The sequence below is a fragment of the Helobdella robusta genome, assembly GCF_000326865.2.
Source record: "Helobdella robusta unplaced genomic scaffold HELROscaffold_24, whole genome shotgun sequence".
Taxonomy (NCBI): domain Eukaryota; kingdom Metazoa; phylum Annelida; class Clitellata; order Rhynchobdellida; family Glossiphoniidae; genus Helobdella; species Helobdella robusta.
Genome location: NW_008704261.1, coordinates 1,588,686 through 1,653,265, shown reverse-complemented (window position 1 = coordinate 1,653,265; position 64,580 = coordinate 1,588,686). Strand labels below are relative to the sequence as shown.

At 32.8% G+C, this 64,580-nt stretch overlaps 9 protein-coding genes across 9 annotated transcripts in view; 3 read left to right on the top strand and 6 right to left on the bottom strand.

Moving 5' to 3' along the window:
- Positions 1-5,537: 5,537 nt before the first annotated feature.
- On the top strand, positions 5,538-6,344 carry HELRODRAFT_172721 (hypothetical protein; the record flags this gene model as incomplete). The annotated part of the gene is made up of 3 exons (XM_009019376.1): positions 5,538-5,679; positions 5,782-6,074; positions 6,210-6,344. The coding sequence occupies 3 exons, from the start codon at positions 5,538-5,540 to the stop codon at positions 6,342-6,344; spliced, it is 570 nt and encodes a 189-aa protein (XP_009017624.1).
- A 7,957-nt stretch (positions 6,345-14,301) lies between these two features.
- Positions 14,302-14,709, bottom strand: HELRODRAFT_79156 (hypothetical protein; the record flags this gene model as incomplete). The annotated part of the gene is made up of 1 exon (XM_009019375.1): positions 14,302-14,709. A coding segment is annotated over one exon (408 nt), but the record flags the coding sequence as incomplete, so codon positions are not given.
- A 13,295-nt stretch (positions 14,710-28,004) lies between these two features.
- HELRODRAFT_172719 (hypothetical protein) lies at positions 28,005-32,148 on the bottom strand (the record flags this gene model as incomplete). Its single annotated transcript, XM_009019374.1, has 5 exons — positions 28,005-28,151; positions 30,376-30,489; positions 31,319-31,342; positions 31,545-31,670; positions 32,089-32,148. 5 exons carry the CDS (start codon positions 32,146-32,148, stop codon positions 28,005-28,007), a joined length of 471 nt encoding a protein of 156 aa, XP_009017622.1.
- Positions 32,149-34,034: 1,886 nt separating this feature from the next.
- Positions 34,035-34,226, bottom strand: HELRODRAFT_79333 (hypothetical protein; the record flags this gene model as incomplete). Its single annotated transcript, XM_009019373.1, has 1 exon — positions 34,035-34,226. The coding sequence occupies one exon, from the start codon at positions 34,224-34,226 to the stop codon at positions 34,035-34,037; it is 192 nt and encodes a 63-aa protein (XP_009017621.1).
- Positions 34,227-35,219: 993 nt separating this feature from the next.
- HELRODRAFT_133761 (hypothetical protein) lies at positions 35,220-35,450 on the bottom strand (the record flags this gene model as incomplete). The annotated part of the gene is made up of 1 exon (XM_009019372.1): positions 35,220-35,450. A coding segment is annotated over one exon (231 nt), but the record flags the coding sequence as incomplete, so codon positions are not given.
- A 3,923-nt stretch (positions 35,451-39,373) lies between these two features.
- On the bottom strand, positions 39,374-43,260 carry HELRODRAFT_172717 (hypothetical protein; the record flags this gene model as incomplete). Its single annotated transcript, XM_009019371.1, has 4 exons — positions 39,374-39,506; positions 40,165-40,550; positions 41,433-41,775; positions 43,172-43,260. The coding sequence occupies 4 exons, from the start codon at positions 43,258-43,260 to the stop codon at positions 39,374-39,376; spliced, it is 951 nt and encodes a 316-aa protein (XP_009017619.1).
- Positions 43,261-47,196: 3,936 nt separating this feature from the next.
- Positions 47,197-48,468, top strand: HELRODRAFT_172716 (hypothetical protein; the record flags this gene model as incomplete). Its single annotated transcript, XM_009019370.1, has 3 exons — positions 47,197-47,269; positions 47,543-47,623; positions 48,305-48,468. The coding sequence occupies 3 exons, from the start codon at positions 47,197-47,199 to the stop codon at positions 48,466-48,468; spliced, it is 318 nt and encodes a 105-aa protein (XP_009017618.1).
- Positions 48,469-58,067: 9,599 nt separating this feature from the next.
- HELRODRAFT_172715 (hypothetical protein) lies at positions 58,068-58,844 on the bottom strand (the record flags this gene model as incomplete). Its single annotated transcript, XM_009019369.1, has 1 exon — positions 58,068-58,844. One exon carries the CDS (start codon positions 58,842-58,844, stop codon positions 58,068-58,070), a length of 777 nt encoding a protein of 258 aa, XP_009017617.1.
- A 4,043-nt stretch (positions 58,845-62,887) lies between these two features.
- Positions 62,888-64,580, top strand: part of HELRODRAFT_172713 (hypothetical protein) — a gene marked incomplete at both ends in the record, with an annotated part of 2,427 nt that continues 734 nt past the window's right edge. Inside the window, 3 exons of the mRNA XM_009019368.1 lie at positions 62,888-62,937; positions 63,550-63,730; positions 64,177-64,533. Of these exons, the coding sequence (XP_009017616.1) occupies positions 62,888-62,937; positions 63,550-63,730; positions 64,177-64,533 (588 nt within the window). The remainder of the gene's footprint in view (positions 62,938-63,549; positions 63,731-64,176; positions 64,534-64,580) is intronic.

The window sequence follows — 64,580 nt, the reverse complement described above, 5'->3', positions numbered from 1 at the left end:
ATATATATATATATATATATATATATATATATATATATATATATATATACTACTTATCTACTTAATCCGACAACTAAAAATTTAAATAAATATAAACTGTTCAGAAACAAATTTACAACATTTAAACGCCATAACAAAATCAATATTTAAAAAAAAAGTTCTAGACGAACTAGGCAAAGAAAAAATTGAATATTATAAACAATATACTTAATAGGAAAACGAATACATTTAGCATAAATAGCATAAAAATTGATAATTTAATAGAAAATAAAAAATAAATATATGATGAATTTAACAACTACCACATCAACATTGCCAAAACTTTATTGGATGATCAAAATAAACCCAAACATTATCATGATAAATTTAAAATTGCTAATTCCAAATGCCAATCCATTTTTTAAAGACCAGTTGATGAAAAAGAAATTTTAAATATATTTAAAAATATAAAAAACAAAAAAAGTATTTTTCAGGATAATTTAAATAATTACTTAATCAAACAGACGATTAATGAAATAATAAAGCCTTTAACACACATATGCAAACTTTCTTTCTCACAGGGCTACTCTCCTCAATGCTTTAAGACCGCTAAAGTAATACCAGTTTGCAAAAAGGAGACCGGTTAGATATAGTTAACAACCGCCCTGTGTCTCTTCTCTCGCCTATTTCAAAAATTATAGATCAATTGATGTGCCAGAGGTTAGAATCTTTCATACAGTTTAAAAATATTATTCATAAAAGTCAGTATGGATTTCGAGCAGACCATTCAACGGAGCTTGCTATAGTAGAATTTTCACAGAGAGTGATGGAAAAATTGAATGAAAAGATCTTCACATTAGGAATCTTTATAGATCTATCAAAGGCATTTGATCTAATAAACCATGAAAAACGGTTAAGAAAACTCTATTCATATGGTATAAGGAGTAGCATATACATGATTTTCCTCTTACCTTGGAGAAAGAAAACAATATGTCTCAATCGAAACCTATGAATCAGAAAAGCTACTGATTAACTGCGGAGTCTCACAAGGCTCTATATTAGGACCAATACTTTTTACCTTATTTATAAATGATTTATGCCACATAACTACATCAACTAAATTTTTATTATTTGCCGATGACACGACTATATACTTTCACACTAAAGAACCTAACAAAGATTTAAATTCTATCAACAATGAAATTCAATCCATCGCCAATTGGTTTACCTTTAATGATTTAATAATAAACTATACAAAGTGCACATATATGATATTTGGACCAAGAATACTAACCAATTGTATCACAGACTTAAATATACAAATCAATGGTAATCCTATACATCGATCGAGCTCAACAAAATTTTTAGGTATCTTCATCAACGATAACTTATCCTGGGACTCGCACACTAATTTTATCTCCAAAAAATAAATAAAACAATAGGTATATTATATAAAAATAAAATAACAAAAAAATGTTGTATTAGAATTATATTATACCCTTATTTACCCAAACCTAACGTATTGTAATTTGCTGTGGGGAAACAGTCCAAATTTACACGTGCAACATATTTCCGTTAGCCAAAACCGTTTCATTCGTCTCTTTTTCAATTTTCATCCTCGCTGCCATATTTCTAATTATTACAATATTTTACAAATTTTGAATGTTAATATCCACTTGTATACCTTAGCTTTTTTTTAACTGTGAACTCCCGTTGTTTTTTAAACATTTCTTCAACTTAAGAAGCTCGATCCAAACTAAAGTATTAAGGAATGCATCAACCATTTATCCCAGTTAATCTAGGCTGAAAATAATAAATAACAGCTTAAAAATTTCTGGTCTAAAAGTTTGGGATGAAATTATTAACACAGAAATTAAAAATATATGTCAAAAACATTTATTTAAAAACAAAGTCAAAAAATTTTTGATTGAGCAAAATACTTTGTTTTTAACTTGATATCAAAAAGACAATCATGTATGTATGTGTGTGTATGCGTGGGTGAGTGTGTGTGTCAGGTGTGTGTTGGGTGTGTTTGTGTTTGTATGTATCATAGTCACCTTTTCTTGAACAACATTTATTTACATTTATTATTTACTGGAACCAGAATTTCTTATCATTTGGCTAACTAACAATAAAATTCCATGGCGCACAAGATCAACACGCAAGGCTCCGAACCGATTCGACAAGGTCCGCGACGCCTTCCCCTGTCCAAACAAACAGAGGTAACCAAGATGATAACAGATATGCGAAAGCAAGGAATCGTCGAGCCATCAGCAAGTCCCTGGACTTTGCCAGTGGTGTTAGTCAAGAAGAAAGACAGCAGTAGCCGGTTTTGCGTGGACTATAGGAAGTTGAACGAGGTGATCAAGAAAGACAGTTATCCGTTACCGAGGATTGACGACATTATGGACCCGTTGTCTGGCTCACGTTGGTTTTCTACCCTGGACTTAAAAAGTGGCTACTGGCAGGTAGAGATCGAGAAAGCCGATCGTGAGAAAACCGCGTTCTCAATTCTTGATAAGTTTATTCCTCTTAAATCTTTTATTTATAGGCTCTATTTTCGTAAGGCTCCTTGGTTTGATTATGCTTGTGTAGTTGCCAAGAAAAGTGTTAGAAGACTGGAGAAAGCCTATAGGCTAAATTCATCTAACTCTCTTTATTCTATCTATAAATCTGAATTGATTAATTATAAGTATCTACAATTCTCTAAGCACTCTACTTTTCTTAGAAATTCTATAACATCTGCTTCAACATCTAAAAATAGGTGGTCTGTTCTATCTAAACTTCTACATAAAAAATCCTCTCACTCATTTTTTCTGCTCAACAGTTTCATGACTTTTTTGTAAATAAAATTATTTCTTTAAGAACATCTAATTCTAATTTTTCTTCTCATAACTTTACTAAACTTACTGCTGAATCTTTTTCTGTATTTACTCCAATAAACCTTTTAGAACTAACTAAAATTATTAATTCTATGTCGTCTACAACTTGTTCTCTAGATCTACTTCCTTCTAATTTACTTAAAGAATTTTCTTCAATATTTTATCCAATCAGTCTCAAATTAGTTAATTTATCTCTTTCCACCTCTAAATTTTTTCTTCTTATAAGAATTCTATTGTTATTCCTATTCTTAAATCTTAAAACCTCATCCTTTGAACGACTGATTGAATCTGTGCTCTGGGGGCACACCTGGAAAACCTGCTTGGGCTACCTGGACAATATCATAGTTCTGGGACAGACCCTCAAACTTCGCAAACCTGCAAAAAATTGTCAACAGATTACGGGCAGCAAACTTGAAGCTTAACACAAAGAAGTGTAGTCTGTTTGCTAACCGAATCAATTACTTGGGACACGTGGTATCTGCCGAAGAAGTAACAACCGACCCAAGCAAATTCAAGATGATGAAAGAATGGCCGGTTCCCAAGGGCAAGCACGAAGTACGTTCCTTTTTGGGGCTAGCCACCTACTACCGACGCTTCGTGAAAGACTTCGCTTCGATAGCAAAGCTCTTTCATGAACCAACAGAAAAAAATCAAACATTTGACTAGAACGATTCCGCAGCAGCAGCATTTTTTCGGCTAAAAAAACAACTATGCATCACCCACGTTTTCTTCTACTCTATACACAAAAAACCTTCCTTCTCGATACGGATGCTAGCAATCATGGGATAAGCGCCGAATTATCACAGGATGTTGATGGAGAGGAGAAGGCTTACTACAGCCGGAAGCTCTCGAAGACCGAACGCAACTACTGCGTCACCAGGAAAAAATTATTAGCCAATGTGTGTGCGACGAAATATTTTAACAAATATTTGTATGGCCAAGAGTTCGTCTTCCGCAGAGACCACGCGGCTCTTCAAGGAACTTCAAGAAACCAGAAGGAAAGATGGCACGGTGGCTGGAACGCTTACATATTTATAATTATCAGGTTAAACACCGCAAGGTGAGTAGTCGAGTAGTCATGGCAATGCCGATGCTCTATCCCGTCCCACCGAACTGCAAATATTGTTGCCAAATGGAAGAGACAACCAGAGGGGGTTAAAATCAATTTGCCTCGCATCAGAGAGCGGATAGGCACCGGAGAATTAGCTGCCGCTCAACGCGCCGACAAAAACTTACGGTGCATCATAGAATGGAAAAAAGCTGGACCGAGGCCGAAGTGGCAAGACGTGGCAGACCACGGCTTCGTATCAAAAGAATACTGGGCCCAATGGGATTCCATGTGCATAGAAAACGTAATACTGAAGCGCAAGTGGGAATTCGCCAACGAGACCAAACCCACCATAGAGATAATAGTCCCTAGAAGCAAAACAAAGGACGTCCTAAAAGAGATGCATGGACGGTTGACCGGAGGACACTTAGAAGTAAGTAAAACTTTGGACAGGATACGGAAAAGATTCGTTGGGTTCGGGCTCGATAGGACGTCAAAGTATTGTGCCAAACCCAGTGCCACCTGCGCGGCGGTTAAAGGACCCAAACAAAGATCCAGAAGTCCATTCCATGTTTACAACGTGGGTGCGCCGTTTGAACGAATTGCTATGACATCGCTGGCCCCTACCCAGAAACAGTAAAAAGCAACTGGTATATGTTGGTTGTCGCAGACTACTCTAGTAAATGGCCGGCAGTTTACCCAATACCTAACCAGGAGGTTCAAACGTTGCGGAAGAAATTGTAACACACTGGATTGCCCAATACGGGGTTCCTCTAGAACTACACTCGGACCAGGGCAAAAATTTTGAATTGCAGCTGGTCGGGAAACTGTGCCGGATCAATAAAACAAAGACGACACCACTTTACCCACGATCTGATGGAATGGTGACCCGGTTCAATCAGACAATCATTCACCACTTAGCTGAAGTGGTCGATGACAATCAACAGGACTGGGATAAGCAGATACCTCTATTTCTGATGGCATACCGGAGTGCCGTCCATGCAACAACAAACGAGACCCTCTCAAAGATTTTATATAAAGACACAATAAAAACCCCCGCGGATGTGAAGTACGGGATCCAAGTACATGGAAGAACTCCGCCAGCGGATGGACTATGTCCATAGAAACACGCAAGCCAGGCAGGACGAATCAGAATACGGAAAAAACCAAACTTAAATACAAAGTAAAAGGCAAAAACGAAACGCAATGACATTATGTGGTTATACAACACACGACGCAAAAAGTGGCGCTGCCCAAAGTTCCAGAGAAATTTGGAGAAGCCATACAAAGTCATCACTCTGATCAACGACGTGGTGCATCGAATTTAAGAACAAATTTAAGACCAAAATGAAAATTGTACATCTGAATTGGCTAGCCTTCTACTCAGAACCAAAAGATCAACACAGCAAAAACAAGCCGGTGATACGAATTATGCTCTGGTTGTCAGCAGGATACGACTAAAGCCAAAAAAGTTGCATCATTCTAAAACGAAGAGACGCCAATGCATTGATACTAATTTTATTAACAATTTCAAAAAATGCAACATTTCATCAGAGATTTAAACGACGCCTTGAAGAGGTTTGTGGTGATAAATGATACAGTAGATTCAAGTCGGTCACGTCTTCGCGATGCCGTCTACCGGCTCCGCCATTGCTGCCTACGGAGGGAAGGAAAATAAGAATGCCGATTGGATTTTAGCTTATTGGGACAAAATAAAGCTTATGATCGGAGTCAAAAGAAAAGCTTTGATTGCTGACATAACAAAGCCTAGTTAAAAAATCCGCTTTAAACGCTGCTAAGAACCAAGTCCAACAGACAGCCCGTCAATATGCCAACACTTACTGAAGGGATCTTTGCAACAGTATTCAACAGTAAACAAAAGAGGTATGTATGATGGTATTAAAAGAGCAATAAGCCCAATTCCTGCCAAGTCAGTTTCCGTCATGTCAAAAACCGGTATGACTATAATCGATCGTGCTATGCAAATGCAGCGTGGAAGGAACACTTTTTTTGTACTGTACGCGGTCGCAAATGTCGTGACTGACACCGCTTTCAACTCCATCTTAGAGCTTCCTGCCATGGTGGAGCTGGATTACGTGCCTACTGAAGAAAAGCTCAGCAAAGCAATCGACCGCCTAATTAGTGAAAAGCTCCTAAAGATGATGGTATCCCTTCGGTAGTCTTAAAGAATGAGAAAGTGCCTCTTTTGAGGCCATGCGTTGCTCAGTTTTTGTTAGAGAAAGGTCACATCTATTAAGATATGAAAGACGCAAACATTATCACGCTGTACTAAAACAAAGGCAACCATGGTGTATGCAACAGCTATTGAAGAATCTCTTTCCTTAGTGTTGTTGGTGAAGTGTTTGCTTGTGTACAGTTCTTTGTTTCACACTTTTCTCTGGACTCCCAATGCGGTTTCAGAGCTAGAAAATTAACGGTTGACATAATTTTCTCGCTGCGGTGCTTGCAAGAAATGTGTCGAGAAAGACAGATGCTACGCTACATCGCCATCATTGACCTTATTAACGGTCAATCGAAACGGATTGTTTAGTTTGTTACAAAAAGTTGGCTATCCTCCGCAACTAAATACGGTGATTATGTCCTTCCACAATTCTGTGCGTATTACAGTCTATCACAATTCTGAAACATAAAAGGCTTCTCTATGTTTCTTCAACAAGCTTTCAGGAACTGTGGAGAGGCTGTGTAAACCCATCCCAGGTCGGGTAGCAAACTATACAATTTGGCTCGTTTAAGTGGCAAAACTAAAGCCACCAGGGTACTCATTCGTGAAAAGCTTTTTGCCAAAAACGCTTGCCTAAGAGTCGCACACTGATGACAGATTTTAGTGCCTTATTACCAGTTTTTCTCAGACATGTAAAAAATTGGAATTAACCATAAGCCTGAAAAAAACAAATGTAATGACTCATGGCGTGCAGACTCTTACTAAAATCACCATTGATGGACATACACTGGAGGTTGTTAAGAACTTTATCGACCATTTCCAGTTTTCTGTCCTTAGATAGTGAAGTCAACAGCAGGATCGCCAGCGCGACCAAACTAAATCAACAAGTATGAAACAACTTCAGTTTAACTGGAAAAACTAGATTATGTGTTTACCAAGTTTGTGCGCTTAGCACTCTTCTATATGGTTGTGCGTGCATTTTGCCTGTGCGAAACATGAGAAACATTCAGATGGCTTGGCCATGTTTGGAGGATGGATAACGGTCGTATCCAAAAAATCTCAAGTACGGTGAATTGGTAGAGGGGTGTAGAACAACAGGGCGCCTAAGGCCTCGGTTCCATGACATCTGCAAGTGGGATATGAAAAGCTGCTCTATTGATTTTCGATTTTGTGAGAGCATAGCAGTCATCGCTGTCTGGAGAATGTCATTAAAACAGGGTGCATTGCATGTGGAGATTGAGTGAAACTGGAAGGCAGCTCTGAAAAAATCCAGGCGGAAGCAGCGTCAAAATCAACTGTAATTTTAACTTTAGTTATAGCTTCAACATCGTCTCTCGAGACGGAAGGATGCCAACGATATCTTTTTTATTTATTTCCATTGTCTGTTGTTTCCAGCCAAAGATGCTAAAACGAATTGTCGCCATCCGTTTCTGTTTTTCGCAATCTCTTCTAGTGTAACTGTAGTTTTTTTAGTAGTTATCCTGTGTGATTATAGCTCAGCTCATTCCAAATCTTGACAAAAACAATCTTCACAAATTTGACGCAACTTTACGTCAGTCTTTGATGTTTGCTTTGCTGACTCGAATGTAAGACTGTAGACAACTGTCTTTGTCGTTTGTCCACTAGTATGAGGGTTTGTCTAAATTTGTCTAATTTCGAACAACTTTAGCAAACGTTTTCAATGCAGTTTTTTCTCTGTGTTGTGAGTCGTACGTAGGATATAACAGCAGTCAACCGTTCAATATCCTGTGCCAACTGCTATATTAACTCTTCAGGTCGCTGGGTCCAATTTCGTAACTGGGCCAATTGCTGTTCAGCTTTGACGTCAAATTGTTCTTTGAGTTCTCTCAACTATCGTATTTTTTTGGATTTAATCGCGGCCGACTGTTGTTCGCTTTTGGCGTCAATTTGTTCTTTCGTCTGTTTTATTTTTGTTTAATTTTTACATCAATTTGATCTCTCATCTGTTTTATTTCTGCTGATTGTTCAATTTTTGCATCAATTTAATCTCTCGTCTGTTCAATTTTGCCGAGATTGTTAGAAGTAGTACCATCAATTTGGTGTTTGCCTCACGTTTACAACTGCATTTCATTTGACAAACTCAAATTCATCTGGATTTTTTTTTTTCATTAACAAAGGCTTCCGTTAGGCGTGCTATCAATGCTCCTGTTTCCACTTGTAGCGGATTTCGTTTATGCAACACTTCTTTGAGTTGCACCAATTTAATTTAATGTAGTTTGGTAATGTTGTTTATCAAAATAACCTCTCGACGAAAAAAATTAAAATTTTTAAGATCGATGCTCACTTATTTTCCACCGAAGATCCCAACAACTAAACTATCGTTTAGTTAACAAATTGATTATCAATGTTAATCAATTATTCAATAATCAACGTTAATTAATTTTACTAATAAAAGTTAATGTTTACAAACTAACAAATTAACGTTCAACGTTCAGAAACTATCGCTTTCCGAATAACAATTTACTAACGTTTATCGCAAATACAATTAAAACACAACGAAGAGTCAAATATCAAATATCGCTTTCGACACTAATGAATCTATCGTTTTCCATTTCCAAATATTGAACAACCTCTATTCAATATCTCGCACGTCTTTACATACCCATCTTACCTACGCCTCACGATGTCCTATATATCTCGCTCTCAGAAGATACTAGCTCCTCGAACCGCGTGCCTTCGTAGCAACACTAGTGCCTCTGGCAAATATATTTGTGACGGTTATAACAATATTATATATATATATATATATATAATTATAACATGTTAACGCTTAAATATTAAATATTACCATTTAGCGAGCATACATGTATGTGTATGTATTTTGTGGTTGTATGTTTATATGTGTAGGTGTATGCGTGTATAAATTGTATGTATGTTTGTGCGTGCATACACGTAGTATGCAAATAATATCTAAACAAATATTAGAATAACTGTACACGTTGACCCTCCATAATATATAAGTAACACTCATTAGATTATTATATCTCGTACAACAATACTACAACATATAAATACAATATAAGCTTTGACGCCAATGGTTTTTCAAATGGTTTTAATTTAAATTAAATTAAATTTATATTTTTAATTTAAGTTAAGTTAAACAATTACGTCACGTTGAATCTTGTGTTGAAAAACTTTGGAATGAGCAATAGGCATTTATTTTCAACAACATATTCCTTTATATATATATATATATATATATATATATATATCGTTATGTTTTCGGTCAAAATGGCAGAAAATTGAATTCTGAACGATTTACTTTGTTATTTATGAAACTGTTTTGGAAACTTTGATAATAGCATGTTGAAAGTTGCGCTAATGAAGTTTTATAAAGTTGAAGACATTAGTAAAAATGTTTTGTTAAGAGAAGCGGAAAAATTGTCATTTAAACTGTCAAACTTTTCTAAAAATTCTGACTGAAAAAAAACAGTTCACAAAATTTCTTGGTACTGTCAAACATATTTTTGATAGCGATATGAAAAATAAATGTTTAACATATTACAAAAGGATGTCAGAGCGACAAATTTTCGATGATATTACAAGCCAAAATTCAAGCGACATGAAACCGGCCACGAACATTTACTGGTGCACATTCAAAAAATGTTTAACAACTGGCAAAAACACACAATGAATATAATGTGAAGAAAAAAATTAAAATTTGCTAATTGATGTTCAAAACAGTGTAAATCAGTTAGCTGGCACATGCGGTGAATAATGTTTCAACTCTTTCTGAAGAGAATGATAAAATACCCAGGGCTATCGAGAGTGTCTAAAAATAAATTTAGTTCGTAAAGACATTGTTGATGATTTGGTTAAAAATAGTGAAGATATATTAGAATCTCAAAATTTCTTCTTGGTAAAGCACATAAAAGGCAACCGTACAATACAAAATGATATAAGCGATATTGCGTTTAAAGCAGTTCTTGGTTCTCGTGCACATGCTGAGTCATGAATTACAGCAAGTAAAATTATCCATAAAAAAAACATATCATGTTGGAAATGTGTCAAAATGTTCTGCGGCTGATGTTGTTGACCACTTCATGTTGATAAACGTTTGTGTTATTTGGTGTTACCCTACATGAAAGAAAAAAAAAAGAAAAATCTAATGACTCACTAAATTCTTCTGATTGTGTGTTGATGCCAAATTCTCTAATGTGATTACCAAAGGAAGTTTCTCACTTGAAAATGTGCTAATAAGGGGTGGTCATTCAACAGTCGTGTCTTTGTTTCATTGTTGACCTATACAAGTTTTCTTTTTTTCTTTGTTGACGTTATCGTATTATCGCTCGAAAAAATTCGAAAACCAAAAAATTTAATTTAATTCAATTATCTATTTGTTTTTTTGTAGTAAATATATCACAATTAATAGTAGTTAATTAATTGCAGGTGATGGATAAAAAGAAAAAGCCGAAAGATTCTGTTTCAGAACCGACCAACAACGACTTAATAGGGTTTTAAAGCTATACGAAGAATGCATTCAATGTAATAGAGAAAAGCTGCAAATATTGGTTGGAAAAGAAGTCAGCCAGTGTGGTTTTTGGACCTTCAATGGAAGTTTTCAAAAGCGAATTGCTAGACACTACACATTCCTTGATGTCGAGAATGGAGATTCTTGAAAAGGCCATATATGTACAAAATGAAGAATAGTCAATTTTAAGAAAAAGAATGGAAGATATATCTATGGCTTCTATAAAGCAGTTGGAAGATAATAAGAAAATAACTAGAACAACTGTTAACAAGTGTTAATAAAATACTCTGATGTTGTAAAAGGGTCGACAGTTTTGCAACTGACGTTAAAATGATTAAAAAATCCATTTTAGATACAACTACCCAAATGGATTTTAACAACGATAGAGAAAAAAAACAATATAATTTTATATAATTTAGATGAAAAAGAAAACAATCCCAAGATATTAGTTGGCAAGCTGTTGAAAGAAATTGCTGATAAGATTCTGAATCAGGGGTAGTTGAAGTATCTAAGTTGGGGAGAAAGTTAGATGAGGTTAAACCAAGGCCAGTTTTAGTACAACCAGCATGTTCAACTAACAAGAATTTGTTGCTTGCAAACTGCTTGAAACTGAGGAATTCAACAAATTTTAACAAGGTTATAATAAAACATGATCTATCTAAAGATGACAAAAAACATTAATAAAAAGATTCTTGAGGAGAAAAAAGAAAAATTGCTGCTAAAGAAGATGTCACAAAGTGGACTTTCAGATTAAAAGGTAAACCAGGTGACTTCCATGTGGTTGCTTATGGAAACAACAATTTAAGCATTATTATGTCAAATGTTGATTCTTTGTTTAATAAGTTCGAGAATATGAAAATATTTTTGCAGAGTTTGGAAGTTGGAAGTTGCACCGGATTTGATTACTTTGATCAAAGTCAACCCAAAAAACTTTAGAAATTGTAGAGTTTTGTCTGAAATAAATTTGAATGGATACTCTATTATATCTTCAGGTTTTAGTGAAGTCAACAAAAGAGGTTCGGTGTTGTATCATAAAAATTCACTAGTTGTTTCTGAAGTAGCCATGAAATCAAATTTTCAAGAGCATATTTCTATTAAACTTATATTTTCCAATAAAGTTTTAAATATTGTTTTTATTTACAGAAGTCCAACGTCTGATGAAATAAATAATAAATTTTTTTATCATTGTTGAGTGATGGTCTTTCATTAACCGATGATTTCCTAATGTTGGGTGATTTTAATTTTCCAGAGATAGATTGGGAGACATTCGGTTGCAGAGGAAAAGATGAAAAAATTGAAAATGAATTTTTGAACATTCTGAAAGACAGATTCTTAATTCAAAATATTAACCATCCAACAAGATTCCGAGATGGAGAGGTAGCAAACATCCTAGATCTAGTAAAATCATCAAATGAGCTTATCAAAACATTTTGTATCATTCACCTTTTGGTAATAGTGACCACTCTATTGTCAAATTCAAAATAACTGATCCATTTATAGATATAGTGATATCAGATTGAAATTTTACCGTGCAATTAGGGAAAAAATAAAAAAATACACCAATGAATTAAAAAAGCAATCTCAGGATAGAATTGCCAGAAGTTACAAAAATAATCCAATCTTATTTTGGAAAAATATAAAAAAAAGTCACCAGACATGTTGGGTCGGTGAGTTCATTGTCGGTGGGCGGAAAAATAGTTACCAATACTGAGGAAAAGGCTGAAGCATTTGTAGATTTTTTTCTTCGTTTTATGAAGGGAATTGTATTTTGTAGACCAAAACTTTCCGGTAGTTGATTGAATAATGGAAAATTTGAAAATAATTTAAAAAATGGTAGCAGACAAACTGAAGAAATTAAATACTAGTAAATCAGCGAGTCCAGATTTGATCCATCCAAGAATTTTAGGGAAAATGCGTGATTTAGTTGACACTCATTTAAGCCATATTTTTCAATGAGGGTATGGTTTTCGATGACTGGAGGCAAAGTCATGTGATCCCGTTGCATAAGAAAAGTAGAAAGGATCTAGCTCAGAATTACCGTCCAGTGGCGTTAACGTCAATTTGTTGTAAGGTCTTGGAGAGGCTGATATTATGAAATACTTCATGGAAATAATCTCTTTTCAAAGAGTCAGTTTGGTTTCATTCTTGGACGCTTCGCGGTTTTGCAGCTCTTGAAATTTACGAAAGAGGTGGTTGAGGGAGTAGATCATGGTTACGAAGTCCGTAGTCTACATGGATCTAGAAAAAGCGTTTGACAAAGTTTCTCATAAACGTCTGTTGTTCAAGTTGGGTCGGTATGGAATAAATGGTTAGATAACAAAATAGATTGAGAACTATCTCAGCAACAGAACATTCCAGGTAAAATTAAAAGATATATTATCTGAGCCAAGAACATTTCTGAGTGGAGTTCCTCAGGGTGGGGTTTTGAGCCCTCTATTGTTTATTATTTATGTTAATGATATTTTCTCAGTATGTGATAATATCTTGCTTTTTGCCAATGACTAAAAATCTGAGTACTGAAAACTGAGGAGGACAATCGCAGTTTTTTGCAAGATATTAAAAAACTACTAACTTGGTTTGAGGAATAGAAATTGAAAATAAATACCGATAAATGCCAGCTGATAAGAATTGGTTCCCGTCAACCGAGTCCTTTATACACTATAATGGATGATGATAATTCACCGTTTCGTCTTCCTGATGTTGATGAGTTATCGGATCTTGGAATAGTTGTTGACAATAAATTGAAGAAATGATGTATTGAAAATAGAACACAAAGCAAATTCAATGTTAAGCTCAATTCAATGTTATTCAATGTTGCCAGAAATTTTAAGGGCCTTTCAAACGAAGCATTTTTACTTTTGTTCAAATCATTGGTCAGGTCGCACTTTGAATATGGAGTTCAAGTATGGAATCCGTATAGAGTTGGGTTAATAGACGATGTGGAAAAGGTTCAAATAAGAGCAACTTGTTTGATAACATTTTGTAGAAATCTCTTTTACGAAAAAATCTCTCTTTTGGGGTCTTGTGGCCGAGTGGTTAGCGTGTCCGTCTACCACTCCTACGACCCGGGTTCGAATCCTGTAGTTTCTACAAGTTCATCCGGGTAGCCGACACCCGGCCAACCCAGCCGTCCATCCTTTTCGAGGCTGGTAAATGGGTAGACAACGTAGCGTAACACCCTGACGTAAGTTGTCGCATGTTGGCCGGCGAGGTGGCTCAGTGGTTCAAATACTCGCTGAGTCAAACATCTCAATGGCTATCATATACTCAGCGTATATGCGGTGCCTGTGCGTGCACATAAAATATATGTGTACGTCGTGTGAAAAGAATAAACAGCCTTTGTGGCGAAAGATGAATGCTTCAAATCAATGGTTGAAGATATGGATTTCATATGAGATTGTTTGAGTGTCATATTGTAATCACGAAATTAAAAAGCATAAAAGAAAACGATAATAACGTTGCATTGCTAGCATGGCGATCGATCAAACAATCAATCAATCAACAATCAATTAATCAAACCTTTTATTCAACAGCAATGTACAATCCATGCACACAAACACGAACCAAAAAACCATTCCACACAATTTAAAAGTCATATAGAAATGACAATTCAAGTAGTATAATGATAAGTTAGAGTCAAAATGTTAGCCCATGCATCTCCCGAGCAAAACCTACATCCCCTAAGCGCAGACATAGGAAAGAGAAAAAAAATCAATATTCACACAATAGTTAAGAATTGGGTGAGATCTACTAAAGTTATTTTGTTTTTGAAAATTAAATATGTTGGTGACGAAGCAAATCCATATCCAACAGATCCATATTTGAACAATTCTGCTACCAAAAAAGTATCTAGATGTGTTGCTGTCAGAGTTAGATTCACGTAGTCTGTAAGGATGTCTACGAGTTGATTGGTAGGACAAGGGAGATCATTCAAATCAATGCTGATAACGTTGTTTAATATTTTGTACACAAAACATAGGTCCGAAATTGGTCTGCGATGTTCTAACGTTTGTAATCCCACTAAGCACAGACGAGTTGTGTACGGAAAATGACGAACTGAAAGAATGAACTTTGTGAATCTCCTTTGCACACTTTTTATTATTGTCAGTTGGTATTTGTAGCGAGGATTTCAGACGGACGAGCAATATTCTAATAATGGTCGAACGTATGTGCAAAAAGCTTTGGTGAGAAGGTTTTTATTTCTTAAAGTAAAACATTAGAAACTAGTCACTTGAGAAACTAGTCACTGGTATTGAACGGAAAAGTTTATTTTGAATCTGGACTTTTTGTGAACGCTCATGCAGGAATTCAGTCAACCAGTCCAGTAAATTTCCAGTTATGCCGTAAGCTTTTAGTTTACGAGCAAGCTTGGCATGAGAAGCAGAGTCAAATGCTTTCTAAAAATCAAGGCAGATTATATCACAGCTTTCCTTTTGTTGACGAATAAGCAATGAATCTTTAAGAAATCTAATAAAGTTGGTAAATGTCGATTTACTCCGAAGAAAACCGTGTTGAGAATTAGTAATTAAGTTATTGTCTAACAAATACGATAATAAATTTCTATTAACAATTTTTTCTATGACACGGCATGAGGAACAGGTAAGAGATATCGGTCTATAATTGCGGTCAAAAATTGGACTTTTTTGATGTACTGGAATGATGATTGCAGTCTTCTATTTAGATGGTACTGAATTATCTTTAAAAAATGAGTTAAAGATGTGGCATAGTGGAACAGCTAGACTAGAAGAACACATTTTGAGTAGAATGTTAGGTATTCCATCGGATCCCAAAGTTGTTCTTTTTAGCTTGCGAAGTGTTTGATAAACTATATCTGGAGTGAAATTAATATCATCTAATGATTTGTTAGTACGGCTGGATAGTGAACAAGTAATATTATAATCAGCAGTAAGAACAGTGGCAAAATAATCATTGAATGTATTTGCCATCATCACGGGATCACACGTCACATTGCTGCCGTCAATTCGCAAACTGAAAATCTGTTGTTTGTAGAATAGTCTGTTATTTAAGTACCGATAAAAACTTCGAACATTACCTGATGATAAAAATTGGCTTCACTGAACCTTTAATAGAAACTAGCCAAATTGCAATATCTTCGAGACATCATAGATAAAGAGTTTTGTCGTTTGAATTAGAGCTCTGTTTCCAGTTTTTCCAAAAGTAGAATTTGACTTTGTATGAAAATTGAAGTGGTTTAGGTATTCTATGCTTGGTTGCTGGACTTTTCTGATATTTTTTGGGCACAAAAATTGATATGGTTTGATTAATTATCTGTTCAAAGATTTTCCAGCACATATTGGTGTTGAAACAGTATTGAAAGTGATGATCCCAATCAATTAATGACAAATAATCATTAAAAAAATTGTAGTTAGCCCTGTAGAAATCGAGGAAGCAACTTTTGTTGTTAGGATTAACATCTTGCAATTTGTTGGTGAAGTTGTTGATTTGAAAAGTTTTACAGTTATGGTCACTTGATGCAAATGGAGCGATAACCTCCAGTTCAGCAAGAAAACCGTAATCCTCTGAAAGAACCAAGTCAAGAATATTACAACCTCCGGTACGTTGATCAACTAATTGATGTAAACCCAACTCATTGAAAAGTTGAATAAACAAATTATAAATGCGGTAGTAGCAGATGAACTTGCAATTTGTTGCTGACATAGAAACATCAATGCTATCTCAATGCTGAAATATTTTGTTGGTATTTTTACAACCTTGTATCGTACTGAATTTTTAACAATTAATGCCACTCCGCCATCACGTGGTCCACGATCCTTTCTAACAAAACAGAAACCTGGCGGCAAAAATAAATCATCATAATCATCCGGAGAATGCCACGTTTCTACAATAAAAAATGTCAGGATTATATTCTGTTAAAAACAAATTAAGGTCATTCTGTTTATTCTGTAGACTTCTAACTTGGCCAAGACCATTCAAAGAGGTGTGAATTTATTTGTTGAGACAAAAAAGGCTGATCATTATTCAATTTAGAAGATTTTTCACCGGTGGATTTGTTCAGCCTGTCTTTTAGAAAGATCATGATTGATGAAAACATTTTTGGTCTCAGGCGCTGAACGGAGAAGTCTGGATGAGGATACCATACCGTCAACTGTTTCAGGAGCTGAAAGAGTAACACAATTTTTTAACTACTAATTTGGTGGATTTTGATAATTTGCGGTTTAATCAACAGATGATTTTCACAAAGCGAAGTGACAATATCCTTATCACTGGTTCCAGGTTGTTGTTCAATGCCAGATGCCTGGCACGTCTTTCTTCATCATTTCTCTCCTGGTTCATCGCCCACAAGCCTCTTGTCACTGACTCAATCAATGGTGTTTCATTCTGCTTAAAAACTTGCTTCTGGCATTTTGATATGCTAGTACTCAACGTTGACAAGATGGCATGAATCTGACACATTGAGTTAGTCACGGCTTCAGACATGCTTTTGATTGCACGCTCAAAACTGTTGCCGAGGGCTTTCATTCTAATAAGTGTTGTTTCAAATAACTTGCTCATCAACCCCTCAGAATGATCCAGTGACCTACGGAAATTGTTGTTTGACTTCTCAACTACTTGTTTCTTATTTGAGTAAAATTTCACAAACAAATTTTCAAGGTTGTTGTTAGAAAAGGAGATAACTTTTTCAACATTCTTGCTGAATTTTTCAGAGAGCCTGTCAATGAGTTTCAACATGTTTTCGCTACATTTTTCCATGACTTTGGTTATCACAATTTCCAACTATTCAGCAGTTAAAGAAACCATTATTACAGGAATCCGTTTCACAAATTGAAACTAGCTTGCTGGCAAATTCGGAGATAGGTACACCTAACGGATTACGTTAAATTAATAAACGTACGCTTAACAAAATGTTTGAAAAACAAATTTCTATTATTTGGAACTAATTAAAACATAAACTGTTAGAATTACAAGTGAAAACGACACGTTTTAACTCGGCAACGTAAAATAATTTTCGAGAAAATTTGTTTACAACCGTAAAACCAATGCTAAATTTCTTGTCACGTAGATCGTTTAATTAATTGATATAATACTGAAAGACATTAAAAGAGAAACAAACTAAGCAACGTTCTTGACTTGTTTATTATCAACCGGACCAACAGAAAAGGAAAAAGTGAAGTTACATACAAAGCAAAGAACATTTGGTCCAAAGAAAATAAATGTATATCATAAATCATGTTTTAATATAAAACATAAAACTTAACATCTTCTCATTTTATTTAAAACATTAGATGACATTAACCTAAATGTTCTGAAGAACTATCGCACACATCAGATTCTTTAGTCTTGGTCCTACCATTGGTTTTGTCAACTTGAAGTTCTGTCGCAACTCGTTCAACTGAAACTTCTTCTTCCGCAACTTTTTCTCTGACAAAGAAATGTCTAAGTGGATATGCTTTGTTCTTCTGTGAAGTTCTGGATTGAGTGCTAAACGAATTGCTGCTTCATTGTCGACAAAAATTTCTGGCTTTTTCTTTAGATCTACAATGTCGTTCAATAATCGTTTGAGCCAAATCACTTCACGAGCTGCTTCACTTGCGGCAACGATTTCTGCTTCAGTAGTTGAAATCGCAACTTAGGGTTGACGTTGGCTAAACCAACTGATCACGCTTCCTCCAAACATACAGATTACACCTGATGTTGATCTTCCACTAGATTTATCTCCTCCATGATCTGCATCACTGTAGGCTATAAGTGTATTGTTTTGACCAGACTTGTAAACAATACCGACATCAGCTGTGCCTTGCAAATATCTGAAAATTTGTTTGACTTGTGCTACATTGGACTTGCTGGGTTTCTTCAAACTTCTGGATGCTACTCCAACTGCATATGCAATATCTGGTCTTGTTCCCGTCATCAAGTACATCAATGCACCAACTGCTGATCTGTAGGGAAATTTCACTTCCTCGTGTTCATTTTTGTTTTCATCGAACTCCTCAGATTTTGAAATCGGAGTTGTAAAGGATTTACACTGACTCATCCAAAATTTTTCAAGAATCATTCTTGTATACGATGACTGACTGACTTTAATATTTCCCTTCTCATCTTGATTAATCTCTAATCCAAGGAAATATGTTGCAGGTTTAGATGTTATCTTGAACTCTGACTTTAATTCTTTTTCAAATATTTTCAGTTCTTCTTTATCGATACCTGCAACTAGTCCATCATCAACATACAGTGCAAGTATGAGTTTCTTTCCTCCCTGTATTCTAATGAACAAACAAGTATCTGCATTGCTTTGTTTGAAATGTCTCTTTTTCAAGAATTCAGCAAAGCGTTTGTTCCAACATCTTGGAGCTTGTTTAAGTCCATAGAGACTTCGCTTGAGTTTACAGACTCTTCCTGAATTATCTTTAAAACCTTCAGGTTGCTCCATGTAAATATTTTCATCTAGTTTGCTGTATAGAAATGCTGTTGACACACCAAACTGCATGAGTGACATCTTTTCATTTGCAGCAACACTTAATAGTGTTCTTATAGTTGAACTTCTGACCATAAGACTATGGGTTTCTTCATAGTCAATTCCCTTTTTCTGAGAAAAACCTTTTACCACTAGCCTGGCTTTAAAACGTTCAACAGAATCCATCTGGATTGTGTTTTACCTTGTAGACCCATTTGCATGTATTGTCTTATGACCTTTTGGAAGACTTACCAAATCCCACGTTTGATTTTCCTTTAATGACTGCATTTAACTGTTCATGGCTTTAAACCATTCATCTTTTTCATCACTTTGAATGGCATCTTTGTAGCTCACTGGTTCAAGTACTTCACATAATGCAGACATAACGAAAGGATCATAACGAGATGGCTTTTTGATATTATTCCTGTCACGTAAAACCTTTGGTCTTTTGATTACAACAGTCAGATTGATCTTCTTCATCAGATGAAACTGAACTACGGTTGTGAACATCTTCATCAGTTGAAATAATTTCTTCAATCAAAGTTTCTTTATTTTCATCTTTGATTTCAACATCAATCGAAACTGTATCATCTGAACAACTTTCTTCTTGCAAAATCACTGAATTTGGTTTGACAACCTTCTCATCAAAAATAACATCTCTTGATCGATGCATTTTAACACGTTTCTTATTCTGATGTCCCATTCGTTCATGTTATAACTGCAATGCATCTTGATCATTGACAAAGTTAACTTCGACTTCAGAATTCAACGGTCTAACAGTTTTTGCAACAAGTTTGAACAACCTCCATTGTTGTTTCTTATTCCAACAACATTTATCACATTGTCAATAAGTAGATGACAACTTCTTGAGGTTGAAACAAAAGAGCTATTTCTGTTCTTATCATGAGTTGCAAGTACTGAGAACAAATTTCTTTTTACTTTTGGCACATACAAGACATCTGTGAATTTAACAGTTTGTCATTTATTATTCACTTTCACTTGAAGATGAATAATTCCTTTTTCAAAAGCTTCTACAGTATCACCATTTGCAACATATAATTTACTCGGTTGAGAAAATTTTTCAAAACTTTGAAAAATGTCTCTTTGGAAAGTTAGATGACACGTTGCACCATTGTTAAAAAACCATTCATCAGTGTACGCTGACTCATCAATTGCAAAAACACTTGATTCCATAACAACTAGTGACTTATTGTCATCGCATAGATTGTTATTTCTTGGTTTTGCTGGTCTTTCATCAGAATGCCATTTTTCACAATTTCTTACAATGTGACCTGGCAATTTGCAATAATGACATATCAGTCGCTTTGGTTTGCTTACAAATTTATCTTGTTTTTGACCATTTATGTTTAGTGATGATGACCTTTTAGTTGTTGTTTTGACAAATAATACTTTATTACATTCTGTTTTGCCTTCCAAAGATCTCTCATAGCTACACAGTTGATCTGTGAGTGTTTCGACTGTTCTTTCAGTCTTGTTCAACAATCTCCAACTTGCAGCAAATGAAAAATATTTTTCTGGCAGAGTTTCAATTATCTGACACATCAGCAACAAGTCACTATTTTCATCTTTTCTTAAATCAACCTTCAAATCTTTCCAAAGATTCTTGAGTTTTGTAACATGAGTGACAACATCATCGCTTTCATCCATTTTATAACTAAAGAACTTCATGCATAAGTTGTAAGCTTTATCTTCATTAACTTCATCATACAATCTGTGAAGTTCTAACCAAACATCTCAGGCATTACTGAATGAACGAACTTTTTCATACGTTTCATCAGTCATGTTGGTTGACAGAATAATCATAGCACTACAATCTGCTCCATTGAACCTGTTCAAAGCAGTTTGATATTTTGCTATCTCATCTTTATTTGAGTCATCGTTTAATTCATCTGGAATTTTTAATTTGCCATTTACTACGTCCATTGCATCAGGAATGCCGCGTAGTATTATACAAACTCTCGATTTCTAATTCAACCAATTACTTTTGCCTTCTAGATGTTTGATTTGCACTTTCGTTAGATCCATTTCTTCCTTGTCTTTCAATTTGACCTTTTAATTACAAGCAAAATATCGAATTTCAGAGAATGAAGAAGCACGTGCTTTCTCTTCACTTCAGTCTTCACAAAGGAATCTTCCGATATTTCTTTATTCTAAATTTTCTTCGTCAAATCAATTAATTAAGAAAAACATTATCTGGGTCCCATAACCTGTTAAATTTCTTGTCACGTAGATCGTTTAATTAATTGATATAATATTGAAAGACATTAAAAGAAGAGAAACAAACTAAGCAACGTTCTTGACTTGTTTATTATCAACCGGATCAACAGAAAAGGAAAAAGTGAAGTTACATACAAAGCAAAGAACATTTGGTCCAAAGAAAATAAATGTATATCATAAATCATATGTCTTATTATAAAACATAAAACTTAACAACCAATTGTATTACAATTTTATTTTTGTTTTGCAAATGTTATTAGAATTTTCAAGACATTTAAAAATTTATTTTGAAACTTTTTTTAATTCATTATCATATTCGTAATTTAAATTGTTAAATTTAAAAAAATAAGACCATTTAAATTTAACGCCACCGTAAATTAGTAACAATAAATTAATGACAAGTCTCATGATTTGCTTTTTTCTATAGATAAAAAATTATTTAGGTGGCTTAATTAAATTAAATTAAATCTTTTTCATCTTTTCATTGGATCGACATCTGGAGCGTTTTGTGATTTAGTTTTAAAACTTCAAATTAATATGTGTTTATCAATTTAATTCTTCAATAAAAATACTTCAATTGATCGTGTTACAATATTTAAAATTTTTGAATTCATTTAAACTGTATAATTTATTAAGGGCATTAGAGCAAAAAATTTAATTAACAATTTCATAGCACACCTACTTTACTTAACACATACCTACTTTGAAAGTCATCTGTAAAGCTAATTATTATTATTATTGCTAACATATTTTATTTAATGAGGAATTTTTTATATTTTACTTTGAAAATAGACAAACTCAAACACTAAATTTTGAAATCAAAAAAATATTTCTTATTTAGTTTCATGGCATGAATAAAATGTGATATCAGAAACGAACAAGTTGCAAGCAAACTAGCGTTGCAAGAGGGTTGAAGTTGAATTAAAAAAGTAAATTATTTCTTCAAAAAGATACTCCAGTGGTACATAAATAAATAAAGAAATAAAGTTAGATAAAAATAATTTAATTATTTAAAACTGTTTTTAACGAATATTAAAGTACAAATTTAATCGATAGAATATTTATTAAGAGATTCTGATTGCATGAAAGTTGTTGATATAAAACGCCTTAATAGTTTTGAATTAATTTTGATGACATAAATTGAAATTTGTTTTCTGTTAGAAACGAACTGATAAAAAATAAACTACTGTAAATACGATAGTGAAGTTAAAAAAATAAACATTCAAATATATTTCAGATTTCAAAAAATTATTAAAGTTCATAAGTGAGATATCTTTTAGTACGTCTAGAAAGTTTAAAATTTCTACATGCAAATCAAAAATGTTTACATGCATTAACTTAAATTATTTTAAAAATCTGTTTCCAGCTAATAAAAATTAATTTCCAAACACAATAAAACATAATCTAGTAAATTAATCTAGACCGAAGAGGAGTTTGCGGCTGGAGCCCCTTACAACAAATATTACTATTAGGGTTACAAAGGTTACTACAAAGGTTACAACAAAGGCAGTGGCGTAGTAACTATAAAATTCAATCTGGGTAAATTACTTATTGGCGCTTTTTGACCAAAAAAAATTCAAATTTTTATTTAATCAATCCAAAAGTGATTTCAATTTTTTAAAATGTGAAAAACATGTTAACAATAAAAAAAAAACAAATTATGCAAATACTTTTATTCTGGTCATGTACAAAAGTGAATTGTCAAAATATGCTAGAAAATCATGTTTGCAAACAATAAAAGAAGCAACTTAGACAAATATTTTAGTTTTATTTAAAAAAATGAATTGTAAAAAAGTGATAAATTTCATTAGATGTCAATTTTTTGGCTTATGCTGAAGCAAACTCGTTGATTATCTATTCAAAATTTAAACCATTCATTTCATTTTTTCAATATTCAGTAACCCCAAGTTGTACAATCGCTGTTGACTCATTGAAGTTCATAAGTAATTTAATATTAATTTTAAGTTATTGAATGATCGCTCACAAGTAGCAATAGAGTTTGTTTTTAAAATTTGAAAATTAAGAAAAACCCTTTGGTCTCCGTATTCAATTATAAATTTAAAAATTCTGATGTTAAAATGAGAATATTTACGTGTAGCCAATAGCGTTTTGTGACCAGATATTTTGAGATATTGATATAACTTGGTACCATCAATATCTGAATTGAAGAACTCCGCTAAATGTAAACGTTGTATTTTCAAGTTATCCTTTTCTTTATTATATAATAAATTTTTCAAATCTAGACTGAACCCGAATTTTTGATCAGCTTCATTTAGTCGTGCGAACCTGTCACTAATCTCTGAGTTTATTTTGTCCACAGCATTTTTCATAATTCTTCCTTGTCCTTTCTCGGCATTCGATTTCTCGGCTTTCTCAACATGTTTCTCCAGACATTTGTTTATTTTTTCTCGTTCATCTTTCAATTTCCACGTCGTATTGTTTGCACAGGTTCTCTCCCGTTTCAATACATTCAATAACAATCAGTTCTTATCATTGTCATTAAATAGCTGATTTTTAAAGATTTCAATACCCTTGGCTGCGTCATAAAAATTCATTTTAGGATCCTGTAGCCTTTTTTTAACTTTTTAACACGATCAATAAATTTCGATACCAGAAAACTTTCAAATTAATAAAGTCGAAAGAAAAAATTCTTTGATGTTAGGAATTTGTCTCAGATCTTGTTTCAATAGTCTGGGAGGTATCGTTTAGTAAATTGCTCAAGTACTATTAATATTGCATCCAAATGGTCTTCAATAGGTTTTATGGCTTCAGTTTTCAAATTCTAGCTCGTTTCAGATTTTGAATTAAGAAAAATAGGAACACCATCTTTCAATTTCTGCCATCTTTGTGTTGATCGTGAACAAAAGACATATAGCTCTTCCATTATTCCAAAAAATGTTATCATTGTAATATCTTCTTTGGCTGCATCTACACCCACTAAACTTAAAAAATATTTATTAAAATTCACAAAAAGTGCTCAAGGATTCAATTCCATTATACGTTCACTGCACCACTTTTATGACCTGCCATAACATTACCGTTGTCGTAGCATTGAGATCGACAATTTTCAATACCTATTATGCCTTCTTTTAATTTACTAGTAATAGTTCCTACTAAACTTTTAGCATTTTTTTTTATTTTGTATAAAACTAAGAAAAGATTCATCTATCTGAACCGTTTTTTTCTTAGTCAATATCAACGTATCTTACAACTTGAGGCATTTATTCTCGATGGAAAATATCAGCAGTTGAATCAAATAAAAGACCATAGTATTTTGCATTGCGAATTTTAGGAAACAAAAAATTTCGAATAGATTTAGCTATTAAATGAATAGGTTCATTTTGTATTTGTGGAATTTTTTTTGTCTAAATGTTGCTTCAAAAATGTTTATATTTTATAAACTTCGAATTTAAGCATTTGATTTTATTTTTAAAAATAAAATCAGAAAACTTGAAAACGTGCCTTTTTTGTGTTAAAATATTCAAATTAGTTATCGAAAATAAAACAAAAACTTTTATTCCTTGTATCGCCCTAATACCAAAAACCACTAATTTATATTTATTTCCTAATCAAGTATTCACAGACTGATATATTTTGTCTAAATAGATAATTTTAATTAAAATTTATCTTTCATATCTTACCTAATTTTGCATAAATGTCCCTCTCGCTACGCCACTGTATCAAGGTTAATTTGGTAGGGTTAATATTTCTATATATAAGTTTTTGACCTAGTAACATTTGTAAAATTTGTATAGAAAACAATAGTGTTTTTTTTACAAATTTATATTATACAAGTTCACCAATTTTCATGGGTAGAAGACCATAATCTAAGCAGTTTTTTATTGAAATCACCGATTTTTTCCGTTAATTAATATACAATATAAACTATTAACGTTATGTATTAGATGTCTATGTTGAGAATTTAATATCTAATATTAATAATTTTAATTGTAAATTAATTAACGGTAAAAATTGGTTAATTTCAATAAAAATATATATGTGTGTGTGTGTAGGTGGGTGTGACAAATATTGTTCAAAAAAATGCTTCTTATGTTAGAATGTACAAATATGTGTAATTATATATACGTGAATAGTCTAATCAATTATTCAGACATATATTCATAAAATTAAAATCAATTTAACTTTTAAAAAATATTTAAACAATACAGCAAATTTTTTTATATAAAACTGTTTCTATAGAACAAACTTAATTTCTGTTTAATGAACGAAATTTGAAAAAGTTAAAAAAAAGAGCGGTGTATTTGTACTCCCTTAATTTCTTAGAACCTTATTTATTGTTTCTTATCCTAGTATTCTAGTAATTGTTGTGAATTCTTATTTGATTAATTTCAATTAATTCAGAATCATTTTTGCATGGAAAAATCTATTTATTTTAAAATTTATATTTGTTATAATTATATCATGTATTATTACTCTCTGTCATCAAAATAAATGATTGGAAGATTGTTTTCATATATATTTAGCATATAAACATCTTATAAGCAATATAGAACTTTTTCCGAACAAATTTTATATAACAAAATTTTTATAAAACGATTTTTCTCCTGGAACCAATAAATTCTTTATACGCAGGTTTGACTTTACTTCTAAATTTGATCGTTTCATTTTCAGTTTTTGGTTACTATAGTTACAACATTTATAAATGTAAATTTATATTTGAAATAATAACACTTATAAAGCAACTTTGCCGAAAAAAGCTTGTTTAGTCATTTTAGTTTAAATTTATTATTATTTTTTAAATATTATTTTTATTTTAATGTGTTATTATGTTATAACACAAAGATACTGTATTGCAATTGGAATACTTTTCAACTTAAAATTGTAGAAAAACTGTACATAAACAAAGAGAACCCTGTAATAAATATACAATAATAATAATTAGGATTATGACTGTAGAAGATGCAATTGTTAAAAAATATCACTGCATTTTCAGCTTTGTTAAGTTTTTGGTTCAATTTTTCTATGTTTAGTATTGTATTTTTATCATCATTTTTATAGAGAAAACAAAGTTCTTTACTACTTTTTTATTCATTTTTATCTTATACAGAAAAAGCTTTTTTACGGTAATCTTTTGCCATCTTCAATGTAGTTGTTATCAGCTATTGGTTATATCTTATATATACTTACATATCTGCGTTCCTATTTTATTGGCTCTAAAAATTCATTTTGCGTTGATCCATTATTTCTCTTTATTAATAGTTTCTTTGTCGATAGTAAAGTTACTGTGTTCTGTTGTATATTTATTACAGGGTTCTCATTTTAACTGCTTCTGCAATTTTAAATTGAAAAGTATTTTTATTGCCATACATTATCTTTGTTATTGTTGAGTATCTCCTAGCAATTGCTATCCGGTGATATTTTTATTGCACCTCTTTGTGTATGCTTAGTAAATCTTCGTGTCAATGTAGTAGCAGTACGTCATATATATTCTGTAATTCGGTTTTTACACTTACTGATAGGATATTTGAAAGGAATATATCAAGTGACCACTTTTCATTATTTACTCTTGTTTCTTATTGCAATTATTTTAAGAATAAGAACAGAAGTTCTGTTATTGACTTAGTTAATTCTAAGTTGTAATTTGTCCGTTTCATATGACGTGGACATAAATTTAGTATTATATATTGTTATGTCCGGAATAGCCTGGATCATATTCATCAACCAGTTCTTGGATTTTATCCTCAACAGTTTAATTAATTTTTCTGATGATGCCATTTAATTTTGTCCCTAGTTCGGTCGTGTTCAACAACAATGTTACTATTCAACTCAACTTGTTTTTTGTGTAAAGTTTTAAATGTTTTAACATGACCCTAACAAATTTTTGCTAATAATAATAGTAATAATAATAACTAGCAGTTATTATTCTAGACATATAAAAAAGATGGCCTAAACGAAAATGGCAATATTTGACAATTCAGTCTTTTGAAATGGCCGAAGCCGAGCCCTAAGTTTTGGCCTAACATTTGGCCAGAACAAATAGACATATACCTAATACCTAATAGCATACCTTATACTTTTACCTATTTATTAATTTTTGCAACATTGTGACGACAAATTATTATTTATCTTGTGTGTGATAAAGACTTAAACTTAAATTGTTTTGTAATGGAGTGATTTAAAATAATAATTTTCAATTCCATAAACTCATGAAATACAAAATGTATCTTTATAAATCTATATATCTTAAACATGGTTAAAGCGGATTAAAAACTGTAACACCTCAAACATAATTTTTTTTATAAATATGATAATTTCTTTTTATGTTTTTTAATAAATGTGTAATGGTTTAGCCTTCACACAAAAGTACTATTCAATAAAAAAATGTTAATATGTATTTTAATGTATATATGAAATTTAAATGTATGATTGAAGCATTACTGTAACAATAATTGAGTTAAATCAAAAAGTAGCATCTCTTCATTTAAAATCTTCAATTGAGTCAATTTCTGGTTAGGTTTTTTTTTTATACTAAACCTTTAAGGTATAAATTGCTTAATTACTTACTTACTTTTTTAACCGTTTATTTTGAAAACAATTAAAAAAAGGGCCAAATTTAACCAAGGGTTCTTTTTTAATTAATATTACATTGTTGCCTTACGGCAAGTACCTATTTATAAAATTTATTGTAAATGATATTTTTACGAACATTTAAGAGAGTGAACTTTGCGTTTACTTGAGAGCGGTTGTCAATAAAAATGTTTCAATTTATTTTTCAAACTCCGTTTCTGTTACCAAAGTATAACTCTGCCAACAGTAAATCCTCTTTCCAAACCAAATTGAAAATTCTTCTGCGTGCATCGGAACACTTCAACAATGGAAACCTTCCTTGTCTTAATCGAGGCGCCACTTGTTTCGAGTTTTGAGTTTTTCATGATCTTCATACAAATGAATATTATCGTTAAGAACATTTTAAATAAAATTTGTATTAAAAGAATTCTAAAATGTTAAACACACTAGTCTATTCAAACAATGATCTACTAATTAGACAATTATAAAACAACGGCTAATTGTTATTTTATGTACAAAACAATTAATTGATTACCTTTTTGACTAAACAATTTTAAAAAAATAATCAAAAGTTGCGACTGATAGCTAGAAACTTAGAAAATGTAAACTGATCTTAAATAAAGATAAAATTAGTTGAAATAATTTATTGATTTTGATTTATGGTTAATGAAATAATTGTAAACTCCACCTCATCAGCTTTTTTTTTGGATACGAATAGTTCATCCCATGCCTTTCCGAATTCCGCACCTCAATTTGTAGGATAATCATGGAATGTTTAGTTAGGTTCATAGGTTCAGTATGTCAGCTCTGTACATTGTTTGCTACATTCATTATTTAATTATAGTTAATTATATTTGCCTTTAATTTAAGTTATTGCCTTCACACTTGCACTAAATTTGGCAAAATAAACCGCAGCTAAATTGTATTTCTAAATTTGTAAAGCCCATCTCATGAGTCTAATTAAAAAGCGATTATTAGTTTATGTTATAAATTTTAATATTTACAAAAAGACTACATGCACGTATATAACACGCGTTTGATGTCAATAGACAAACTTGGCAACGGGATAATTGTGTCCTCCGTCAACGAAGATCAGATCACAGAAGGGAAGTTTACCTTCAGATATTGATTTTGGTACTTCTACTGTTGAGTCACCAAATCTAAACAATTTCAAACAAAATTAATTAACAATTTTGATAGAAAATTTTTTATTAAACACACATTAAACACATATATAAAATACTTAATGTTAAAGCGATTTTGAAGTCTGAATACAAAATATTTACTTTGTGATTTTTTTTTAATGCTTTGGTTCACCACCAGTTTCTAACACTTTTAAAAAAATTGCTGAAATTTGCTAAAATTAGCCACTGCGAACTCTAAACTTAGTGTTAAACTACATTTTTTGGTTGAAGTCGTCTCTGGTGTGGTTTCTGAGAATTGGAAAAAATCATTATTATCCCGTTCTACAAAAGCAATGCAAATATTACCAAGGCGTCACACTCTTGTTAGTCCCCCCAAAAAATGTTCGCTTGTGTCCTACTCAAACGCATTTGTCCCGACGCCGCAAGAAGCAGTTTGGCTTTACACCAGACAGATGCACCATTGATAAGATCCTAACATAGTCATCCCCTTTTCAGAAAAGAAGAAAACCGCTTTTGACCGCCTACGTTGACCTCAGGACAGCTTTTGGCTTTGTCAATTTTTGACCACCTTGTGGACTTATTATTAGCTGCATTATGTCACAAAGAAAATTTTCTCAAAATGTTCGGGATGGTAATGGTGTAAAATAAATTTAGGACTCCGATGGATTAGATTTTGAAGAGAAAAAAATGCTCCCTGTCACAATCAACAAAAAAGTTTTTACATACCTTGACTATCCCAATGATTTGCTCTGTTGACAGAAATGTGGACGATTTTTGTACGGTCGCTGGCAATTCATTTTTTGGATTATATATATATTGAGATTAAACTAAGATTTGAGACATCTCTGCGGGTGATTTTTCGTTAGAAACTGTTTCAGTTACAAATAACAACATACAAATTGTTAATTTGTTCACTTACCTTAGCTTCAAAAATATATGTGATGCTGAGATTTTTCGTCGAATAGTCAACACTCGTTCATATGACACTCAAGTATCTTACTGACAACTAAATCAATCTCTACAACGTTTACATCATTAACATGTCGCTGTTTGAACGTGAGACACGGTCAACAACCAGCATCTCTTTGAAGAAACTGAATGCAAGCAGTGGCGGATCTGAACAACTTTGATGAGAGGAAGCCAAAATTTTTAAAATGTTTCAACGTTGACCGGGGAAAGAAAATTTAAAAAATGTTTGCATGTTGTTGTTTTTCTTTTATTGCTTATAATGTCAATTTTTCGTCAAAAACAGTACTTTCCTTCTTGGATCTGCCAGTGGACGCTACAGATTAATGATGTTTGCGCAGAATCCTTTGTTTGTTTTAACAAAAAACAAGGTTAGAAAAAGAACACAACAGCCACCAGTCTTCGGGCTCATAATTAGACGTCTTCTTACTCTGTTTGGCCAAAAGACCACATAGAGTTATTAAAGCTGCCTAGGATTGACCTGCTGCTGTTGGTTAGACTCGACCTCGTGGCCACCAAGGCATATCTGATGCATCATATCTATGCATTCAGTAGAGCAGGACCTATCGCTTATCCATATTAGAGCATATTTAGCCTAGAGACATGGGCCAATTGTACAAAGTGAAGATATCTAGTGGACTTGGCAGCGTCCCTCTATTAGACTCGTTTATAATAATAATGATATTAATATTATCTTCGACCTCCGTAAAACAAACTTGATGGTTTCAGTAAATAAGTTTGCTATATAGAAATTTCGTTATGTAGATTTTGTTCGGGAAAAAACTATTAATATATATTGTTTAAAAGATGTTTATATGCTGTATATTTATAAAAATCAATCTCTAAATCATTTATTTTTATAATTGGAATAATAAGATGTGGTATAATTGCAAAAAAAATAAAAAGAAACATAAAATTATATGATTATATCAAAAAGCATAATAGTAAAACAGTATTGCAGGAACATAAAATATTTGCTATATAGAGATTTTCGTTATATAGAAGTTTGTTATAAGAAAGTCTGACTATATTTTGCTTTTGTGCATATCTGAATTTTGTTGATTAGAAAACAATCGTTCGTTCCCACTGTTAACAATTTTGATTGTAAAAAATTTACTGCTATCATCTCCGTTTCCTAATTTTAATTTATGTTTTATATTTTGAGCTCCGAACTTTTTTATTACGTTTAACAGCCTAGCAATTTTGCTTCCCAGATGACCTGGCGCTCCTAAACAGTGCAAGTAATACAATATCATCAGTATGTCATAAAAATTTCACGTAAAGTCATCAAAACAATTCTTTAACTTAATTATTTTATAATTAGGCTCAACATAGCAAAATATTTTCTTCAGTTTGGCTTTTAAAAAATTCATCACATGCAAACTGTATCTTTCAATACTAAATTCATTTATCTCTAAACTTACTTCACATGTTTCCCATTGGTTTCTCTAAAAGTTTAAATACAGTAACAAATTTAACAAATTTATAAAACACTATATTTTGTTTATTTTATATTATATATACTATTCAAAATGAAACTGCTAGACTGACCCTCAACAAGCCTCTTTGCTCTACTATCTCCAATCTCTTTCCAGTGCTTTATTGGTTTTCTGTCTCTGCAAAAATCATCTCCAAAATTGCAATTCTAACCTTCAAAATATTATTATCTAAATCTCCAACATATCTGAATGATCTCATATCCCGCCACGAACATGCCAGATCAACCCGCAGATACAACAGGCTTCCTAGAAATTCCAATAGCCCAATCCCATCTTGCTATCGTTGCTTCCATCATATGAAAAAAACTAAATACTTATCTTGCACGCATGCTCCGGACGCCTCTGAAGCAGCGATGTGAATCGGCAATATATTATAATAGTAATAATCATAATAATTATTATTATATAAAATTTGAATACAATCCACATTCAATTCTGTATCAACATATTTTGGCCATATTTTTTCTCCCCAGTTTTCATACTCCTGGCATTTTCGGTAGTCTATATAAATTCACCCTTTTTCACTTTACGCATCTTCATAACCTCGTTGATCACGGGGATTTTTATCGCAACGAATGCATAAAATAAAATTTTAGCTTCAAAAATATTATACATTTGAGAAATTATTCACTCACATTAAAACAATTGCAAAATTGCAAATCATTCATTAAATCTAAAATCATTACGCACCTGACTGTCAACCTAGATCCATTCAAACTCTTTTTGTTCAAGATATCAGGCAGTAGTTTGGCCATTCTGCCAGGTAGACATGGCTTCCCAGATCAAATGAATACATCATCAAATTTAAATTGGCAGTTAAGAAATTGAAACTTGAATGTCCAACGTTGAATCCGGTCTCACAAACTGTTTTGACAAGAGGAGAAGCAGCTAAATAGTGCAGAAATTGCTTTTGCTCAGTAACTTGTCCACTAAAGCCTTCAATACTGGAAACACCCACTGTTGCAGTTTTATAACTGTGATGTGTTTTGTATACGCGCAGTTCACATGTTTGTGTGTGGTTTTGTGTCAATTTTGTGTTTTAGCAGATGTGTATGTGTCCATTAATGAGTAATTGCTAACAACTTCATTCAAATAATAAAATTAAATCATATTGTTATTATTACTGTTATTAATATATAATAAAACGCACAAATCAAAACTTGTATGTATATAAAAAACAGAATATTTAATTAACATTTAAGAAAAACAAAAGCGAATGAATGATGAATGAATGGGATAAACGAATAGTTGAATAAATAGATGAATGAATGAGCAATTAATTGAATGTCGGAATGGAACAGTAGAAAAAATAAACGTATTAAAAAAATATGTGTAACATTTTCAAATGAATAAAATAAAATCAAAAATAAAATCAAAACAAAGAAAGGTTAAGACAAAGAAGCTAAAAAGCTAAATTGTGAGTATAATAAAAGTATTAGAAATGTAACCACAAACAATTAACAAACATTTTTTATGTCAATTTACACCAAACAAGTCTAATTATGGCTTGTCGCAGGTAAATAAATGAATGAATGAATAAATGAATGTACAAATGAATGAATGTACAAATGAATGAATGTACAAATGAATGAATGTACAAATGAATGAATAAACGAACGAATGAATGAATGAATAAATAAAGAAATAAATTTTATATGAAATAATAAATAAAAAATAATAAATATTCATTATATCCTTTTATTAAAAAGCTTTTACCTTTATTGTTTTTATCGAAATGTCAATTAAAAAGCTGTCACGTCATATTAGTCAAAAGACATCTGCGCGTAATTTTAACAAATTAAAAAAAATTAAATTTTAGTTTATTATCATTTTTACTTTTTCGTGATTTATTTATTTTTTTCATTCTTAAATGAGATTGTTTCTTTTGTTATTTTTTCTGTAGGTGAGATAAGTATGTAGAGATATATTTTGCACGATCTCGAAAAAAGGTATGTCTGCATATAATGGTATGCATACACACATTTATTACTGACGTGAGATGTCAGCGGAGTATCCAGGCACGCACAGCACTTGTTTTCTTATTGTTCAGCACTAGGTGACAGAGTCAATCAATTTCATTATTACGTTAATTAGCGAGTGAAGATGAATGAGAAATTGCATAATGTGACGCTGATGACAAAATGATAAAGAAAACAATGATGATGATTATGGCGATGAGGAGGATTATTTAACCAAAATAGATAATCAATAAATAGTTTATTATTGTTATAAACTAAGTTCTTAAAGACATAGCATTACTCCTATTCCTTAAATCTAAATATTTATGTTAACTATGATAATTATTTTTTGCATTTCAACAAATTATACCTTTTTGTAATCTATGTAAGTAAGAGATAAATAATTTTTTGAACTGTATTAAACTAGCGATGTCTATATATGTGCATCACATTTTTTTCATCTTCAGTAATTATTAGCTTTAGTTGGTGCTGGCTGTTTTTACCCTGTTGACTGATTTCTGTAATTCCTCTTCAGTGGTAGCCAAACTATCATGTCTTCTGAATACCTTAAATTTGTTATCCTTCGTCTTTCTATGTTTATTACTTCTTCGAAAACCTTCCTGATCTTCTCTCAATGCCATTTTTACCAAGATATTAAACAGGTAAGGAAATAATACACATTCTTATTTTACACCCATCCTGACCGGGAACCATTTTGCAGTTACATCTACTACTTTTACTTCAACAATTTGCTTCTTGAATAAGTTGAGTAACAATTGTACTATTTGAAACGGGTAACCTATTTTTAGCATTACCAACCATAGTCTATCATGTGACAAAGAGTAAAACGCTTTACGAAAATCGACAAAACACATTGTTCTCTGGGTTTTGCAAAATTATTATTTTTAAATTTACTATCTAATCCCTTGTTCCTTTTCCAGTTCTAAAGCCTGTCTGTTCTTCAACAACCTCTATTTTTTTTTTCATTCTTATTCTTTCTCAAATAATTTTCCGTAAAATTTTATTTGCATGTGATACAAGGGCGATTGCTTTGTAGTTACCACATTGTTTCAAATCACCCTTTTTGGAATTGATGGAAACAACGGATGTGTCCAATCCACTGGCAACAATCTCGTGCTTCAAACCTCTGTACATATCTTGTGTATCTTATTAAATACCGTTTTATCTCCAGCTTTGAACAATTCTGCAGACACATCGTTTTAAATCAGCTGCTTTACGTCATGCCAGTTATTTTATTGTCCAAGCAACTTCAGACTTCAGTGGTGAAGGCTTTTTATAAACTGGATGGTCTACAAACTTTTCATTAATCTTAGTTCTTGTTTTATCTGAGTACAGCTCTTTGCAGTATTCTCTCAACCTTTCTGCTACTTGTGTTTCTTCTGCTAAGTTTTTACCTGATTTCGCTTTTAAACACTGAAAATAAGGTTGAAACCTACGTGTTAGGGACAGTGCTGTACATACATTTTCTTGATGTTTCCTTTGCTGTTGGCAACTTCTACTTCTTTACATATATTCTCTATTTGTTATTTGTTCGTGTTTGTCGTTCCGTAATTTTCTTTTTATTTCAGCTTTTAACTATTTGTATTGTTTTGGGTAATTCTGCTTTGTTTTTCTTTTTTTCGCCATTGTTTCAAGGGTGTTATATCCATCCATTTTTTTCTGGTTTATCATAGCTTGCTATTTCTGCTTCAGTCTATATCAGATTTTTTTTTATTGTGCCACAATGTCTCCGGAGTGTTTTCGTTTTCAATTAACTATAATTCTTCAAACCTGTTTTTGACCGTTATTTTGTACATAGTTGCGTTGTAATCTCTGAAGTCCTCTAATCTAAGTTGTTCTACCGGTTGCGTTTTTGCTTTTTTCTTGACTTTAAATTTGAGAGTAGCTACAAGCAGGTTATGGTCTGTATCACAGTCTGCACCTGTATATGTTTTACAATTTTTCACAAATGTTTTCCATCTGTATGGTATTGCAAAGTAATCTATCTGATTCTTTGTTTTGCCATCTGGTGATATTCCTATGTACAGTTTTTTGGCATGTTGCTGAAACCAGGTATTTATCAGTTCTAGGTTATGATATGCTCAAACTTCTAGCAGTCTGTCATATGCATCATTAGCTTCTCCAATTTCTAACGGTCCTTTTACAACGCTCTCTTTTTGTTACCAACCTTTGCGTTGAAGTCTACCATGATCAACCATAGCTCTTTTTTGAAATAGTTTCAATCAACCCCTTCAGCTATGCGTAAAATTTTTGTACTTCTTTTTCTGTTGTTGTGTAGTTAATGCGTATATCTGCACTATTGTAATGTTTCTTAGAATAGCTGCTATCTTCACAGTTATTATTCTTTCATTGGTTGGATCATATCCATTCATTGATTTAGCCATATTTCTATGCAGCCACATCCCAACTTCATACTTTCTTTGTTCACTCTATTCTGAATATACAACTATATGTCTATTGGTCGTTTTAAAGTGACCCTGACCTTTTTATCTGACCTCTGATAATCTACACACATCCATCCGTTAATTTTCCATTTCTGTTTGTTTCCATCATTCGCATCTTCTTAAGTTGTAACTTTTTTTAGTCTTTATTATCGCAGCTCTGACATACGCAGCACCACTTACAATGTTGCAGATATATTATCTATATATCTTTTACTATGTTCTTCATATCTTAATCCATTAATTTGAAGCAGCCATCTTCGTCACAAAGGCTGTTTATCCTTTTCACACGACGTACACATGTATTTTATGTGCACGCGCAAACACCGCATCATATACGCTGAGTATTTTATAGCCATTGAGATGTTTGACTTAGCGAGCATTTGAACCACTGAGCCATCACGCCGGCCAACATGCGACAACTTACGTCGTATACCTATTTACCAGCCTCGAAAGGATGAACAGCTGGGTTGACCGGGGGTCAGCTACCCGGGTCGTGGGAGTGGTAGACGGACACGCTAACCACTCGGTCACGAGACCTTTAAACTTCCATGTTTCAAATTTTATCATATGCCCTAGTTTGATTTTTTCTTGCCCAGTAGCTAGTTTTTCGACCTTGTCCTTTATTAACAGAAGACGCGAATCTTGTTCACTTGGGCGAAGTCAGAGTCGGTATAAAGTTTGGCGTGATTTAATGTTTATGATGTAATATGGGAATTAGGATTGTAGGTCCCAATTTTTCAATTTTGCATCAGGTAGTATAAAGCTACCCTATCACAATAGACAGCCGTTGACAAATGTTTTTCCACCCATCATATGTAGAAAATCGTTTCAGGGTTCCTGTTGAGCCAGTCCATCACGCGTAACGCCCATTGTAGTAAGGCTACTTTAACTTTCGCTTTCTCCACTGATGGCATAGCTTCAACAGACAACCCCTTACTTGATTGCTGCCACCCTCACACCACGTCTGTCTATATACTGGGTTTATGTACATTAACAAGCAACACTACTTTGAATGTTTGAACAAAGTATTTGAAAAGCTTCAACTTGTAAAAAATACATCCAATTTTTATTGTTTATAATAAAAAAACATTAAATAAAACTTTGTTAAACTTGACCAAAATTTAACAAAACTGACCCGACTTGGAAATCTGGCAGTAAATCATAAAAGGCCTTAGACATGTTGAATATTGCCCAGCTGTCTACTAAATTTTCGCAATATTTTGTTGACCTGATAAATCAAATAGCAAAAATGAACGATAAAACAAATAAAAAATTAGCATTTTGTGAATATTGTTCAACTGATGTTAACATTGCGAACGCAGGCGTTTCATCTTTTAAACAATATTTTGAAAAAGAAGCTCACAAAAAAAATGTGAAAAATAAAAAGTAAATAATAAAATATCAAAAAAAATAAAAAAATATCAACGTTTTTTCACACTAATAATTTGCCTGCATCTAAAAAAATTGCTGCAGCAGAAAGAGCATTTGCATATCATACTGCTGTTCACTCATTATCGTTTAAAGCTGCAGATTGTACAAATCAATTTGATTTCAACTGTTTTTGCCGAATCGGAAACTGGTCGAAAATTTTGTCTGTTTAAACAAAAACACAGGCGATCATTCAAGTGTATTGGCTCCGAAATCAATTGAGAATCTTTTGTCGGAATTAGGCAGCGAACCGTTTTCTATTGCAACCGAATCGTCAAATTTTAAAGAAATCAAAAATTTTCTGTCATTATTCAGTATTTCTCGCATGAAGGATTGAAAGTTAAATTGTTAGAATTTTTAAATTTGCCTAGAGAAACGTCAGAAATGATTTTCAACTATCTAATAAATGTATTTGACAGATTCAAGTTGAGTTCTAATAATTTGAGAGCAATCAGTGCTGACAACACAAATGTAAACTTTGGTGGAGCAAAACAGGGGGTGGGTTAAAACAACGTTTTTGCCAAATTAAAAAACATTCGATCAAAATTGATTGCTGTAGCCTGCCCAGCTCACATTTTCCATAACGTAGCCAAAAAATCCTGGGAAAGGTTTTCACTTGACATTAAAATTTTGAGTTATTTCAATGGATCCAGGCTATGACATGAAAAACTTAAAGAATTTTGCAAATTCATGGAAATTCAATATGCCAAATTTCCAACTCATTTTCGCACACGATGGTTAAGCCTTGATCGAACCAACTATATAGTTATGGAGTGGCTTAAAATCACTAGTTTTGTTGACGGATGACATTCCAAAGGTTCTGGAGAATTTGTTCTCTGATGATTCAAATAAAATATACTTTTGTTTTTTACAGAGTTCATTGCAGCTGTATACTTGAAAAAAGACTTCGTGAACTCTGAAATGATAGAATCTGTTGATAATCTGTCACAAAAGCTCACTGAGAGGGTGCAGAAGAAATTTTTTGGTGCCATTGGTTTCAATTAATTGAAAATTCTAATTTCGCTCATCGCATAGATAAGACTTTTTAACATTTTATTCAACATTCAAAAGAAGTTCAGAATTACCGATTATCCGTCTTCTACTAAGTGGCTATTGCTGAAATCTGTTGAAACAATATCATTTGAAAATATTTGAAAATCTGTAGTTTTAATGCCAGAAATTTTTGTGAAAGATACTTAATTGATGATATTAGACTTTTAATTGCAATGCTGAAAGATTCAAAAGAAAGTTTATACGAATTACCGGTAGATAAAAAATGAGCTTTTTTGTTTCAAAATGAATCGTTCCTGGATTTTAAAAATTGGTGTACACAATCTTTACCATCCAACGTCAAATGCTGCTGCCGAGCAAATTTTTTCATCGTGCAAAAAGCAATGGACTGAAATTGTCTAAAAATTTAAACTGTTGAAAGTTTAGTAAAGGTCAAGTTTAATTATTTGTTAACATGCTCTGAAATGTACAATTATTTTTTGAAAAACGATGACTTACTTAAACAAACTCAATCAAGCAATAAGTATGCTTGTTGATTTCAGTAAACGTTTGTCAATAAACTGAATTTAGATTTTTTGTGAAAAATGTCCTTTTTTGGCAGAAAGTAAATGGGAGCCATAAAAATAAATCAGTTGCTAATTAATATTAATATAAATCAATTGAAAGCTATGTAAAACGATTTGAAAACTACGATAAAATAAGTTATAAAATAACCTGATAAAACAAAAATTAATGCCTCAGTTTAACCATATAATTTAAATAATTCATAAACATTTATTAATTATGAACAACTATGCAAAAGTTTCAAAGTATTTACTTTTAAATATTGTCAATCAATTGTTTACAAAATAATATAATAAATGACAAACCGATTAAATTTTAATAGCCGAATACCGATGTCATCATTGTCGAACTTTTCACAGAACAAGCCTCCACTGGGACACTGGCTGTTCTTAGTTACTAAATTGGTCAGTGTCAAAAGTTTGGTGATGTTTGAATGAAAAGTTGGTACCCAAATGGAAATCATCAAAGTAGAAACAATGACGACAGTAATTAATAGAACGGTTTGGAAATATACTTTTATTGCTTAGTTCAATTTAATTGATGCAACAATAAATTTATATTTTATATAACAATAATTTGATATACGAGTGTTGGAAAAGGACAGATGCATTTACATCTTTAATATAATTAGGATTTTTTAAAGGGTTGGTAATTTTGTAATTCAAGATGTTAAGCGTTCTTAAATACCTGTCAAAAGATAAAATTTTTTATCATTAGGTAGGGTTAATTTTAGTTAAAACATTTGAGTATGAAACAACTATAAAATAATATTTCACAAACAGCTATTAAATGTAGTATTTAAAAATCATCGAACAATTAAACTGAATTAATTAAAATGAAATTTTGAATTAATAACAACCTTTTCATTCGGTAGTTTTATGTAACCATGGAGACCCGTTGTTATTAAACAGACGCTTTTGGTGTCTGAAAAATTATTATAAGCACTGCAAGCACAAAAGAAAAAAATATGTATGTATGTATGTATGTATATATGCATGCATGTATGTATGTATGTATGTATGTATGTATGTATGTATGTATGTATGTATGTATGTATGTATGTATGTATGTATGTATGTATGTATGGATGTATGTATGTATGTATGTATGTATGTATGTATGTATGTATGTATGCATGTATGTATGTATGTATGTATGTATGTATGTATGTATGTATTATGTATGTATGTATGTATGCATGCATGTATGTATGTTAAAACCAAATCAGCGATGAGTGACACTAAACAGTCAAACATCTGAAAAAATCGGTTAACAATTGATATCTCGTTATTCGCTCACGTCGGCGTTTAATTGAACATTTTCGGTAACACAGACGCGCAAAAACCTTTGCAGCAAACAAGATATATGATTCATGGCGAAAAATAGCTCTCTGCTGTCGCCAGACCTGCCACTTATCATTTTGCAAATCTTTTTAAAAAATATTGAAGTGTTGTTGTCCATCGGGCCAAGAACCTCGATGCAAACAGGTAAAAAATCCATCGAGGGCAGGGCACCTTCATATTTTTTAAACTTTTCATCCGATGCCCTGGTTGCGGCCAAACCACTTTCTTTGCTGGTTAAGTGCACGTACCGTTCCGCTAATGTGCCCGGAACGGTTACGTCCCACGCCAGGCATCTACCGGCTCTCCAAGGAATCAACGTGCAGCCATCCGGACGTTTTCCATCCAACGCGGAAATTCCCGAGGGCTCTTTAAGAACGGGTATTGACGCCTTGGAGAAAAGCCGGCAGATGTAATCATTTAATGCGGAATGGCGCAACTGACGACCTCCACCTAAACGACAGACCAGGCCGTGGTGACCGAGTTCGTTAGCTTCCGCACCGCACCTACACAGATATTTATGGTGGACCGTTAAACCCAGACGAAAAACCAATGGCCATCCTGACCGTCTCATCATCCAGTCGGGTACCCACCGATGAGTTGGGCCAGGATCTCAACCAACCGCAGCTCGCGTCGCTTGACGCGGCCAGCAGACGAGCCGAAGTTGCATCGTCGGGACTAGAGGACAACAAAAACTGAAAAGTTGTTTTGTATGCCTCTTCCAGCAACCGAGCTTGAAAATGTTTTGCTCGGTTGGGTGATGCTGGTAGGGTACCAAGATTCGTGAAAGATTGCCGGAGCAGGGCAGACTGCAGGTCGAGCGTGGCAGCGGCAGATGATTTGTAAACAATAGGTGCCAGCTGGACTACGCTTAACAACCCCAGTCCCCCAAACCGAACCGGCAACTGGGCCTGAGACCAGCCCCTGTCTGTCAACTCAACATTGTATGTATGTATGTATGTATGTATGCATGCATGTATGTATGTATGTATGTATGCATGCATGCATGCATGCATGCATGCATGCATGCATGCATGTATGTATGTATGTATGTATGTATGTATGTATGTATGTATGTATGTATGTATGTATGTATGTATGTATGTATGTATGTATGTATGTATGTATGTATGTATGTATGTATGTATGTTAAAACCAAAACATGATGAGTGACATTGAACCGTCAAACATCAAGTAACAAATGGATTAACACTTTGATTTGTCGTTAATAGCACATGTCGGCATTCAGTTGGATATTTTCAAGCACACAGACACGCAGGAACTGCTGCAACAAGCACGAAATGTGGTTAGTTGCGAAAAACAGTTCCATGCTGTCGCCTGATCTGACGCTGATCATTTTACATATTGCCTTAAGAAATTTAAGGGTGTTGGGGTCCATCGGGCCAAGAACCTCGATACATACTGGCAAGAATTCCATCGAGGGGAGGGCGTTCCCATATTTTTTCATTTTCTCGTCCGCTGCCCTGGCCGCGGCCAAACCGCATTCTTTTTTTGTCAGGTTTACATATCGTTCGGCAAGGGTGCCAGGGACCGTAACATCCCACGCCAAACATCTACCGGCTCTCCAAGGTATTAGTGTGCATCCCTCCGGGCGCCTACCATAATGCGCAGAAATTCCGGATGGTTCCTTGAGAACCGGGATTGAAGCCTTGGAGAAGAGCCGACAAATGTATTTGTTTAATGCTGAGTAACGTGGTTGACGGCCCTCACCCAGGCGACAAACCAAACCGTGGTGCCCAAACTTGTCCGCCCCAGCGCCACATTGGCACGTGTATTTATTTTGAATGACCAGGCCAAGTCTGAAGCCAATGGCAAATCTCACAGACTCGTCGTCAAGCCTGGTGCCTACAGAGGTGTTGGGCCACGATCTCAACCACCCACAGCTGGCAACGCTGGACATGGCCAACAAACGAGCGGTGGAAAATTCGTCGCCGCATGAAGACAACAAATTTTGAAAGATTTTTTTATATTCTTCGTTCAAAATTTGGACGTGCGTACGGTCCCCCGGGGCGGACACTATGTATGTATGTATGCATGTATGTAAGTATGTATGTATGTATGTATTTATGTATGTATGTATAAATGAATGTATGTATGAATGAATGTATGTATGTGTGTAACCAAAATAAAAAAAACACCTATAATAAACTAATTAAGGCGGATCAAATAAAACTATGAATTTTTTTTAGATTTTTTAAAAATATAATCAAGTTACTGTTGCATTTAACACAAGCAGGTGTAAAATCATCTCCCAGTTTAGGTCTAACGTAAAACAAACTCATATGAAAATGTTTGAATTTTGAAGGAAATAAAAAAAGAAACTTTGCGGACGTGAAATTTTTACATCAACATTTGCTTTAATATTTATACAGTTTGCAAAATAAGGTGGCAATAAACTATTAATATATTTAAAGATAAAAACGGTTGCAAAGAATGCATATAATTGTTTAATAGTTAAAATCATTAAACCCAAAAATTATTTTATCCACGAATGCCAATTCAATTTTTTTAAAGCAAATCGTGATTTATTAGATCGAAAGCCTTTATCAAGTCTAAGAAGATACCCAGAGTTAGTCGTGAATTTTTCATGTTATCGATTACTTCATGTACCTATTCAGCAATAGCCAGTTCGGTCGAATGCAGATTTCTGAATCAGTATTTACTGCTAGATAATTAATAGTGGCAACACAAAAATGAAGTCATCTTGATTGTCATCGCCTTTTCTAATATCTTCAAGAATGGAAACAACAAAGAGATCGAGCGATAATTATCTGCATTTTTTGTCGCCTTTCTTATAAATTGGTATAATTTTTGATAACTTGAAAACATTAGGAAATATTCCGGATTTTAATGACATGTTGCAAATGTGAATCACCGGTATTAATAGTTCATTAATTAAGTTTGACTCTAAACAGGTTGAAATTGTAACTGGATGTAGATTTTTTTGGCTTTAAAATTATTCACAATTGAATATATTTCTGAATGGCTGACCTGATCGAGAAAGATGGAATTGTCGTTTGATCTCGAGAAAATTCGATGAAAAGCATCAGCACCCTGATCAAGATCCTGCTGCAGGACATTTATTCTGTCAACAAAATTTTTATTCAACGCATTGCATATTTCTACAGCTTTAGTGACTTTACAACCATTAATTTTTAACGACTCAACGTGATTAGATGATTTTTTGATATTTAAAATTTGATTTATCAAGCGCCATCTAACTTTAACATCTGAGTTGATTTGAGTAAATTTATTTTCATAATACTGACCCTCAGTTAAGCGTTTGGAGTTACTTTCTTATTTTATTAAATTTGCAGGTGATGGAGATTTGATCAACTTGACATATAGTTTATTTTTAAGTCTCATCTGCTGCATGAGTGCACTTTTGAACCAGGGTTTCTTAAATTTAGAAGAAAGGTTTTTTGATTTATTGGTGTGTCTGCTAACAATATCTTTTAATATGTTGTAAAAAAAGTTTGCAACAATAATTTACACCATTCACCATCAACAGAGCATCCGAAGTTACCAGGGCAAAGTATATTATATTGTTTAGTGTTGACAATATGTTAACAATTGGCCGCTTTTTAAAAAAAAAACATCTTTTTTTATCTTTAATTATGCTAAAGATTGGGAAGTGATTTGAAAAATCTGATCTGATGAAGATGACAATTATTTTTTTAGATATTGTCAGTTATAGTTGAAGAATTTTTTGAAACACGAGTTGCCAGATTAATCATTGGTGAAAATTTATGGTGAAAAATCAGATTTTCAAAATGTACCCGATTATTATCCGATGAGTCCAAATTTACATTAAAATCACCAACCATATAAGCCGAAACACCAGCATTATTTAACAGATTTTCAAGATCGTGGAATAATTTATTGATATTTCTAGTTGGAAGACGGTAGATGGCAATTAATTTTAAATACTTTTTGTTATTCAAACTAACATCAATAGATACTGATTCTAAAAAATCAGTACTGATTCTATCTATGAATAAAATCATTTATACTGAATAAAATCCTGCAAAAAATTCTAACGCTACTTCCTTTTCTTAGTTGGCGATTTTTAAGAACAAAATTGTAATTTGGTAAATGTATCAAAGGAGCAGTCAGATTGCTCAACCAGGTCTCTGTGATAACAACAGCTGAGAAAGCGAAAGGATACATTTTCAAAAACAATTCCAAATCAGTCATCTTTTTAAATGTGCTTCTAGAATTGACATACAAACTTGAAAAACAAAATTTTAAATTTTCCGTTGGGAAATCGAGCAAACATTGACCCAAACAAGTTAAAATCATAGCATTAACAAGAATTAACTTCAGCCAGTTGATCCAACTCATCTATTGTTAACTTAGCCATTGCTGTTCAAAACTTCAATATTCATCATGTTCTACCCTCATCTTGTCCCTTGTGCTGAAAATCCAATATCTCACCACAGCATAACGGGGCCAAATATCTGAAATAAATATTTTTGATTTATCACTTTTTAGTATGAAGATTCTGAACGAAGTGCTTTCCAAATCTTAAATTTTTTTTTAATTTCCGTTGGATTTACCGAAATAAAATCCACATTGAAACTTTTTAAATGTTCCTCGACCATCTGGCTACTGCATTAACTATTCTCCCAAGGTACACAACGGCGGACAATTCAGTACCTTTTAGTTTGCCAATTCAGACTGATTAAGTTTGCCGACCGTTTTGTTCATCCTAGGAAGTTTGGGAATGAATTGTTTTTTATTATCTTGTTGACGAGATGGCACCGTGGTAAAAACCCGTTTCACCGTCTTTGTCATCTGCTGTGCCATTTACAAATGAGTTTGATCCAGGCCCGTCAAAGGAGCTGACTAAATTTAATTTAGTTTTGTCCACATAGCTGACCTGGAACTCTGTCTTGCTATTAGCGTGCGTATGATGCTGTGCTTTAGTATTATTGGCGATCGTGCGTATTCTTTGAATTATTGAATTATTTAGTGTTTCCTTTACTGTTATCATTCGAATAAACTTTTAAATAAGTTTGCATTGAAGCAGTCGTGTTTATCCATCAAGAATCTTAATAATATTATGTTTGGTAGTCTACAATGCTTGCCATTTTTTTTAGAGTGGGCGCAAGGATAAAAAACAGCGAAAAATTAAATACTATTTGAGTTTTTCACAGTGGATTGCATATGACTATGGCAAAATTATCAGACCAAATAAAACCAATTAATAAAAGTTTAAAATGTTTAAAAAAGCCCAAAGGCAAAATTTTGAACATACTAAATAAAACTTTTAAATGCTTCAAGTCGATTTTTAAATTGTTGCGTAAGTTTTGTAAATATTTAGATATCCTGTATTTTCTGAATTCGTTAATTTTAATGTCTCAATGGTGTCGCTTCGAAGAAAAACTGACACCGGTTGATAGCGATCACAATCAACATCAGCGTAAATCGTCACACTATCTGGAGCACACGATTTAACTTTCTCCAGAATGATTGAAAGTATATTATTGTGTCGCAATGTGTATCTTTTTAGTGCCGATATAGAACCGCAATTTGACAGCACATGCTTGTTAAATTGGCGAAAACTTCATGGAGGGCATAAAGCGTTTGGGGACTTACACCGTCTTGAGAGGTAAGCATTTGGTGGTAGCTTTTGAATAAAAATTAATCTAACAAATTTGAACAGAACCTCCGGTAGACCAGCTGCAAACTTTGACCAAAAGGAAACATGAATTACTGGAATGTAATTCTTAATTGCTTTAACAATTGTCCTTCGGCATTTGAGCGAGGATAAATGTGTATGATTGTTTTCCTGTTAAATTGTCGTTAGTTCTTTAAGAGCCGGTTTTATTTCAGCAAAATTAAAAAAATTGTTATTTATTCTGATAAAACTGTTTTGAGATTCAATCCATCAACTTATTAATTTATTGTTGATGTGCGATTTTTGATAGTTGCAGAGTTTGACTCTTAACGTTTCAGTGTAATGTTTACGTGATCTCAGGTTCAATCTTTCTGATTTACAAGGGAGTGAAATGTACTTTGACACGCAGCTGGTAGCAAAGAGTTTAGATTATGCTGATCACAGGAACAAATGCCTTGGTTATACAAATTTCATGTATAAACTGCCACAAGTGCTGAAGATGACTGAAAAATGGAAATAAACTCGAGAAAAAATTATACTTTTCAATTTAATAAACATTTACAAAAAGGGACACGAGTATCACAAAAAATCATCAATATTTTTAACATTGAGATATGTAATGCACTGTGTTTCAGCGTTCAGCGCAAATTTAAGCGACTTTACACACTGATATGATCCATTTTTTGTATTGTTATGATATTAATCATGCCTATACCAGGTTGCACATGGTTGTCAAGTAAATACAGAGAAAAGTATTTTTTTTTACAATCTGACATAAAAACCAGCATTTTTTAAACAAATTTGTCTGATGATGGGAGTTTTGAAGAAGATCTGTCATATTTAATCTAAGCTGTAAAATGTTATCCAATTTGTTAAATGAAATTTTATTCATATATTTATAAGAAAAATATCCACAGTAAATTTTTTTTTCTTAATGTTTCTTAGAAGTAGCAAACCAACAACAAACTCGCATGTTTGTAGAGAATCAACAACTCAACACTGGCTGCATAAATGCATATAATAGATGAGTTTGTTCACATTCAAATCTAGTGACGTGGGAAACTACGAATTGAGAGATTTTTACGAAAAAGTTTACTCAGGCGTATTGTAGATGAACATGATTGTCGACAAACAAGCTCATACAAAATCATATGTCTGGTTTGACATTGATTGCTATGAAACAAAACGATCTATTTGTAAGTTAGAATGTGTTTATCGGTGTACAAAAAACAAATGAGACATTTTTCCCTAAAAAACAGCAATTGCAGAAAAAAACAAACTGTTTGGGTTCAAGAATTCAATACATCATCAATCGCTGATAATTTCAAGGCTTGATAATCCAAAACAAATATGGAAGACTTTTATGTCATTACTTGGTGAACAGAAACACATAATGTACGACTGCTCCACCAATCACAACTCAAGAGTTTTGAACACATCTAAAATCCAAGTCCGCCAAAATTCAGGTCGACCAATTGCTTTTTCCCCTGGTTTAAAAGTATTTCCGAGGCAGATTTAAAGACAATCATTTTGTCTTTTTCATAAAAACATGCTGTCTCGATCCTATTCAAACATTTTCTGGGTAAAATTTGCTGATAAACTTTTACCATTTTTATCAAAGCTGGTCAATAAACGTTGTGGAAAAGACCTGGTCTAGGAACAACGCTGTGGCCAATTACAGAGCCATTATGAACATTATTTTCGTATACAAAACAATTGAAAAAATTGTCTCTCGCCAGCTCCTCGCTTACCTGAAAAAAACTCACTACTTCCAAAAGTATTTGACTCTTCGTTGTATTTTTATAGTATTTGCGATAAACGTTAGTGAATTGTTCTTCCGAAAGCGATAGTTTCTGAACGTTTATTTGATAGCTTGTGAACATTAAATTTATTAGTGAAATTAATTGACGTCGATTATTGATTGATTAATTAATTATTGTTTTGTAAATGATTAAATCGATAATTTGGAAGTTATATTGTCTTTATTTTTCACTTGGATTAAACCGGGACAATTATAACATTGGTGTCAGAGGTGGGATTTTTGGTAAAAAATAAATGAGCATCGTTGTTGAAAATTTTGATTTTTTTTTTGTTGACAAGTTATTTTGTAAAAAACAACATGAAAAAACTACATCAGCTTAAATTTGTGCAACCCAAAGAAGAGTAAAAAAAACAAAATCTTGCTACAAGTGGAAACAGAAAATCATTGATAGCACGCCTAATGGAAGCATTTGTTAATGAAAACAAGAATCCAGATAAATTCGAGTTTGACGATCAGGATGTCGAATCAAATGCAGTTGTAAACATTGGGGCAAACACTGAATTGATGGCACTACTTCAAACGATATCAAAAAATTGAACAACAATCAACACAATTGAACAATAATCAACAAAAATTGAACAGAAGAAAGATCAAATTAATGCAGAAATTGAACTACAATCAGCAAAAATAAAATAGACCAGAAACCAAATTAATGCAAAAATTGAACAACAATCGTCAGAAATAAAACAAATAAGTGATCAACTTGACGCCAAAATTGAACAACATTTGAGAGAACTCAGAGAACATTTCGATGTCAAAACTGAGCAGCAATCGGCCGTGATCAATGCAAAAATAAAAGAACCATGTGATAAGAATGGAAAACATTGCGTCGAACATTTATAAAGCTCATTTTGAAGCAGCAGCAATGAATTATGGCTAGAATGAAAATGAGCGGGCAACGGCTCTTGTGGTAGCGTTACAAGAGTCAGCTGCAGAAATTTTTCAAACGATCCCAGTCGAGAACCATTCCAACTATGAAGTTCTGGTAATGCGTTAAATGCTTTTTGTGTTTTTCACCATAATTTACGGTATGGTGAAAAACACATAAAGCAAGTATATCGATCCCAGTTACAAAACCGGACGCAGCAACCTGAGCAGCTGTCATAAGATATTGAACGGTTGACTGCTGTCATACTTTACGTACGACATACAACATAGAGGAAAAACTGCATTGGAAACGTTTATAAAAGCTGTTTGAAATTTAGATCTTAAACAAACCCTCATACTTGCGGACAAACAAAACCTTAAAGACGCCATTGCCTACAGTCTTACATTCGAGTCAGCAAAGCATGCATCAAAGACTGACGTAAAGCTGCGCCAAATTTGTGAAAAATGTTTGTGTCAAAGGATGGTTCTAAGACAGAAAAGTCAGAATTATTGTGCGCTAAATTGAGATGAAGTGTTATCAAAATTTGTTGGAAATCAGTTAGAGACAGAAAATAAAGAAAGGAACCATCAGAAATCAATTTGGAAAACAGAAAAGTGTATATGACAAAGTCAGAAAAAGAAAATTTGGATTTTTTGGACACATTTGTAAAATGAGAAGAGACAGATTGATTAAGATGGTACTAATGAGGATAAGAGATTGGAAGAAAAAAGTTGGTAGACTTGCAATGAATAAATGACATTACTGAATGGACTGGTGTTGATATTCTGAATTTAATAAAACTGGCCAAAGATAGATAGAAAAGGTTTTTGGAAAACAAAAAAATGTAAAAAGCATGCTTAGATGTACACCATCGACCTCGACGGTCCTCTGATGGACAAAGGAGGATCATTGATGATGATGATGAAAATGCTGTTATTGTGGAGAAAAAGGATATTGCCTTAAAAACAATTGTTGTCGTCATTGTGCAGCAACATGACACAAACGAATAGATAGTGATCCCGCGTCACTACCGACTGCCTCAAACAAGGAAGCGGAAAACTAGTAAAAGCCAATTTTGTGGGGCAGAAATTAGCTGGTAGAATTGACATTCCCAGTATCGTGATTAAAGTCTTTAGGCTGCATCAAAATCAATACGACCTTTAGTTGAATAGCATAGTTCAAATTTCCTAGTCTTTGAACCTCGCCAGTGGTCTTAGTAAAAAAAAAAGACGGCGGCAACCACTTTTGTGTAAACTACAGAAAGCTAAATAAAGTGACATAAAAAGATAGTTATCCACCACCTAGAATAGATGACATCATGGACACATTGTCCAGTTCACACTAGTTCTCCACACTAGACTTGAAAAGCGGATATTGGCAAGTAGAGATCGAGAAATACGACTGAAAAAACAGCATTTTCAATAGGATCAGATTTGTGGCAATTCACGGTAATGCCGTATCGACTGTGCAATGCTCCAGCTACCTACGTTTGAACAACTAATGGAATGTGTATGTCTTGTCTACTTAGACGATATAATTGTTTTAGGAAAGTGATTCAGCATATCGAGAATTTACGAGATATATTTTTGAGATTTCGAGTAGCGATTAAAGCTGAACGTTAAGAAGTGCACATTTTTTGCAAAAGAAGTAAATTATTTGGGATATGTCATATCTTCCAATGGAGTGAAGACAGATCCAAGTAAAGTAGAAATGGTGAAAAATTGGCCAACTCCGAAAGTTAAAAATGATTTGCGCAGTTTCTTCGGATTAGCTACATACTACCTCCCACAACAATGCCGATGCTTTTTCTTATCGACTTTGTTTACCAGTTTGTAAATACTGCAGTCAATTAGAAGAAAAAGTGCAAACAAAAGCTGTACAAAATATTACGCGAAAACGTTAGAAAATGGATGGACACCGGAAAAAATTGCAAAACAACTCCTCTCTACTCTCCAGTCCGATGAGGTGGTGGAACGTTTTAACCAAACACTAATTGAACATTTGGCCAAAGTAGTTGACGAAAACCAAAAAGACTGGGACCGACAAATACCATTGTTTCTCATGGCCTATCGAAGTGCCGTTTACACAGCTACTACAAGTACAACAAATATGAAATATGGTGTACCACCTGAGGCGTACCAAAATCAATAACAGATTATGTGGACAATCTCCGTCGGTTGTTAAATAACATCCACCAATACACGCGCCTGAAGTTAAAAAAGAATAATGAAACAACCAACACCCGATACGATCAAAAGGGAAACAATGCTGGATTTAACATTAACGATTTGATATGGCAGCATAACTTTCATAAGAAAAAAAGACGGTCTCCAAAGTTTCATCGAAATTGGGAAGGACCCTATCAGATCATAACCCGATTGAACGACATCGTGTACCGAATTCAAAAACATCAGAAGCCGCGGGCGAGAATGAGATTGTTCATTTGGACAGACTGGCTCCATTCTATGCAGCCGTTGCAACGGACTCTGTTCGAGACGAACAGAACTGAAAGGGGGGCAGTGTTATAACCGTCACAAATATATTTGCTAGAACCTTCTGACAGTTAGATATCTAGGAAGTTTGAGAAGCGCTGGTAAGACGGATATATAACGACATGCGAGTATTGATTGTGGTTATTGAAAATTTGATATTAAAAAACGATTGATTGTTAGTGTCGAAAGCAATATTTGATATTTGACTCTGCGTTTTATTTTTATTATATTTGCAATAAGCGTTAGTGAATTTTTATTTCGAAAGCGATAATTTCTGAACGTTAATTTGTGTGAACATTAACTTTTATTAGTGAAATTAATTGACGGCGATTATTGATTGATTAATTAATTATTTTGTTTTGTAAATAAATAAATCAATAATTTGGATGTTATATTGTCTTTATTTTCCACTGTGATTAGACGAATTCGTCGTCGATCGGGACAGTTATAACAATATCATTGCCTGCACTTCTTGATGTAAGTGCTACTTTTGGCAAAGTTGACCACAAGATTTTATTGAAGCGTCTACTTTATTTAGTATTGGTGGTAATGCCCTCAGGTGGTTTCAGTCCTGCCTATACGCTTTTGATAATCAACTTTACTGATTTGGGCTATTACTTCAAGTTTCCTCTCTTTTGTCAAATGCAGTAGACTTAGTTGATTGCTGGATATCATCAAAAAAGCTTAAACTCAATGTCAAGAAAATTCAATATTTGTGGACGGAAACGCCGCACGGCCTCAAGCGTTTAAATGGCTACAAAAATTCAGTAAAAAATTTCGGGGTCATATTGGATCCTCATCTTTCATTTAAAAAACATATTCCTAAATTTTGCCAGCGTTGCTTTTACCAACTCCACAGAATAAGCTCAATCAGACGTTTTTTGACAGTTGAGTCAACAAAAGCACTCGTTTTTAGTTTTATCTGGAGAAAAATTGACTACTGCAACGCGATTATGTTTAGTATCAACCTATTCCTACGTGATGATTTGCAGTCCGTTCAGAACATCGTGGCGAGACTTTGGCTAGTTGTTCGAAATTAATAACTGCGGTCTACTGAAATCCTCCGATTATGGTGATCCGGTCCTTCCTAAATTCAATTTGTCTCGTTTAGGAAAGAGAAGATTTTCCGTTTCATCTGTGAAAATCTGGAACTCACTACCTGCAGATTTGAAAAAATTCAACAACATGAACCGACATGTTTTCAAAAAACGTTTAAAACATCATTTGCTTTGACATTCCCGAGTGAAGCTAGCCTTTCTAAAATTATTCAATAAGGGCGCTCCACAAATCTTTGGATAGAGATACAGAAGCATACATGTATATTGTGCTTATATAATAAATAACTTTATAAATTTCTAACAATAATATTTCTATGTAAACTTTAGATTGCTTAATACAATTTGAGTAGTAAACAAAATAGAACTCTATTCATTATGAAATAATTGTAGATGATCTATCATTTGATAGATATTATATTTAACATCCAAATTTTAAAAAGATGGGCAGTTTAAATACGGATTAATTTTCGTGTTGCGGAAAAATTTGTATATATCTAAGGATGTTAATTTTATTTGAAGAAGTTAATTCTGTTTAGAGTATTTAATTTTTTTATAATAACATTAATTATATTTTGTTGTTAATTTAAAAATTTTGTTGCAAAATATACTCTACAGAATGTCAATGTATTAATAACATTTGTCCGCGTAATCACCATCTTCACAACCTTACAAAAGATTGCCATCAACATTGAAACATTAGACATAATCGATTTTCTAAATTATTTTTCTATTTTTTCATCGGCTATAATATTGACCACTTGCTTTTCCTTAACATCAACATGTTTCATATTTGTTTTAAATCTTTTTTCATTATTATTAAACATTGTTTATTATTTTTAACGTTTTTGTTGTTGTTTTTATTGAACATTTCTTTTTTCTCTTGTTTTCAAAATTTGTCTTAAATTTTGTTATTACCACTCACTCATTTCCAATGTTCCCAATGTCACCACCACCCCAACCACCACAGCCCCCATCCAACAATTCGTCAGCACCTATATTAGTACTGCTGCTTCTTCTACTCACTTGCTCCCTCCCTCTCACATTTTCATTGGACTGCCATGATTCGCAGGACAGGCAGGGCGTGTGCCGGGGGGCAAAATATTGTGTCCAGGTCAAGTTCCACAACGAAAATGAAGGTTGTTGGTTGACTGACTGTTTTCTTTATTAGTCGAGTGCCTACTTATTTATGTGAAGAATTTTGTTTAGTATATGAAAATAATCTTTTGACATACTGAATTGTTGATGTTAAATTAGTTTATCGATCGTGTGTTAATATTTTTGCAGATTAATTTTTAATTAAAAAATTAATTGTATAATGTTATTTAGTTTAAGCTATTGGTAACTATTCGATATTTTAGGTACTACACAATTGGTCGATGTTTGGTCTAATTAATGTTTTTGAATGATGTTTTTAACCAAAGAAAGTTCATAAAATAACAGAGTTAAAAAACATTGATTTTCTCAAACAAATTTATTAATTTTTGATGGTGGAGGTGCCTGGCATCGATGATGCAGTGTCCTGGTTCAAATGTATTGAGATCTCCGCCCATCACATTTAAAAGTGTGTGATGCGTTGATTCACGTGTGTTTATGCAGCATGTGTTTGTTGTAATAACCTCTGAGGAATATCTAAGAAAGAATGATAATAATAATAATGATTTTTATAGCCTAAACCTTACATTATTAACTTATTGTTTTTTTTTTAAATTTTTTTTCATCGAAATTTTTCGCTGAAACTTCAGACGATGCGTATGACAGCCCAGATTACCATCTAACATGTGATAAGTACATCTACCAGTACAAATGCGTTGGCCACATGCCAGTCAATACTTGCTTTTATTGCGACGACCGAGATTTTTGCAATGGAGTTGTTTCGATAATAATTAGCGGAATGTCATTTTCATACTGGTTTCGTTTTATTTTTATTATAATTTTTATTTGGCGCATGCTGTTTAATGTATACGTTTAAATATTCATAATATAATACTACATTAATTTATACACTGTCTGTTATGTCGTTGACTGGCCGGATATTATTATTTGTAGGATAGTTGGCTGGATAGTTAATGATTATATTCAAAAACTGGACATAGTTTGTCATTTACAAAATATGACTGTTTAAACTTTTGTCGGCATATATATTTATTTATTTATTTGAACAAAGCACGGGCTATTGCCCATTACCGAATTTACAGGAAAAAAAATACATAGTATTATACATGCATACCACGATACATTCGTACAATTGCTTCACAAGTATAATCACGAAGATAATGCATTATACCATGGCAGATTGAAAATAATTTCCAAAAACAATAAATTAACACTAACAGTGTCTTGAGTGTCACCATAAATGCAAACTTATAAACCAAAATATAATAAAATACTTTATCCATCTAACCCCATTAATCCCATCCTACACCTGAATAGCATAAAATTAACTACACATTTCCCATGCAATAGAAAAAATAAACAAACATTCATGCATCCATCTAATTTCCTTAACCTCCCCTACCCATATACCAACTCATATACCCACCTACTCATAAATCATTGATTATTATATCAGATAATTATATTAGAACCTAAAAATTTCATTAACTATTTACCAATCAATAAAAAAAACCAAACAATCATATGAAAAACAATAATAATAATAAGAAAGTTATGAAGTCAATATAAAATATAATTAACCAAAAAATTTATAAATGAAATACGCACATGCATTCAACCATAAAATGGGTAATGAAATAATCAATCCAAGTCAATCATACATATTCCCAGTCATTACTGATAAAAAATAAAACAAGTACATATTTTTACCTATATTTATGCTCATATTTTTACCATATGATAATTATTACATTAACCTCATAATAATGGGTATTATAAATGTTGCATAAGTAATTCTCTCATTAATCCACTCCCATCCATCCATGAAAAATTCTTATTCAATCATACTAATAGATTAAAAATCTCAAACCATTCCTACTTATCAGCACACTCATCCAATTGAAACGTCAGTTTAAAAGTATCACCTATATTGAAATTTAGCATCACCCCAAAACAAATTCAAACGAGATTTAAAAACATTTGTATTTGGAGAGTCAAAAACAGATTGCGGCGTCTATTCCAGTCCGCGACTACTCTGTTACAAAAAAAAAATTTTCTAACATCCTTGTGAGATAAACCTGTTGACAACTTCATATGATGCCCTCTAGTTCTCCCATCATTATTGAGCAACATGAACGAATGATCAGTATCTGGATTGGCCACCAACATTTTAAATCAGGTCCGCTCTAGTTCTTTGATATTTCAAAGAATGCAAGTTCAATTTTTTTAATCTATCAATATACTCTAAACCATAACAAGAACGGATAGATCTAGTAGCTCTTCTTTGAACTTTTTCAATCATTTGTATTAGGTTTATGTGATGTGGGCACCAAACCTGTACCGCATACTCTAGATGTGGTATGACCAAGCCTTTGTAGAAACATAGGTAAGCTTCTTCATCAATAAGTCTAAAATGCCTGTTTATGATGCCCAACATTGTGTTGGCTAACTTAACTTTACTATATATATGATCTCTAAAAGTGAGTTTATCATCAACAAACACATTTAAGTCTTTTATTACTTTGACTACTTGGATCACTTGTTTGACCTGGGCAGAATCCCACATTTCATAAATATTATTATATTTATTCCCGAACTTCAATACGCAACATTTATCTACATTTGGAATCATACGCCAGACATTTAGCTAATTTTGCATATTGTTCACATTTAGTTGCATGGACTTCAAGTCATCTGGACATTTGATAATTTTAAACATCTTTGCATCATCCGCAAAAGATATATATTCTCACATGCTGAAGGGAGATCATTAATATAAATTGTAAACAGTAGAGGTCCCAGGATACTACCTTGGGGAACTCCACTAGTAGCATCAAACTTTGAAGACAATGCATCACCCACTCGCACCCTGAAGTTTCTCTTCTTAAGATATTCACTTATCCAAACAAGAATTTTGTTATCGAATCCATATTTCTTTAGTTTCAGTAACAAACAATTGTGAGATATCCTATCAAAAGCCTTCTCGAAATCAGTATATATGACGTGTACCTCCTCATCACAATCAACACCCATTGTAACTTTATCCAAAAATGTCAGCAACTGAAGAGTCGTCGATCGTCCGGGCAAAAACCCATATTGATTTCGGTGAAATAAATTATTCGTCAGAAAATAATTAAAAACATGGTCCTTAATAATTGATTCCATCATTTTACAACACACAGAAGTAAGAGAAATAGGCCTGTAGTTACTAACAAAACTTTTACTTCCTTTTTTGTGTATTGGTATTACTATGCTAGCCTTCTAATCTGCTGGAATCATACCGGTATCTAGTGAACATTGAAAAATTTGCCTAACTGCAGAAACAACAACTGTTTTACTTTCCAACAATATCCGTAAATGAATATTATCAGGCCCTGCAGATTTGTTCTTATCCAATAAAGAAATCTTTTTAGACACTACGTCATCATTGAACCGCAATTCATCCATTCCGGCAGCCGGAACCAATGGATATAACGAGTTATTATAATTAACCTCATTGTCAAGTTTATAAACCGATGAAAAGAACTTTGCCAAAGCTTGGGCTTTTTCATCATCACCCGTGAGATCTGTGTTCTGTACTCTGAGTGTTTCAACCCTGCCACTGTTGTTATTTTCTTCTTCACCTGTTTCCAGAACAGTTATGGGTTGTTATGATAGTTTCTGGCAATAAATTCTGGTTATCTCTGTCCAGCTGTTTACATTCTGCTCGAACTTTATCTCTCGTAGACCTGAAACTTTGCAATAAGTCAACGTCTCCATATTTATAGATTTTTTTCCAATAGTAGTGCTTAAGCTTGATAAGTCGCCTCAGTTTAAAGTTGACATGCTTAACAACACAGCTACCACATATTTTCATAGGAACATATTTTGAAGTAGCCTCACTAATCAAAAAACAAAATTTTTGCCATAAATTTTCTACGTTGCTCTTTTGGTCTACATCCACAGTTGCATCAACAGATAACATGCTAGAAAGATATTTGTTAATTGCATCGTACTGTCCAAGATTAAAACACAACTTCTTCCTAGGTTTACTGTGCAAAACTGAAATTTCAAAAATTTTAAATGAAATCAATAAGTGGTCACTTCTGCCCAGAGGAGATGAATACTGCAAATCTGATACGCAATCTTCAGACGTGATAATTAAATCCAAAACATGAGGACAACTGTTAGTTCTATATCTTGTTGGTTCGTTGACATGCTGCAGCCAAAACCTATCATCAATAAACTGCAAAAATCTATTTTCAATCTTGTAGTCAGAACCTGCACAAACTCTCAGCTTCCAATCTATATCTGGAAAATTAAAATCACCCAAAACAAGATGTCTACCAGACAAATCACCAAACTCATTCAAGACACCAATGAGATTGTCATTATTATCATTACTTAAATTAGGACTTCTGTAAATTACCATTAAATTTAAATTTTGATCTCTGACGTTAATCCTGGCACACAAATATTCATCAAATATGGAATCCAGTTGAACACTAAACAGCTGCAAATTGATTTTGTAATATAACATAATACCTCGATAACTTGCTTTGCAGAAATTTGAAACCAGGTAACTATATCCAGGCAAATTAAATTCGTTAATGTTCCATGAAGAGTTTTTAACATTTTTAGGGTTTACTTCATTTATAACTATTAAATCATACTTTAAATCCGATGCATCTAAAAATAGATTCAATTCTGAAAATTTATTTGTGAGACAATCAACATTGGTATACAAAACATTAAGCACATCATTAGGATTCTTTGCCACACTAGGATGATTATAATTAAACTCACTGCCTTCTCTTGACTTTGATCTCTTTATAAATTTGTCTTTTTAAAAACAAATACATGAAACTCACTTGGTTGTCCTTTTATCTTAAATATCCAGTTATTAATGTCGTCCTTTTCTGCAATTTTCTTTTAATCATCGAGAAGCTGTTTACAAATATCTCTATCTAATTTAATAAGGTCATGGTTAATGTAGACTCCATTGAATGATTTACTCCTCCTCAGTTTGAAACAGTTTTCTAGTATCAGGTTTTTAGTAGTTAAATTCAATAATTTAATTAAAATAGGCCATGGCTTTTGATCGTTCACCCTTTTACCGAGTCTGAATACATTTGAAACCTTCTTCTCCAAGTTTTCATCAGTTATCTCTTTCAACAACTGAAGCATTTTCTCTTTATCAGCTTTCCAAGAAAAACTTTCATTTTCTGGTATGTTGAAAATGACTAAATTGTTTCGACGGATATCTCTTTCATTAGCAACATCCAGATGATTTTTTGTGTCCAGCACCGATGAATGTATTTCCTTGACATTTGTTGTCAAACTCTCAATATTACCTTTAACTACTTCATTCCACTTTTTTGTCATTTCCTCTTCCTTGGCTACCTGATTTTTTACCTCATTGAGACTATTCTTCAAGTTAGTTTGTTCCCTCATCTGTTCTTTTAGCATCTCTTCTCTAAATGTGACTTTTTCCATCATCTGAGTTAGACATCTGACTTCATTTGCCATTTTTTCTTCTAACTGTTTGATAGCAACAAGCAATCCTTCCTCCTCATAATTAGTCAGTGTTTTTATTCTTTCTTCATTTACTTTCCTACAACCTTCACACAGATGCAATCCCGCAATATCACTCATCTTATTGGTCACCTTCTTTGTCCGTGCGGTTATGTTAGGATTAGTGTTTTCCATTTTCACTTTCTTTAGTCGGCGAAATACAACAGGATTTGAAAATTATTAATTAAATAAATTTTCCAATACTGTTAATAACTTAAAATTAAATTTTTTAAACTCGAAATTGATAAATTTATTGAAAAATTTAAATTGTGAAGAAAACTTTCCGAACGTAAGTGAACTATATATATATATATATATTTATATATATATATATATATATATATATGTATATATGTTTTGTACATATATATATATATATATGTTTTGTACATATATATATATGTATATATATTATTATGTTATATATATATATATATATGTTTTGTACACGTATGTGCAACGTATGTTAAAAATTAGGATTGTATCGCTTGGACCAAATCTGATCGATGTGACTAATATTTTATGTTTTGAATTATGTAATGAATTATGTTTTGATTATTAGCAGGTCATCTGAGTCAAATGAAAAATATCCGATTCCGGCGCTTCAAAAATTCTTACCCCGGCCAAAATCTCCCACTCCGACACTTTGATTACCAAACCTTAACACGACCGAGAAAATAGTATGATAGACGGTGAATGCACTGTTTCCGTAGACCTGGATAAACAAAAAGTTCTTTAATCGTTTCCTAAAAAGTTTGATGGTTGGTTGTTGACGGATAATGGCGGGCAAACCATTTCATATAGAAGAAGAGTTGTATGATGAAGATATGATGGTTGAGACGTATTAATAATAATAGATTAATAACAGTGGCGGATTTAGGGGGGCCGGGGAGGCCATGGCATCCCCCGTTATCATCTGTTCAATTCAGAATACAATTCATATTTTAAACTTAAATTGTGTTTTGCGGCACAAAATAAAAATAATTCATGTTTTCTTAGTATATTTTTTTATTGAAAACTAATATCAACAAAAAGTAAATCAAAAAATATTATAGTCTTTATTTATTTAGACTTTTCATTATTTTATGTTTTGTTCGCAGTTCACGTTTTATTCCATTTACAATTTGGCGCGTCTTAGATTATATTTTTTGTTTCATAAAATCAGTTTGCATTTGAATTCGTTTTAAAATTAAAAAAATGTCTTTTAAAAAAAGTAGTTATTTTAAACTTTTTTCAACCGACTACGGCAAAAAAACCGAAGCAGTGCGATGATCTCAATACAGTTGAGGCTGTTAATGGTAATACATAGATATTTCAATAATTGCATATGAAATAATTTTGTATTTTCAACTAAAAAAATTAGCAATAAGCTGAATAATAAAAACATTTCTTGGGTTAGGTTTAATGCGTACCAGTCATTACCCGACTAGACTTGAATTAAGTTTGTAGTATTTAACTATTCAGCTCTGGTAGGAAAATTAAAAAATTTAATCTCAACGTTTTTTTTCCATTATAGAATCTGATGTCTTGAAAGAAGGCCTTTCATTAAATTTAAACGATGACATGACTGATGTTTCAGACAAAACTGGTAATTCATGTCAGAGTTTTTCAAAGAAAACAATGCCTTTAGATATTGGACAATATGCAACTGCAGAAATCCCAAGCATTTCGAATAATTTAAGATACGATCTTTTGAAAAATCCATAGAAACCTGACGAGAATTATAAATTTTCATTTGTGTTGGATGGTAAAAGAAAACGGTTTTTCAAATTCCATTGGTTTCAAGAATTTTCCTGGCTGTCTTATTCTGATTTGAAAAAAGGAGCATTCTGTAAGTTTTGTGTATTTTATGCTAATCGACATCCATCATGTGGCTCAGTCGGAGTATTTGTTATATCATCTTTAAATCGTTATAAATCAGCTTTAGATCAATGGCGCTGTCATCAAGCGACATCTTTTCATAAAGAGGCTACAGAAAAATCAGAAATGTTTCTGCGTTTGATTAAAAATAAAACTAATGTTTTAGAGTTATCAAACTCCGCTCTTTCCACAAAAATAAAGCAAAACAGAAAATTGTTTAACACTATTATTGAAACTATTAAACTTTGTGAAAGACAGAATTTTGCTTTGCGTGGACACCGGAATGACGGTGCATTAGATAACAAATCTGATAACAATCAGGGGAATTTCAGAGCGCTATTAAAATACGGTACTGAATGTACAAGATTCATTGGCGGATTTTGGGGTAAGGCCGGAGAGATCATCACCCAGTTGGGAGCAGTATATTTATTAAAAGAACTAAGTTTTTGCATGAAAAACACCATTTTATATCAAAAAAAGCCTAATTTTGGCAACGCTACCACAAATTTTGGTCCCCTGTCCAAATTTGAAAAAAAATTAAACTTTTAAACATTTTTAACATTTTGGCCCCCCACCCGTCAAAGTTGTCTAGATCCGCCACTGATTAATAATATCTAACTACATGATATTAGTCAATGTTATTTTATATGATAAATTAAACACTATTACAGAATTAGAAAAATCCTCATCTTACCTATTCCACACGTTAAAATCGTTCTCAAAGAAATGTCACATACTTATTATTGTCAAAAACGTCTACACATTTACAATATTATTCATTTAATGCTTTATAAAATATTATTATTATGTTCATCTCTACCAAAAACAAATTTAAATAATTAAAGAAATAGATCAACACGGACCATTATGATTTACTTAATCAGATTAAATGTGTTAGCATTAAAAAGACCACCACAGTCAGCACCTTATGAATGTTACAAATGTAAATGAATGTAGCGGCATTGCAGTAGGAACGATTATTGCATATGAAATAATCAGCGGTCCAGCCGTATTTCCTCTCCAACTCGTAATATTCCGTGTAATATGGCGAGCAGCTTATGTAGGTTACGTTGATGTCTGATCCTGCAAATGTTGAAAATTTACAGTGTTCAAATTATTTGTTTGTAACCATCTCATTTAATTTTTTGAAAACTGCAATCTTTAATACAATTTTAGTTGATTTGTTCACTAAATGAAAATGTTAGCGGTTCGTAAGTGTTCTACAACCGGGTTGTAAGTGGGAAATGGTGATCATATGGGCCACGATATAGCTCTGAAATTACTAAGCTCCATCTCTACGGCATTGTTTGATTGTGTGATCTGGATCTTTGAACACATGCAATTATGTGTGTACGTTGTGTCAATGACAAACTTGCAGCATAAAGAGAACAGATGTTATGAACCATATTATCAATTCGAATTTAAATTATCATTTATAACGAAATAATTTAGTTAAAAATGAATAAAATATTTAATAACTTTTTGCATTGGTGTAAACCACAATTTTCAAGCAGTAATCAACAACTTGACAATTCTCGTGCTGCCCGCCGTAACAGTTGAGGCCTAACGTGGCACAGATGCTGTTCGATAGCAAGATGAGTGTTGGTACTATGATGAAGAAGTTTGTTGAAATCATTTAAACTAAATTCGTTACCAGGTAAGTTGATTATTGGAACGGATATGTTGATTCGTTCAGTTGGCTCTGTTGATTTACGTAGAGCCTTATTTTTATAAGTTGGTTATCTGCTAAGTTAATGTTGAGAAAATAACGCGCGTATATAAATGGAATACAAACATATTTGAACGCAAAAGTTTTTTTTTGACTCAAAACTCAATTAAAATGCTTTTTAAATACATTCCCCCAAGTAAAGGTTTTGGTCTATTTTTTTAAAAATCAGAATCTCACAGAGGCAGAATCTGTTACAACATGCAAGAATATTATAAAATTAAAAAATAAATAGAGTTAAAAGGGTTATATATATATAAAGTAAAGTATTGAATTATTGAATTAAAAATATGTAAGTGTTGAAACTAGTGAGTGGCAGTTTTGATTGGTGGAAAGTAAGAGTGGATGTTTAGTTTCCATTTTCTTGAATTATCTAGAGTGGAGTGGAGCTTTCATTTGCATCTCATATTTGTCATTTCCGGTACTTGCAAAGAAAAATTAAATTCGGTGACGCTGCTCTAGACCGATTAGCAAAATAAAATGTTTCTAATTAGTTAAATAATAATAATAAAATTATAAACAATAAAAATGCGTGAACTACAAGGGAAAAAATAATATAACATAAATATAACATTAAATAATATAGCATAATATGATTCTGTGCCCACACTCACCGAGAGGACATTTAATGGAATATATCAGGTGACTAGTTTTCATATAGTTTTCATATAGTTTTCTTACTACAGTTATTTTTGAAAATATGGGCGGCGTGATGGCCTAGCGTTTTTGGTAGTCCATAATATAAAAAGTTAAACATTTTTATTGTTTATAATTTCATTATTATTATTTAACTAGTTTAGTTTATAGAAGAAAGGATAAGAGAAGATACTAATAAGTAAAAAGAAAGATCATTAGAAAAAGGTATAAGGAACAACTAATAACCAAAAGAATTTGATTAGATTAAGAAATTTTTGCGTCAAATGTAAAACCTAGATTATGAATTAAGTTGGAAAAAGAGATTAATTAGAAATAACACATGGGATATGGTTAAACTTTCATATGCGGTTAGAATAAAAAAGTTCAAACTTGGAAGAAATGAACCAGTGATGACGAGTACTTAGTACATTTGTACTTAAGTACGTACTTAAGTACAAATGTGGTACTAAATATATATATACTCAAGTACATATAAAAATCTGTACTTAAATACTTATACTTGAGTACTTTTTTCAGTACTTATACTTGTAAGTGATACATTTTTCCTGTAAGTACCAAAAAAATATCAAGCGATCATCATTCCATCCTTCAAACAAGTCTACACCCTATATTCTGGGGTTCCAACCACCAAGGTCACAACCATGACGGAATATATGGAATTAATGTAAACCTGGACATCAGTCACACTTATAGGTCACATGTTTTGTCTTATCATCTTGGGGTGGTTGCTCCTCCTCCACCAACTAATTCAACATCAACAAAGAACATCACCAGAAAAGTCATCTCATTTTACCGTCGCCATCCTTTACAGAGTAGTGCCTGCCTTCGACATCTCAACAACATCAACTTCAACAATTTCTTTAAATTAAGCATCATTACCACCAACAATATTCTACCAGCAATTCTTAATAATGGTACTATTAATTTTGGTAATATTAATATTATTAATGATGATAATAGTTTTACTAATAATAATAATACTTGTAATAATAATAATAATCATAATAATAATAGCAATAGTGTCAATAATAATGCTAATAATAATAATAATAATAACAATATTTACGATAATATGGTCATAACTAATTTAATAGATAATTTTCTGCAACAATATTTTGACACATTTTTTAACATTATCAACTCAACTTACAACACGTATTACCTAACATCAAACACCACGATCAAAACATCACTCTTCCATTCATCAGATATCTACTTCTCTAGAAAAATAAATTCATGAAATCAGAACTCAATCTCAAAACTGCAGCGATCACCAAATACATCAACACGCTTATCATAAACTTCAACTCAAAAACCTTCACTAACATCAAGCGTGGAAGCGAAGCCATATGGGACCAAGTTAACAAAATTAGAGGCTCTGATAAATCATTCAACACTCCAACCTCACAACACATTGATACCAACACACTCAACACCTACATGTCTACCGACCTGTTCTATCAAACCCCACCAACTAAATCAACAACAATTAATAATCATCATCAACATCAACAACCCGTCCTACACATGCTAAAACAGGCCTGCCCAACCGGTATAAGGTCCAGACAGTCTACCATCATGGTTTTTACAATTCGTCGCACCATTCATCTCCAGCACCTATATCGCTC